This window comes from Mesoplodon mirus (assembly GCF_964341445.2).
Source record: "Mesoplodon mirus genome assembly, contig: SUPER_7_unloc_1, whole genome shotgun sequence".
Classification (NCBI taxonomy): domain Eukaryota; kingdom Metazoa; phylum Chordata; class Mammalia; order Artiodactyla; family Ziphiidae; genus Mesoplodon; species Mesoplodon mirus.
In genome coordinates, this window is record NW_028295815.1 from 2,701,729 (window position 1) to 2,773,817 (window position 72,089).

The window sequence follows — 72,089 nt, forward strand, 5'->3', positions numbered from 1 at the left end:
AGCCAACCCCAAATTGAGGGCTGCACTGCTTACAAGAACCTTTAACTTTGGTACACCTGAAATATCCCAGGAAATATAAAAATGTTTCAAAAAATTGTGGAACTTACGTACGATGGAATATCCCTCAGCCATGAAATCAATGTCATAAGACCAGTAGCAGCAAAATGAGTGGATTCAGGTATGATGATTCTAAGTGAAAGAAGTCACACTGAAAAAGAAACTTATCATAAGATATCACGTAAGATGATCCTGTAAACATGGCTACACATGAACTGAGTTAGGAAAGAGAACAGAGTCTCACATTTAGAAAACACTCTTATGCCTGCTTAAGGGGGAAGGAGAGGTGGGGTGATGCATCAAACCAGAGTTTGATATAAGCACAGGTACCGTTCCAAAAACCAACTATGGAATAGACAAGACCTACACCTTCCTCAGTGAAAGGGACTCAAAACCCCATATTTCCCGCAGAGGAATAGGTCTGACTAGTAAGAATCTTAAAACCTATGTACTGATATGTCACTGTAAGGGAATCAAGTGTGTCTAGACTGGCATAAACATTGACAGTGAGAATCAGCTCAAACACACAATAAGAGACGTTCCTTCCTAGAAGGCACAGTGATAGACAAAACGCACAGTCAAACCTGCTCAACATCACTAATAATTAAAGAAATGCAAATCAATACAATAATGAGGTATCACCTCACACCTGTTAGAATCGGCATCATCAGAAAATCTGCAAAAAACAAATTCTGGGGAAGGTGTGGAAAAAAAGAGCCCTCTTCCAGTATTGGTGGGAATGTAAATTGATACAGTCACTATGGAGAACAGTATGGAGTTTCCTTAAAAAAACTAGAAATAGAATTCCCATCTGATCCAGCAATTCCACTTCTGGGCATATACACAGAGAAAACCATAAATCAAAATGGCACATTCACCACAATGTTCATGGCAGCACTATTTGCAACAGCGAGGTAATGGAAGCAACCTAAATGCCCACAGACAGATGAATGGATAAAGATATGGTACATATATGAAATGGAATATTACTCGGCCATAAAAAGGAATGAAACTGGGTCATTTGTAGAGACATCGATGGATCTAGAGACTGTCATACAGAATGAAATATGTCAGAACGAGGAAAACAAATATTGTATATTAATGCATATATGTGGAACCTAAAAATGGTACAGATGAACTGGTTTGCAGGGAAGAAATAGAGACACAGAAGTAGAGAACAAACCTATGAACACCAAGTGTGGGAAGCCATGGGGTGGTGGTGGTGGGATGAGTTGGGAGATTGGGATTGACCTGTATACATGTATAAGCTTAAAATATATAACTAATAATAATCTGCTGTATAAAAAAATAAATCAAATTAAATTTCAAAATTTTAAAAAATAAAATTTAAAAATAAAACAGAAAAAATTTCTTCCCGTCACACAGATGTATTTCTAGGAATGAATTATTTCCATGCTTATATCTATAAATACATAAAAGAGGAATAAAATCTAACTTGAACCATAAAAGAAAAAAAAAAAAAAACCTGGACCCACCAGTTATACAGAGGAAAACCCTATCAGGGCACTTGCTCCAGCGGTAAACAATACTGAAATTGGTCAGAGGTGGGGAATCATCTCCCATACAGCCAGCAAACCACCCCCACACAAGGAGCGTCCTCATGGCAAAGCTGGGGGAACGTGCCGAGGCATTTGTGATTAAACATGAGCTGAGCGCCAGGGCAGATGCTGCTGAACTGTTCCCACCCTTTCCAGTTACAACACCTGAATATGTACAAGGGCTTGAAAGCCTAGAGGAAGGGCAGCGGAGCCACACCAGCGACAGCACGCAGGCCAACTTGGTGCCTGCAGGCCAGCCAGGGTGGTCGAGGACCCTGGCGCTCTTCCAGAAGCTTTCCATTGCCCTGCCTGAGATAACCCTCCTGCCCCGGCCCCCACTGCTTTTTTCCTTCCTCACCTCTCTCCGGAGAGAAATTCCAGCGGAAAGTATCGGTGACATATCCTCTTCTTTACAGGTGGCAGCCTGGTAACTCCTGCAGAAAGGCCAGCAGAGCCCCACTCACACCGGGCCACCAACAAAGCTGTGGCCCCTCACTCCTTTCCACCAGCACAGCCCCAAGACTGCTGACGGGGCAGAGAATATGGAGTCAGGCACAGCTTCAGGGGCTATTGCTTCATGGAGAGCTGTTTATATTGACCTCAACCAGGCACACCTGGGGAGGGCCGGCCTGCAGGGTAAGGCTGCCCAGGTCAGCTAACCCACAACCCTCAGGGAATCACATTGTTGAAAATGGACCTCGCTAAGCCAGAATAGAAGCCAAGGAAAAAAAGGACACAATGCGATTTGCAGCACCATAGATGATTCTAGAGGTAATCACGTGACTTGTAGAAAGTCAGAAAGTGAAAGACACATATCATATCCTATCACTTATAGGTATTATCTAAGAATGGATACCAGGCCAGATATTTCCACGGAGAAGGGCAACCACAGATTCATTAAACAAACTTATGGTTCACCAATGGAAAGGTGTGAGGATTTGTTTCATTACGATATTGGGGTTAACAGACATATACAAACACAGGTGACATATATAATCACCAAAGACCTACGGAATACCAAGAGAAGACTACTCAACCTTCTGTCATAACGTACATGGGAAAAGGATCCAAGGAAGAACAGACATGTGTATATGTGTAAAAGAACCACATCTTCCACACCTACAACAAGCCAAACATTGTAATCAAACTTGCTGTAATAAAAAATAAAAAATTAAATTAAAAACACGAACAAGAAGTAGTGAGACAAACTTGAGGGGCTTTCTCCTGGCACATTCCATTCTAAATTCCAATCTAGAACAGGACTTCCATTGAGGCTCTGTTGCCCTAGTCACCAGATTTGGTAAGGGAGAACTGCTGCCACCTTGTGGCCGTTTCACACAACAGCAGCTTTAATCCCAGCGCTAATGGACAGTTGATATTCAAAATCATTGCAGGCCTGTAAATGACACCTGCCCTGAAAACAAATCCTGGGGTCACATATCGACCAAAAAATTCAAAGGACGTCCATATTTCAAAACGACAATTTCAAAAGGCATATTTTACGCACATTAGTGTTCTGCTTCTTTTTCTTTCTCTCCTTTTTTGTTAAAAAAACGGGAATGGAAAAAGGCATCCCTCAGAATGGGCGAAAATCGTTGCAAACGAATCAATGGACAAAGGTTTAATCTCCAATATATATAAACAGCTCATGCAGCTTAATATTAAAAAAACAAACAAACCAATACAAAAATGGGCAGAAGGTCTAAAGAGACGTTTCTTCAAAGAAAACACAGAGATGGCCAAGACGCACATGAAAAGCTGCTCAACAGCACTAATTATTAGAGAAATGCAAATCAAAACTACAATGAGGTATCTCCTCGCACCTGTTAGAATCGGCATCATCAGAAAATCTACAAACAACAAATCCTGGGGAGTGTTTGGACAAAAGGAGCCCTCTTCCACTGTTGGTGGGAATGTAAATTGATACAGTCCCTATGGAGAACAGTATGGAGTTTCCTAAAAAAATACTAGAAATAGAATTACCATCTGATCCAGCAATCCCACTTCTGGGCATATACCCAGAGAAAACCATAAATCAAAATGGCACATTCACCACAATGTTCATGGCAGCACTATTTGCAATAGCTAGGTAATGGAAGCAACCTAAATGCCCACAGACAGATGAATGGATAAAGATATGGTACATATATAAAATGGAATATTACTCGGCCATAAAAATGAATGAAACTGGGTCATTTGTAGAGACATCGATGGATCTAGGGACTGTCATACAGAATGAAGTATGTCAGAAAGAGGAAAACAAATATTGTATATTAATGCATATATGTGGAACCTAAAAATGGTACAGATGAACTGGTTTGCAGGGAAGAAGTAGAGACACAGAGGTAGAGAACAAACGTATGGACACCAAGTGTGGGAAGCCATGGGGTGGTGGTGGTGGGATGTGTTGGGAGATTGGGATTGACCTGTATACACGTATATGCATAAAATACATTACTTATAATAACCTGCTGTATAAAAACATAAATAAAATTAAACTTCAAAATTTTAAAAAATAAAATTTAAAAATAAAACAGAAAAAATTCTTCCCGTCACACAGATGTATTTATAGGAATGAATTATTTCCATGCTTATATCTATAAATACTTAAAAGAGGAATAAAATCTAACTTGAACCATAAAAGAAAAAAAAAACATGAACATAACAGTTATACAGAGGAAAACCCTATCAGGGCACTTGCTCCAGGGGTAAACTATTCTGAAATTGATCAGAGGTGGTGAATCATCCCCCATACAGCCAGCAACCCACCACCCACGCAAGGAGCGTCCTCATTGCAAAGCTGGGGTGCCGTGCCGAGGCATCTGTGAGTAAACGTGAGCTGAGCCCCAGGCCAGCTGCTGCTGAACTTTTCCCACCCTTCCCAGGTAAAACACCTGAATATGTAAAACGGCTTGAAAGCCTAGAGGAAGGGCCATGAAGCCACACCAGCGAGAGCACGCAGACCAAATTGGTGCGGGCAGGCCAGCCAGGGTGGTCCTGGCCCCAGGCGCTCTTCTGGAAGCTTTCCATTGCCCTGCCTGAGATAACCCTCCTGTCCTGCCCCCCAATGCTTTTTTCCTTCCTCACCTCTGTCCGGAGAGAAATTCCAGCGGAAGGTGTGGGTGACACATCCTCTTCTTTACAGGTGGTAGCCTGGCAACTCCTGCAGAAAGGCCAGCAGAGCCCCACTCACACCGGGCCACCAACAAAGCTGTGGCCCCTCACTCCCTCCCACCAGCACAGCCCCGAGACTGCTGACGGGGCAGAGAATATGGCGTCAGGCACAGCTTCAGGGGCTATTGCCGCCTGGAGCGCTCTTTATATTGACCTCAACCAGGCACACCTGGGGAGGGCCGGCCGGCAGGGTAAGGCTGCCCAGGTCAGCTAACACACAACCCTCAGGGAATCACATTGTTGAAAATGGAACTCGCTAAGGCAGAAGAGAAGCCAAGGAAAAAAAGGACACAATGACATTTGCAGCACCGTAGATGAGTCTAGAGGTAATCACGTGACTTGTAGTAAGTCAGAAAGTGAAAGACACATATCATATCAAATCACTTATAGGTGTTACCTAAAAATGGATACCAGGGCAGATATTTCCACGGAGAAGGGGAATCACAGATTCATTAAACAAACTTATGGTTCACCAATGGAAAGGTGTCAGCATTGGTTTCATTACGATATCGGGGTTAACAGACATATACAAACACAGGTGACATATATAATCACCAAAGACCTACGGAATACCAAGAGAAGACTACTCAACATTCTGTCATAATGTACATGGGAAAAGGATCCCAGGAAGAACAGACATCTGTATATGTGTAAAAGAACCACATCTTCCACACCTACAACAAGCCAAACATTGTAATCAAACTTGCTGTAATAAAAAATAAACAAATAAATTAAAAACACGAACAAGATGTAGTGAGACAAACTGGAGGGGCTTTCCCCTGGCACATTCCATTCTAAATTCCAATCTAGAACACCACTTCCACTGAGGCTCTCTTGCCCTAGTCACCAGATTTGGTAAGGGAGAAATGCTGCCGCCTTGTGGCCGTTTCACACAACAGCAGCTTTAATCCCAGCACTAATGGTCCATTGATATTCAAAATCATTGCAGGCCTGTAAATCACAGCTTCCATGAAAACAAATCCTGGGGTCACATATCGACCAAAAAATTCAAAGGACGTCCATATTTCAAAACGACCATTTCAAAAGGCATATTTTACGCACATTAGTGTTCTGCTTCTTTTTCTTTCTTTCCTTTTTTCCTTAAAAAACAACGGGAATGGAAAAAGGCATCCCTCAGAATGGGCGAAAATTGTTGCAAACGAATCAATGGACAAAGGTTTAATCTCCAATATATATAAACAGCTCATGCAGCTTAATATTAAAAAAAGAAACAACCCAACACAAAAATGGGCAGAAGATCTAAGGAGACGTTTTTTCAAGAAGACACAGAGAGGGCCAAGACGCACATGAAAAGCTGCTCAACAGCACTAATTATTAGAGAAATGCAAATCAAAACTACAATGAGGTATCACCTCACACCTGTTAGAATCAGCATCATCAGGAAATCTACAAACAACAAATTCTGGGGAGGGTGTGGACAAAAGGAGCCCTCTTCCACTATTGGTGGGAATGTAACTTAATACAGACACTATGGAGAACAGTGTGGAGTTTCCTTTAAAAAAACTAGAAATAGAATTACCATCTGATCCAGCAATCCCACTTCTGGGCATATACACAGAGAAAACCATAAATCAAAAAGGCACATTCACCACAATGTTCATTGCAGCACTATTTACAATAGCCAGGTAATGGAAGCAACCTAAATGCCCACAGACAGATGAATGGATAAAGATGTGGTACATATATAAAATGGAATATTACTCGGCCTTAAAGAGGAATGAAACTGGGTCATTTGTAGAGACATCGATGGATCGAGAGACTGTCATATAGAATGAAGTAAGTCAGAAAGAGGAAAACAAATATTGTATATTAATGCATATAGGTGGAGCCTAAAAATGGTACAGATGAACTGGTTTGCAGGGAAGAAATAGAGACACAGAGGTAGAGAACAAACGTATGGACACCAAGTGTGGGAAGCCATGGGGTGGTGGTGGTGGGATGAGTTGGGAGTTTGGGATTGACCTGTGTACATGTATATGCATAAAATACATAACTAATAATAACGTGCTGTATAAAAAAAATAAATTAAATTAAATTTCAAAATTTTAAAAAATAAAATTTAAAAATAAAACAGAAAAAAGTTCTTCCCGTCACACAGATGAATTTATAGGAATGAATTATTTCCATGCTTATATCTATAAATACATAAAAGAGGAATAAAATCTAACTTGAACCATAAAAGAAAAAAAAACCTGAACCCACGAGTTATACAGAGGAAAACCCTATCAGGGCACTTGCTCCAGTGGTAAACAATTCTGAAATTGGTCAGAGGTGGGGAAGCATCTCCCATACAGCCATCAACCCACCCCCCACGCAAGGAGCGTCCTCATTGCAAAGCTGGGGGACCGTGCCGAGGCATCTGTGAGTAAACGTGAGCTGAGCCCCAGGCCAGCTGCTGCTGAACTGTTCCCACCCTTTCCAGGTAAAACACCTGAATATGTACAAGGGCTTGAAAGCCTAGAGGAAGGACCGTGGAGCCACACCAGCGACAGGACGCAGGCCAACTAGGTGCCTGCAGGCCAGCCAGGGTGGTCCTGGCCCCGGGCGCTCTTCCAGAAGCTTTCCATTGCCCTGCCTGAGATACCCCTCCTGTCCCGGCCCCCAATGCTTTTTTCCTTCCTCACCTCTGTCCGGAGAGAAATTCCAGGGGAAGGTATGGGTGACACAACCTCTTCTTTACAGGCGGCAGCCTGGCAACTCCTGCAGAAAGGCCAGCAGAACGCCACTCACACCGGGCCACCCACAAAGCTGTGGCCCCTCACTCCCTCCCACCAGCACAGCCCCGAGACTGCTGACGGGGCAGAGAATATGGAGTCAGGCACAGCTTCAGGGGCTATTGCTGCCTGGAGCGCTGTTTATATTGACCTCAACGAGGCACACCTGGGGAGGGCGCGCCGGCAGGGTAAGGCTGCCTAGGTCAGCTAATCCACAACCCTCAGGGAATCACATTGTTGAAAATGGACCCCGCTAAGGCAGAAGAGATGCCAAGGGATAAAAGGACACAATGCCATTTGCAGCACCGTAGATGAGTCTAGAAGTAATCACGTGACTTGTAGTAAGTCAGAAAGTGAAAGACAAATATCGTATCATATCACTTATAGGTGTTACCTAAAAATGGATACCAGGGCAGATATTTCCACGGAGAAGGGCAATCACAGATTCATTAAACAAACTTATGGTTCACCAATGGAAAGGTGTGAGGTTTGTTTTCATTACGATATCGGGGTTAACAGACATATACAAACACAGGTGACATATATAATCACCAAAGACCTTCAGAATACCAAGAGAGGACTACTCAACATTCTGTCATAACGTACATGGGAAAAGGATCCCAGGAAGAACAGACATGTGTATATGTGTAAAAGAACCACATCTTCCACACCTACAACAAGCCAAACATTGTAATCAAACTTGCTGTAATAAAAAATAAAAAATTAAATTAAAAACACGAACAAGAAGTAGTGAGACAAACGTGAGGGGCTTTCTCCTGGCACATTCCATTCTAAACTCCAATCTAGAACACCACTTCCACTGAGGCTCTCTTGCCCTAGTAACCAGATTTGGTAAGGGTGAACTGCTGCCACCTTGTGGCCGTTTCACACAACAGCAGCTTTAATCCCAACGCTAATGGTCAGTTGATATTCAAAATCATTGCAGGCCTGTAAATGACACCTGCCCTGAAAACAAATCCTGGGGTCACATATCGACCAAAATATTCAAAGGACGTCCATATTTCAAAACGACCGTTTCAAAAGGCATATTTTACGCACATTAGTGTTCTGCTTCTTTTCCATTCTTTCTTTTTTGTTAAAAAAACGGGAATGGAAAAAAGCATCCCTCAGAATGGGCGAAAATCGTTGCAGACGAATCAATGGACAGAGGTTTAATCTCCAATATATATAAACAGCTCATGCAGCTTAATATTAAAAAAACAAACAACCCAATACAAAAATGGGCAGAAGATCTAAAGAGACGTTTCTTCAAAGAAGACACAGAGATGGCCAAGACGCACATGAAAAGCTCCTCAACCGCACTAATTATTAGAGAAATGCAAATCAAAACTACAATGAGGTATCACCTCACACCTGTTAGAATCGGCATCATCAGGAAGTCTACAAACAACAAATTCTGGGGAGGGTGTGGACAAAAGGAGCCCTCTTCCACTATTGGTGGGAATGTAAATTGATACAGTCACTATGGAGAACAGTATGGAGTTTCCTTTAAAGAAACTAGAAATAGAATTACCATCTGATCGAGCAATCCCACTTCTGGGCATATACCCAGAGAAAACCGTATTTCAAAAAGGCACATTCACCACAATGTTCGTTTCAGCACTATTTACAATAGCCAGGTAGTGGAAGCAAACTAAATGCCCACAGACAGATGAATGGATAAAGATGTGGTACATATATAAAATGGAATATTACTCGGCCATAAAGAAGAATGAAACTGGGTCATTTTTAGAGACATCGATGGATCTAGTGACTGTCATACAGAATGAAGTAAGTCAGAAAGAGGAAAACAAATATTGTATATTAATGCATATATGTGGAACCTAAAAAATGGTACAGATTAACTGATTTGCAAGGAAGAAATAGAGACACAGAGGTAGAGAACAAACGTATGGACACCAAGTGTGGGAAGCCATGGGGTGGTGGTGGTGGGATGAGTTGAGCGATTGGGATTGACCTGTATACATGTATATGCATAAAATACATAACTAATAATAACCTTCTGTATAAAAAAATAAATATAATTAAATTTCAAAATTTAAAAAAAATAAAATTTATAAATAAAACAGAAAAAAGTTCTTCCCTTCACACAGATGTATTTATAGGAACGAATTATTTCCTTGCTTATATCTATAAATACATAAAAGAAGAATAAAATCTAACTTGAACCATAAAAGAAAAAAAAAAACCTGAACCCACCAGTTATACACAGGAAAACCCTATCAGGGCTCTTGCTTCAGCGGTCAACAATTCTGAAATTGGTCAGAGGTGGGGAATCATCTCCCATTCAGCCAGCAACCCACCGCCCATGCAAGGAGTGTCCTCATTGAAAAGCTGGGGGACCGTGCCGAGGCATCTGTGAGTAAACGTGAGCTGAGCCCCAGGCCAGCTGCTGCTGAACTGTTCCCACCCTTCCCAGGTAAAACAACTGAATATGTACAAGGGCTTGAGAGCCTAGAGGAAGGGCCGCGGAGCCACACCAGCGACAGCACGCAGGCCAACTTGGTGCCTGCAGGCCAGCCAGGGTGGTCCTGGCCCAGTGCACTCTTCCGGAAGTTTTGCATTGCTCTGCCTTAGATACCCCTCCTGTCCCGGCCCCCACTGCTTTTTTCCTTCCTCACCTCTGTCCGGAGAGAAATTCCAGCGGAAGGTATGGGTGACACATCCTCTTCTTTACAGGTGTCAGCCTGGCAACCCCTGCAGAAAAGCCAGCAGAGACCCCTCACACTGGGCCACCAACAAAGCTGTGACCCCTCACTCCCTCCCACCAGCACAGCCCCGAAACTGCTGATGGTGCCGAGAATATGGAGTCAGGCACAGCTTCAGGGGCTATTGCCGCCTGGAGCGCTGTTTATATTGACCACAACCAGGACCAACTGGGGAGGGCAGGCCGGCAGGGTAAGGCTGCCCAGGTCAGCTAATCCACAACCCTCAGGGAATCACATTGTTGAAAATGGACCTCGCTAAGGCAGAATAGAAGCCAAGGAAAAAAAGGACACAATGCCATTTGCAGCCCCGTAGATGAGTCTAGAGGTAATCACGTGACTTGTAGTAAGTCAGAAAGTGAAAGACACATATCGTATCATATCACTTATAGGTGTTACCTAAAAATGGATACCAGGGCAGATATTTCCACGGAGAAGGGCAATCACAGATTCATTAAACAAACTTATGGTTCACCAATGGAAAGTTGTGAGGATTGGTTTCATTATGTCATCGGGGTTAACAGACATATACAAACACAGGTGACATATATAATCACCAAATACCTACGGAATACCAAGAGAAGACTACTGAACATTCTGTCATAACGTACATGGGAAAAGGATCCCAGGAAGATCAGACATCTGTATATGTGTAAAAGAACCACATCTTCCACACCTACAACAATCCAAACATTGTAATCAATCTTGCTGTAATAAAAAATAAAAAAATAAATTAAAAACACGAACAAGATGTAGTGAGCCAAACATGAGGGGCTTTTTCCTGGCACATTCCATTCTAAATTCCAATCTACAACATGACTTCCATTGAGGCTCTGTTGTCCTCTTAACCAGATTTGGTAAGGGAGAACTGCTGGCACCTTGTGGCCGTTTCACACAACAGCAGCTTTAATCCCAGCACTAATGGTCCATTGATATTCAAAATCATTGCAGGCCTGTAAATCACACCTTCCCTGAAAACAAATCCTGGGGTCACATATCGACCAAAAAATTCAAAGGACGTCCATATTTCAAAACGACCGTTTCAAAAGGCATATTTTACGCACATTAGTGTTCTGCTTCTTTTTCTTTCTTTCCTTTCTTCGTTAAAAAACAACGGGAATGGAAAAAGGCATCCCTCAGAATGGGCGAAAATTGTTGCAAACGAATCAATGGACAAAGGTTTAATCTCCAATATATATAAACAGCTCATGCAGCTTAATATTAAAAAAAGAAACAACCCAACACAAAAATGGGCAGAAGATCTAAGGAGACGTTTTTTCAAGAAGACACAGAGATGGCCAAGACGCACATGAAAAGCTGCTCAACAGCACTAATTATTAGAGAAATGCAAATCAAAACTACAATGAGGTATCACCTCACACCTGTTAGAATCGGCATCATCAGGAAATCTAAAAACAACAAATTCTGGGGAGGGTGTGGACAAAAGGAGCCCTCTTCCACTATTGGTGGGAATGTAACTTAATACAGACACTATGGAGAACAGTGTGGAGTTTCCTTTAAAAAAACTAGAAATAGAATTACCATCTGATCCAGCAATCCCACTTCTGGGCATATACACAGAGAAAACCATAAATCAAAAAGGCACATTCACCACAATGTTCATTGCAGCACTATTTACAATAGCCAGGTAATGGAAACAACCTAAATGCCCACAGACAGATGAATGGATAAAGATGTGGTACATATATAAAATGGAATATTACTCGGCCTTAAAGAGGAATGAAACTGGGTCATTTGTAGAGACATCGATGGATCGAGAGACTGTCATATAGAATGAAGTAAGTCAGAAAGAGGAAAACAAATATTGTATATTAATGCATATAGGTGGAGCCTAAAAATGGTACAGATGAACTGGTTTGCAGGGAAGAAATAGAGACACAGAGGTAGAGAACAAACGTATGGACACCAAGTGTGGGAAGCCATGGGGTGGTGGTGGTGGGATGAGTTGGGAGTTTGGGATTGACCTGTGTACATGTATATGCATAAAATACATAACTAATAATAACGTGCTGTATAAAAAAAATAAATAAAATTAAATTTCAAAATTTTAAAAAATAAAATTTAAAAATAAAACAGAAAAAAGTTCTTCCCGTCACACAGATGAATTTATAGGAATGAATTATTTCCATGCTTATATCTATAAATACATAAAAGAGGAATAAAATCTAACTTGAACCATAAAAGAAAAAAAAAACCTGAACCCACGAGTTATACAGAGGAAAACCCTATCAGGGCACTTTCTTTTTTTTTTTTTTTTTTTTTGTTTGTTTGGTTTTTTTTTGCGGTACGTGGGCCTCTCACTGTTGTTGCCTCTCCCGTTGCGGAGCACAGGCTCCAGACGTGCAGGCTCAGCGGCCATGGCTCATGGGCCCAGCCGCTCCATGGCATGTGGGATCTTCCCGGACTGGGGCACGAACCCGTGTCCCCTGCATTGGCAGGCGGACTCTCAACCACTGCGCCACCAGGGAAGCACAGGGCACTTTCTCCAGTGGTAAACAATTCTGAAATTGGTCAGAGGTGGGGAACCATCTCCCATACAGCCATCAACCCACCCCCCACGCAAGGAGCGTCCTCATTGCAAAGCTGGGGGACCATGCCGAGGCATCTGTGAGTAAACGTGAGCTGAGCCCCAGGCCAGCTGCTGCTGAACTATTCCCACCCTTTCCAGGTAAAACACCTGAATATGTACAAGGGCTTGAAAGCCTAGAGGAAGGACCGTGGAGCCACACCAGCGACAGCACGCAGGCCAACTTGGTGCCTGCAGGCCAGCCAGGGTGGTCTTGGCCCCGGGCACTCTTCCAGAATCTTTCCATTGCCCTGCCTGAGATACCCCTCCTGTCCCGGCCCCCACTGCTTTTTTCCTTCCTCACCTCTGTCCGGAGAGATATTCCAGCGGAAGGTATGGGTGACAAAATCTCTTCTTTACAGGCGGCAGCCTGGCAACTCCTGCAGAAAGGCCAGCAGAACCCCACTCACACCGGGCCAACCAAAAAGCTGTGGCCCCTCACTCCCTCCCACCAGCACAGCCCCGAGACTGCTGACAAGGCAGAGAATATGGAGGCAGGCACAGCTTCAGGGGCTATTGCTGCCTGGAGCGCTGTTTATATTGACCTCAACGAGGCACACCTGGGGAGGGCGGGCCGGCAGGGTAAGGCTGCCCAGGTCAGCTAATCCACAACCCTCAGGGAATCACATTGTTGAAAATGGACCCCGCTAAGGCAGAAGAGAAGCCAAGGGAAAAAAGAACACAATGCCATTTGCAGCACCGTAGATGAGTCTAGAAGTAATCACGTGACTTGTAGTAAGTCAGAAAGTGAAAGACACATATATCATATCACTTATAGGTGTTACCGAAAAATGGATACCACGGCAGATATTTCCACGGAGAAGGGCAATCACAGATTCATTAAACAAACTTATGGTTCACCAATGGAAAGGTGTGAGGATTGGTTTCATTACGATATCAGGGTTAACAGACATATACAAACACAGGTGACATATATAATCACCAAAGACCTACAGAATACCAAGAGAGGACTACTCAACATTCTATCATAACGTACATGGGAAAAGGATCCCAGGAAGAACAGACATGTGTATATGTGTAAAAGAACCATATCTTCCACACCTACAACAAGCCAAACATTGTAATCAAACTTGCTTTAATAAAAAATAAAAAATTAAATTAAAAACACGAACAAGAAGTAGTGAGACAAACGTGAGGGGCTTTCTCCTGGCACATTCCATTCTAAACTCCAATCTAGAACACCACTTCCACTGAGGCTCTCTTGCCCTAGTAACCAGATTTGGTAAGGGTGAACTGCTGCCACCTTGTGGCCGTTTCACACAACAGCAGCTTTAATCCCAACGCTAATGGTCAGTTGATATTCAAAATCATTGCAGGCCTGTAAATGACACCTGCCCTGAAAACAAATCCTGGGGTCACTTATCGACCAAAAATTTCAAAAGACGTCCATATTTCAAAACGACCGTTTCAAAAGGCATATTTTACACACATTAGTGTTCTGCTTCTTTTCCTTTCTTTCCTTTTTTGTTAGAAAATACGGGAATGGAAAAAGGCATCCCTCAGAATGGGCGAAAATCATTGCAGACGAATCAATGGACAGAGGTTTAATCTCCAATATATATAAACAGCTCATGCTGCTTAATATTAAAAAAACAATCAACCCCCCAAAAAATGGGCAGAAGATCTAAGGAGACGTTTCTTCAAAGGAGACACAGAGATGGCCAAGACGCACATGAAAAGCTGCTCAACAGCACTAATTATTAGAGAAATGCAAATCAAAACTACAATGAGGTATCACCTCACACCTGTTAGAATCGGCATCATCAGAAAATCTACAAACAACCAATTCTCGGGAGGGTGTGGACAAAAGGAGCCCTCTTCCACTATTGGAGGGAATGTAAATTGATACAGTCACTATGGAGAACAGTATGGAGTTTCCTTAAAAAAACTACAAATAGAATTACCATCTGATCCAGCAATCCCACTTCTGGGCATATACCCAGAGAGAACCGTATTTCAAAAAGGCACATTCACCACAATGTTCGTTGCAGCACTATTTACAATAGCCAGGTAATGGAAGCAACCTAAATGCCCACTGACAGATGAAGGGATAAAGATGTGGTACATATATAAAATGGAATATTACTCGGCCATAAAAAGGAATGAAACTGGGTCATTTGTAGAGACATCGATGGATCGAGAGACTGTCATACAGAATGAAGTAAGTCAGAAAGAGGAAAACAAATATTGTATATTAACGCATATATGTGGAGCCTAATAATGGTACAGATGAACTGGTTTGCAGGGAAGAAATAGAGACACAGAGGTAGAGAACAAACGTATGGACACCAAGTGTGGGAAGCCATGGGGTGGTGGTGGTGGGATGAGTTGGGAGTTTGGGATTGACCTGTATACATGCATATGCATAAAATACATAACTAATAATAACGTGCTGTATAAAAAAAATAAATAAAATTAAATTTCAAAATTTTAAAAAATAAAATTAAACAATAAAACAGAAAAAAGTTCTTCCCGTCAGACAGATGTATTTATAGGAATGAATTATTTCCATGCTTATATCTATAAATACATAAAAGAGGAATAAAATCTAACTTGAACCATAAAATAAAAAAAAACGTGAACCCACGAATTATACAGAGGAAAACCCTATCAGGGCACTTTCTTTTTTTTTTTTTTTTTTTTTTTTTGTTTGTTTGGTTTTTTTTTTGCAGTACGTGGGCCTCTCACTGTTGTGGCCTCTCCCGTTGCGGAGCACAGGCTCCAGACGTGCAGGCTCAGCGGCCATGGCTCATGGGCCCAGCCACTCCATGGCATGTGGGATCTTCCCGGACTGGGGCACGAACCCTTGTCCCCTGCATTGGCAGGCGGACTCTCAACCACTGCGCCACCAGGGAATCCCAGGGCACTTTCTCCAGTGGTAAACAATTCTGAAATTGGTCAGAGGTGGGGAACCATCTCCCATACAGCCATCAACCCACCCCCCACGCAAGGAGCGTCCTCATTGCAAAGCTGGGGGACCGTGCCGAGGCATCTGTGAGTAAACGTGAGCTGAGCCCCAGGCCAGCTGCTGCTGAACTATTCCCACCCTTTCCAGGTAAAACACCTGAATATGTACAAGGGCTTGAAAGCCTAGAGGAAGGACCGTGGAGCCACACCAGCGACAGCACGCAGGCCAACTTGGTGCCTGCAGGCCAGCCAGGGTGGTCTTGGCCCCGGGCACTCTTCCAGAATCTTTCCATTGCCCTGCCTGAGATACCCCTCCTGTCCCGGCCCCCACTGCTTTTTTCCTTCCTCACCTCTGTCCGGAGAGATATTCCAGCGGAAGGTATGGGTGACACAATCTCTTCTTTACAGGCGGCAGCCTGGCAACTCCTGCAGAAAGGCCAGCAGAACCCCACTCACACCGGGCCAACCAAAAAGCTGTGGCCCCTCACTCCCTCCCACCAGCACAGCCCCGAGACTGCTGACAAGGCAGAGAATATGGAGGCAGGCACAGCTTCAGGGGCTATTGCTGCCTGGAGCGCTGTTTATATTGACCTCAACGAGGCACACCTGGGGAGGGCGCGCCGGCAGGGTAAGGCTGCCCAGGTCAGCTAATCCACAACCCTCAGGGAATCACATTGTTGAAAATGGACCCCGCTAAGGCAGAAGAGAAGCCAAGGGAAAAAAGAACACAATGCCATTTGCAGCACCGTAGATGAGTCTAGAAGTAATCACGTGACTTGTAGTAAGTCAGAAAGTGAAAGACACATATATCATATCACTTATAGGTGTTACCGAAAAATGGATACCACGGCAGATATTTCCACGGAGAAGGGCAATCACAGATTCATTAAACAAACTTATGGTTCACCAATGGAAAGGTGTGAGGATTGGTTTCATTATGATATTGGGGTTAACAGACATATACAAACACAGGTGACATATATAATCACCAAAGACCTACAGAATACCAAGAGAGGACTACTCAACATTCTGTTATAACGTACATGGGAAAAGGAACCCAGGAAGAACAGAAATCTGTATATGTGTAAAAGAACCACATCTTCCACACCTACAACAAGCCAAACATTGTAATCAAACTTGCTGTAATAAAAAATAAAAAAAAATTAAAGTAAAAACAAGAACAAGAAGTAGTGAGACAAACGTGAGGGGCTTTCTCCTGGCACATTCCATTCTAAACTCCAATCTAGAACACCACTTCCACTGAGGCTCTCTTGCCCTAGTAACCAGATTTGGTAAGGGTGAACTGCTGCCACCTTGTGGCCGTTTCACACAACAGCAGCTTTAATCCCAACGCTAATGGTCAGTTGATATTCAAAATTATTGCAGGCCTGTAAATGACACCTGCCCTGAAAACAAATCCTGGGGTCACATATCGACCAAAAAATTCAAAGGACGTCCATATTTCAAAACGACCATTTCAAAAGGCATATTTTACGCACATTAGTGTTCTGCTTCTTTTCCTTTCTTTCCTTTTTTGTTAAAAAACACGGGAATGGAAAAAGGCATCCCTCAGAATGGGCGAAAATTGTTGCAGACGAATCAATGGACAGAGGTTTAATCTCCAATATATATAAACAGCTCATGCAGCTTAATATTAAAAAAACAAACAACCCAAAAAAATGGGCAGAAGATCTAAAGAGACGTTTCTTCAAAGGAGACACAGAGATGGCCAAGACGCACATGAAAAGCTGCTCAACAGCACTAATTATTGGAGAAATGCAAATCAAAACTACAATGAGGTATCACCTCACACCTGTTAGAATCGGCATCATCAGAAAATCTACAAACAACCAATTCTGGGGAGGGTGTGGACAAAAGGAGCCCTCTTCCACTATTGGTGGGAATGTAAATTGATACAGTCACTATGGAGAACAGTATGGAGTTTCCTTAAAAAAACTAGAAATTGAATTACCATCTAATCCAGCAATTCCACTTCTGGGCATATACCAAGAGAAAACCGTATTTCAAAAAGGCACATTCACCACAATGTTCGTTGCAGCACTATTTACAATAGCCAGGTAATGGAAGCAACCTAAATGCCCACAGACAGATGAATGGATAAAGATGTGGTACATATATAAATTGGAATATTACTCGGCCATAAAAAGGAATGAAACTGGGTCATTTGTAGAGACATCGAAGGATCGAGAGACTGTCATACAGAATGAAGTAAGTTAGAAAGAGGAAAACAAATATTGTATATTAATGCATATATGTGGAGCCTAAAATGGTACAGATGAACTGGTTTGCAGGGAAGAAATAGAGACACAGGGGTAGAGAACAAACGTATGGACACCAAGTGTGGGAAGCCATGGGGTGGTGGTGGTGGGATGAGTTGGGAGATTGGGATTGACCTGTATACATGTATATGCATAAAATACATAACTAATAATAACGTGCTGTATAAAAAAATAAATAAAATTAAATTTAAAAATTTTAAAAAATAAAATTTAAAAATAAAACAGAAAAAAGTTCTTCCCGTCACACAGATGTATTTATAGGAATGAATTATTTCCATGCTTATATCTATAAATACAAAAAAGAGGAATAAAATCTAACTTGAACCATAAAATAAAAAAAAAACCTGAACCCACGAGTTATACAGAGGAAAACCCTATCAGGGCACTTCCTCCAGTGGTAAACAATTCTGAAATTGGTCAGAGGTGGGGAACCATCTCTCATACAGCCAGCAACCCAACCCCCACGCAAGGAGCGTCCTCATTTCAAAGCTGGTGGACCCTGCCGAGGCATCTGTGAGTAAACGTGAGCTGAGCCCCAGGCCAGCTGCTGCTGAACTGTTCCCACCCTTTCCAGGTAAAACACCTGAATATGTACAAGGGCTTGAAAGCCTAGAGGAAGGAACGTGGAGCCACAACAGCGACAGCACGCAGGCCAACTTGGTGCCTGCAGGCCAGCCAGCGTTGTCCTGGACGCTGGCGCTGTTCCAGAAGCTTTCCATTGCCCTGCCTGAGATACCCCTCCTGTCCCGGCCCCCACTGCTTTTTTCCTTCCTCACCTCTGTCCGGAGAGAAATTCCAGCGGAAGGTATAGGTGACACATCCTCTTCTTTACAGGCGGCAGCCTGGCAACTCCTGCAGAAAGGCCAGCAGAACCCCACTCACACCGGGCCACGCACAAAGCTGTGGCCCCTCACTCCCTCCCACCAGCACAGCCCCGAGACTGCTGACGAGGCAGAGAATATGGATTCAGGCACAGCTTCAGGGGCTATTGCTGCCTGGAGCGCTGTTTATACTGACCTCAAAGAGGCACACCTGGGGAGGGCGGGCCGGCAGGGTAAGGCTGCCCAGGTCAGCTAATCCACAACCCTCAGGGAATCACATTGTTGAAAATGGACCCCGCTAAGGCAGAAGAGAAGCCAAGGGAATAAATGACACAATGCCATTTGCAGCACCGTAGATGAGTCTAGAAGTAATCATGTGACTTGTAGTAAGTCAGAAAGTGAAAGACACATATCATATCATATCACTTATAGGTGTTACCTAAAAATGGATACCAGGGCAGATATTTCCACGGAGAAGGGCAATCACAGATTCATTAAACAAACTTATTGTTCACCAATGGAAAGGTGTGAGGACTGGTTTCATTACGATATCGGGGTTAACAGATATATACAAACATAGGTGACATATATAATCACCAAAGCCCTACAGAATACCAAGAGAGTACTACTCAACATTCTGTCATAACGTACATGGGAAAAGGATCCCAGGAAGAACAGACATCTGTATATGTGTAAAAGAACCACATCTTCCACACCTAGAACAACCAAACATTGTAATCAAACTTGCTGTAATATAAAATAAAAATTAAATTAAAAACACGAACAAGAAGTAGTGAGACAAACGTGAGGGGCTTTCTCCTGGCACATTCCATTCTAAACTCCAATCTAGAACACCACATCCACTGAGGCTCTCTTGCCTTAGTAACCAGATTTGGTAAGGGTGAACTGCTGCCACCTTGTGGCCGTTTCACACAACAGCAGCTTTAATCCCAACGCTAATGGTCAGTTGATATTCAAAATCATTTCAGGCCTCTAAATGACACCTGCCCTGAAAACAAATCCTGGGGTCACATATCGACCAAAAAATTCAAAGGACGTCCATATTTCAAAACGACCGTTTCAAAAGGCATATTTTACGCACATTAGTGTTCTGCTTCTTTTCCTTTCTTTCCTTTTTTGTTAAAAAACACGGGAATGGAAAAAGGCATCCCTCAGAATGGGCGAAAATCATTGCAGACGAATCAATGGACAGAGGTTTAATCTCCAATATATATAAACAGCTCATGCAGCTTAATATTAAAAAAAAACAAACAACCCAAAAAAAAATGGGCAGAAGATCTAAAGAGACGTTTCTTCAAAGGAGACACAGAGATGACCAAGACGCACATGAAAAGCTGCTCAACAGCACTAATTAAAGGAGAAATGCAAATCAAAACTACAATGAGGTATCACGTCACACCTGTTAGAATCAGCATCATCAGAAAATCTACAAACAACAAATCCTGGGGAGGGTGTGGACAAAAGGAGCCCTCTTCCACTATTGGTGGGAATGTAAATTGATACAGTCACTATGGAGAACAGTATGGAGTTTCCTTAGAAAAACTAGAAATAGAATTACCATCTGATACAGCAATCCCACTTCTGGGCATATACCCAGAGAAAACTGTATTTCAAAAAGGCACATTCACCACAATGTTCGTTGCAGCACTATTTACAATAGCCAGGTAATGGAAGCAACCTAAATGCCCACAGACAGATGAATGGATAAAGATGTGGTACATATATAAAATGGAATATTACTCGGCCATAAAAAGGAATGAAACTGGGTCATTTGTAGAGACATCGATGGATCGAGAGACTGTCATACAGAATGAAGTAAGTCAGAAAGAGGAAAACAAATATTGTATATTAATGCATATATGTGGAGCCTAAAAATGGTACAGATGAACTGGTTTACAGGGAAGAAATAGAGACACAGAGGTAGAGAACAAACGTATGGACACCAAGTGTGGGAAGACATGGGGTGGTGGTGGTGGGATGAGTTGGGAGTTTGGGATTGACCTGTATACATGTATATGCAAACAATACATAACTAATAATAATGTGGTGTATAAAAAAATAAATAAAATTAAATTTCAAAATTTTAAAAAATAAAATTTAAAAATAAAACAGAAAAAAGTTCTTCCCGTCACACAGATGTATTTATAGGAATGAATTATTTCCATGCTTATATCTATAAATACATAAAAGGGGAATAAAATCTAACTTGAACCATAAAAGAAAAAAAAACCTGAACCCACGAGTTATACAGAGGAAAACCCTATCAGGGCACTTGCTCCAGTGTTAAACAATTCTGAAATTGGTCAGAGATGGGGAACCATCTCCCATACAGCCAGCAACCCAACCCCCACACAAGGAGCGTCCTCATTTCAAAGCTGGTGGACCCTGCCGAGGCATCTGTGAGTAAACGTGAGCTGAGCCCCAGGCCAGCTGCTGCTGAACTGTTCCCACCCTTTCCAGGTAAAACACCTGAATATGTACAAGGGCTTGAAAGCCTAGAGGAAGGAACGTGGAGCCACAACAGCGACAGCACGCAGGCCAACTTGGTGCCTGCAGGCCAGCCAGCGTTGTCCTGGATGCTGGCGCTGTTCCAGAAGCTTTCCATTGCCCTGCCTGAGATACCCCTCCTATCCCGGCCCCCACTGCTTTTTTCCTTCCTCACCTCTGTCCGGAGAGAAATTCCAGCGGAAGGTATAGGTGACACATCCTCTTCTTTACAGGCGGCAGCCTGGCAACTCCTGCAGAAAGGCCAGCAGAACCCCACTCACACCGGGCCACGCACAAAGCTGTGGCCCCTCACTCCCTCCCACCAGCACAGCCCAGAGACTACTGACGAGGCAGAGAATATGGATTCAGGCACAGCTTCAGGGGCTATTGCTGCCTGGAGCGCTGTTTATACTGACCTCAAAGAGGCACACCTGGGGAGGGCGGGCCGGCAGGGTAAGGCTGCCCAGGTCAGCTAATCCACAACCCTCAGGGAATCACATTGTTGAAAATGGACCCCACTAAGGCAGAAGAGAAGCCAAGGGAATAAATGACACAATGCCATTTGCAGCACCGTAGATGAGTCTAGAAGTAATCATGTGACTTGTAGTAAGTCAGAAAGTGAAAGACACATATCATATCATATCACTTATAGGTGTTACCTAAAAATGGATACCAGGGCAGATATTTCCACGGAGAAGGGCAATCACAGATTCATTAAACAAACTTATTGTTCACCAATGGAAAGGTGTGAGGACTGGTTTCATTACGATATCGGGGTTAACAGATATATACAAACATAGGTGACATATATAATCACCAAAGACCTACAGAATACCAAGAGAGTACTACTCAACATTCTGTCATAACGTACATGGGAAAAGGATCCCAGGAAGAACAGACATCTGTATATGTGTAAAAGAACCACATCTTCCACACCTAGAACAACCAAACATTGTAATCAAACTTGCTGTAATATAAAATAAAAATTAAATTAAAAACACGAACAAGAAGTAGTGAGACAAACGTGAGGGGCTTTCTCCTGGCACATTCCATTCTAAACTCCAATCTAGAACACCACATCCACTGAGGCTCTCTTGCCTTAGTAACCAGATTTGGTAAGGGTGAACTGCTGCCACCTTGTGGCCGTTTCACACAACAGCAGCTTTAATCCCAACGCTAATGGTCAGTTGATATTCAAAATCATTTCAGGCCTCTAAATGACACCTGCCCTGAAAACAAATCCTGGGGTCACATATCGACCAAAAAATTCAAAGGACGTCCATATTTCAAAACGACCGTTTCAAAAGGCATATTTTACGCACATTAGTGTTCTGCTTCTTTTCCTTTCTTTCCTTTTTTGTTAAAAAACACGGGAATGGAAAAAGGCATCCCTCAGAATGGGCGAAAATCATTGCAGACGAATCAATGGACAGAGGTTTAATCTCCAATATATATAAACAGCTCATGCAGCTTAATATTAAAAAAAAACAAACAACCCAAAAAAAATGGGCAGAAGATCTAAAGAGACGTTTCTTCAAAGGAGACACAGAGATGACCAAGACGCACATGAAAAGCTGCTCAACAGCACTAATTAAAGGAGAAATGCAAATCAAAACTACAATGAGGTATCACGTCACACCTGTTAGAATCAGCATCATCAGAAAATCTACAAACAACAAATCCTGGGGAGGGTGTGGACAAAAGGAGCCCTCTTCCACTATTGGTGGGAATGTAAATTGATACAGTCACTATGGAGAACAGTATGGAGTTTCCTTAAAAAAACTAGAAATAGAATTACCATCTGATACAGCAATCCCACTTCTGGGCATATACCCAGAGAAAACCGTATTTCAAAAAGGCACATTCACCACAATGTTCGTTGCAGCACTATTTACAATAGCCAGGTAATGGAAGCAACCTAAATGCCCACAGACAGATGAATGGATAAAGATGTGGTACATATATAAAATGGAATATTACTCGGCCATAAAAAGGAATGAAACTGGGTCATTTGTAGAGACATCGATGGATCGAGAGACTGTCATACAGAATGAAGTAAGTCAGAAAGAGGAAAACAAATATTGTATATTAATGCATATATGTGGAGCCTAAAAATGGTACAGATGAACTGGTTTACAGGGAAGAAATAGAGACACAGAGGTAGAGAACAAACGTATGGACACCAAGTGTGGGAAGACATGGGGTGGTGGTGGTGGGATGAGTTGGGAGTTTGGGATTGACCTGTATACATGTATATGCAAACAATACATAACTAATAATAATGTGGTGTATAAAAAAATAAATAAAATTAAATTTCAAAATTTTAAAAAATAAAATTTAAAAATAAAACAGAAAAAAGTTCTTCCCGTCACACAGATGTATTTATAGGAATGAATTATTTCCATGCTTATATCTATAAATACATAAAAGGGGAATAAAATCTAACTTGAACCATAAAAGAAAAAAAAACCTGAACCCACGAGTTATACAGAGGAAAACCCTATCAGGGCACTTGCTCCAGTGTTAAACAATTCTGAAATTGGTCAGAGATGGGGAACCATCTCCCATACAGCCAGCAACCCAACCCCCACACAAGGAGCGTCCTCATTTCAAAGCTGGTGGACCCTGCCGAGGCATCTGTGAGTAAACGTGAGCTGAGCCCCAGGCCAGCTGCTGCTGAACTGTTCCCACCCTTTCCAGGTAAAACACCTGAATATGTACAAGGGCTTGAAAGCCTAGAGGAAGGAACGTGGAGCCACAACAGCGACAGCACGCAGGCCAACTTGGTGCCTGCAGGCCAGCCAGCGTTGTCCTGGACGCTGGCGCTGTTCCAGAAGCTTTCCATTGCCCTGCCTGAGATACCCCTCCTATCCCGGCCCCCACTGCTTTTTTCCTTCCTCACCTCTGTCCGGAGAGAAATTCCAGCGGAAGGTATAGGTGACACATCCTCTTCTTTACAGGCGGCAGCCTGGCAACTCCTGCAGAAAGGCCAGCAGAACCCCACTCACACCGGGCCACGCACAAAGCTGTGGCCCCTCACTCCCTCCCACCAGCACAGCCCAGAGACTGCTGACGAGGCAGAGAATATGGATTCAGGCACAGCTTCAGGGGCTATTGCTGCCTGGAGCGCTGTTTATACTGACCTCAAAGAGGCACACCTGGGGAGGGCGGGCCGGCAGGGTAAGGCTGCCCAGGTCAGCTAATCCACAACCCTCAGGGAATCACATTGTTGAAAATGGACCCCACTAAGGCAGAAGAGAAGCCAAGGGAATAAATGACACAATGCCATTTGCAGCACCGTAGATGAGTCTAGAAGTAATCATGTGACTTGTAGTAAGTCAGAAAGTGAAAGACACATATCATATCATATCACTTATAGGTGTTACCTAAAAATGGATACCAGGGCAGATATTTCCACGGAGAAGGGCAATCACAGATTCATTAAACAAACTTATTGTTCACCAATGGAAAGGTGTGAGGACTGGTTTCATTACGATATCGGGGTTAACAGATATATACAAACATAGGTGACATATATAATCACCAAAGACCTACAGAATACCAAGAGAGTACTACTCAACATTCTGTCATAACGTACATGGGAAAAGGATCCCAGGAAGAACAGACATCTGTATATGTGTAAAAGAACCACATCTTCCACACCTAGAACAACCAAACATTGTAATCAAACTTGCTGTAATATAAAATAAAAATTAAATTAAAAACACGAACAAGAAGTAGTGAGACAAACGTGAGGGGCTTTCTCCTGGCACATTCCATTCTAAACTCCAATCTAGAACACCACATCCACTGAGGCTCTCTTGCCTTAGTAACCAGATTTGGTAAGGGTGAACTGCTGCCACCTTGTGGCCGTTTCACACAACAGCAGCTTTAATCCCAACGCTAATGGTCAGTTGATATTCAAAATCATTTCAGGCCTCTAAATGACACCTGCCCTGAAAACAAATCCTGGGGTCACATATCGACCAAAAAATTCAAAGGACGTCCATATTTCAAAACGACCGTTTCAAAAGGCATATTTTACGCACATTAGTGTTCTGCTTCTTTTCCTTTCTTTCCTTTTTTGTTAAAAAACACGGGAATGGAAAAAGGCATCCCTCAGAATGGGCGAAAATCATTGCAGACGAATCAATGGACAGAGGTTTAATCTCCAATATATATAAACAGCTCATGCAGCTTAATATTAAAAAAAAACAAACAACCCAAAAAAAATGGGCAGAAGATCTAAAGAGACGTTTCTTCAAAGGAGACACAGAGATGACCAAGACGCACATGAAAAGCTGCTCAACAGCACTAATTAAAGGAGAAATGCAAATCAAAACTACAATGAGGTATCACGTCACACCTGTTAGAATCAGCATCATCAGAAAATCTACAAACAACAAATCCTGGGGAGGGTGTGGACAAAAGGAGCCCTCTTCCACTATTGGTGGGAATGTAAATTGATACAGTCACTATGGAGAACAGTATGGAGTTTCCTTAAAAAAACTAGAAATAGAATTACCATCTGATACAGCAATCCCACTTCTGGGCATATACCCAGAGAAAACCGTATTTCAAAAAGGCACATTCACCACAATGTTCGTTGCAGCACTATTTACAATAGCCAGGTAATGGAAGCAACCTAAATGCCCACAGACAGATGAATGGATAAAGATGTGGTACATATATAAAATGGAATATTACTCGGCCATAAAAAGGAATGAAACTGGGTCATTTGTAGAGACATCGATGGATCGAGAGACTGTCATACAGAATGAAGTAAGTCAGAAAGAGGAAAACAAATATTGTATATTAATGCATATATGTGGAGCCTAAAAATGGTACAGATGAACTGGTTTACAGGGAAGAAATAGAGACACAGAGGTAGAGAACAAACGTATGGACACCAAGTGTGGGAAGCCATGGGGTGGTGGTGGTGGGATGAGTTGGGAGTTTGGGATTGACCTGTATACATGTATATGCAAACAATACATAACTAATAATAATGTGGTGTATAAAAAAATAAATAAAATTAAATTTCAAAATTTTAAAAAATAAAATTTAAAAATAAAACAGAAAAAAGTTCTTCCCGTCACACAGATGTATTTATAGGAATGAATTATTTCCATGCTTATATCTATAAATACATAAAAGGGGAATAAAATCTAACTTGAACCATAAAAGAAAAAAAAACCTGAACCCACGAGTTATACAGAGGAAAACCCTATCAGGGCACTTGCTCCAGTGTTAAACAATTCTGAAATTGGTCAGAGATGGGGAACCATCTCCCATACAGCCAGCAACCCAACCCCCACGCAAGGAGCGTCCTCATTGCAAAGCTGGTGACCCTGCCGAGGCATCTGTGAATAAACGGGAGATGAGCCCCAGGCCAGCTGCTGCTGAACTGTTCCCACCCTTTCCAGGTAAAACACCTGAATATGTACAAGGGCTTGAAAGCCTAGAGGAAGGACCTTGGAGCCACACCAGCGACAGCACGCAGGACAACTTGGTGCCTGAAGGCCTGTCAGGGTTTTCCTGGCCCCGGGCGCTCTTCCAGAATCTTTCCATTGCCCTGCCTGAGATACCCCTCCTGTCCCGGCTCCCACTGCTTTTTTCCTTCCTCACCTCTGTACGGAGAGAAATTCCAGCTGAAGGTATGGGTGACACATCCTCTTCTTTACAGGCGGCAGCCTGGCAACTCCTCCAGAAAAGCCAGCAGAACCCCACTCACACCGGGCCACCCACAAAGCTGTGGCCGCTCACTCCCTCCCACCAGCACAGCCCCGAGACTGCTGACGGGGCAGAGAATATGGAGTCAGTCACAGCTTCAGGGGCTATTGCTGCCTGGAGCTCTGTTTATATTGACCTCAACGAGGCACACCTGGGGAGGGCGGGCCGGCAGGGTAAGGCTGCCCAGGTCAGCTAATCCACAACCCTCAGGGAATCACATTGTTGAAAATGGACCCCACTAAGGCAGAAGAGAAGCCAAGGGAATAAATGACACAATGCCATTTGCAGCACCGTAGATGAGTCTAGAAGTAATCATGTGACTTGTAGTAAGTCAGAAAGTGAAAGACACATATCATATCATATCACTTATAGGTGTTACCTAAAAATGGATACCAGGGCAGATATTTCCACGGAGAAGGGCAATCACAGATTCATTAAACAAACTTATTGTTCACCAATGGAAAGGTGTGAGGACTGGTTTCATTACGATATCGGGGTTAACAGATATATACAAACACAGGTGACATATATAATCACCAAAGACCTACAGAATACCAAGAGAGGACTACTCAACATTCTGTCATAACGTACATGGGAAAAGGATCCCAGGAAGAACAGACATCTGTATATGTGTAAAAGAACCACATCTTCCACACCTAGAACAACCAAACATTGTAATCAAACTTGCTGTAATATAAAATAAAAAATTAAATTAAAAACACGAACAAGAAGTAGTGAGACAAACGTGAGGGGCTTTCTCCTGGCACATTCCATTCTAAACTCCAATCTAGAACACCACATCCACTGAGGCTCTCTTGCCTTAGTAACCAGATTTGGTAAGGGTGAACTGCTGCCACCTTGTGGCCGTTTCACACAACAGCAGCTTTAATCCCAACGCTAATGGTCAGTTGATATTCAAAATCATTTCAGGCCTCTAAATGACACCTGCCCTGAAAACAAATCCTGGGGTCACATATCGACCAAAAAATTCAAAGGACGTCCATATTTCAAAACGACCGTTTCAAAAGGCATATTTTACGCACATTAGTGTTCTGCTTCTTTTCCTTTCTTTCCTTTTTTGTTAAAAAACACGGGAATGGAAAAAGGCATCCCTCAGAATGGGCGAAAATCATTGCAGACGAATCAATGGACAGAGGTTTAATCTCTAATATATATAAACAGCTCATGCAGCTTAATATTAAAAAAAAACAAACAACCCAAAAAAATGGGCAGAAGATCTAAAGAGACGTTTCTTCAAAGGAGACACAGAGATGGCCAAGACGCACATGAAAAGCTGCTCAACAGCACTAATTATAGGAGAAATGCAAATCAAAACTACAATGAGGTATCACGTCACACCTGTTAGAATCAGCATCATCAGAAAATCTACAAACAACAAATCCTGGGGAGGGTGTGGACAAAAGGAGCCCTCTTCCACTATTGGTGGGAATGTAAATTGATACAGTCACTATGGAGAACAGTATGGAGTTTCCTTAAAAAACCTAGAAATAGAATTACCATCTGATACAGCAATCCCACTTCTGGGCATATACCCAGAGAAAACCGTATTTCAAAAAGGCACATTCACCACAATGTTCGTTGCAGCACTATTTACAATAGCCAGGTAATGGAAGCAAACTAAATGCCCACAGACAGATGAATGGATAAAGATGTGGTACATATATAAAATGGAATATTACTCGGCCATAAAAAGGAATGAAACTGGGTCATTTGTAGAGACATCGATGGATCGAGAGACTGTCATACAGAATGAAGTAAGTCAGAAAGAGGAAAACAAATATTGTATATTAATGCATATATGTGGAGCCTAAAAATGGTACAGATGAACTGGTTTGCAGGGATGAAATAGAGACACAGAGGTAGAGAACAAACGTATGGACACCAAGTGTGGGAAGCCATGGGGTGGTGGTGGTGGGATGAGTTGGGAGTTTGGGATTGACCTGTATACATGTATATGCAAACAATACATAACTAATAATAACGTGGTGTATAAAAAAATAAATAAAATTAAATTTCAAAATTTTAAAAAATAAAATTTAAAAATAAAACAGAAAAAAGTTCTTCCCGTCACACAGATGTATTTATAGGAATGAATTATTTCCATGCTTATATCTATAAATACATAAAAGGGGAATAAAATCTAACTTGAACCATAAAAGAAAAAAAAAACCTGAACCCACGAGTTATACAGAGGAAAACCCTATCAGGGCACTTTCTCCAGTGTTAAACAATTCTGAAATTGGTCAGAGATGGGGAACCATCTCCCATACAGCCAGCAACCCAACCCCCACGCAAGGAGTGTCCTCATTGCAAAGCTGGTGACCCTGCCGAGGCATCTGTGAATAAACGGGAGATGAGCCCCAGGCCAGCTGCTGCTGAACTGTTCCCACCCTTTCCAGGTAAAACACCTGAATATGTACAAGGGCTTGAAAGCCTAGAGGAAGGACCTTGGAGCCACACCAGCGACAGCACGCAGGACAACTTGGTGCCTGAAGGCCTGTCAGGGTTTTCCTGGCCACGGGCGCTCTTCCAGAATCTTTCCATTGCCCTGCCTGAGATACCCCTCCTGTCCCGGCCCCCACTGCTTTTTTCCTTCCTCACCTCTGTCCGGAGAGAAATTCCAGCTGAGGGTATGGGTGACACATCCTCTTCTTTACAGGCGGCAGCCTGGCAACTCCTGCAGAAAGGCCAGCAGAACCCCACTCACACCGGGCCACCCACAAAGCTGTGGCCGCTCACTCCCTCCCACCAGCACAGCCCCGAGACTGCTGACGGGGCAGAGAATATGGAGTCAGGCACAGCTTCAGGGGCTATTGCTGCCTGGAGCTCTGTTTATACTGACCTCAACGAGGCACACCTGGGGAGGGCGGGCCGGCAGGGTAAGGCTGCCCAGGTCAGCTAATCCACAACCCTCAGGGAATCACATTGTTGAAAATGGACCCCACTAAGGCAGAAGAGAAGCCAAGGGAATAAATGACACAATGCCATTTGCAGCACCGTAGATGAGTCTAGAAGTAATCATGTGACTTGTAGTATGTCAGAAAGTGAAAGACACATATCATATCATATCACTTATAGGTGTTACCTAAAAATGGATACCAGGGCAGATATTTCCACGGAGAAGGGCAATCACAGATTCATTAAACAAACTTATTGTTCACCAATGGAAAGGTGTGAGGACTGGTTTCATTACGATATCGGGGTTAACAGATATATACAAACACAGGTGACATATATAATCACCAAAGACCTACAGAATACCAAGAGAGTACTACTCAACATTCTGTCATAACGTACATGGGAAAAGGATCCCAGGAAGAACAGACATCTGTATATGTGTAAAAGAACCACATCTTCCACACCTAGAACAACCAAACATTGTAATCAAACTTGCTGTAATATAAAATAAAAAATTAAATTAAAAACACGAACAAGAAGTAGTGAGACAAACGTGAGGGGCTTTCTCCTGGCACATTCCATTCTAAACTCCAATCTAGAACACCACATCCACTGAGGCTCTCTTGCCTTAGTAACCAGATTTGGTAAGGGTGAACTGCTGCCACCTTGTGGCCGTTTCACACAACAGCAGCTTTAATCCCAACGCTAATGGTCAGTTGATATTCAAAATCATTTCAGGCCTCTAAATGACACCTGCCCTGAAAACAAATCCTGGGGTCACATATCGACCAAAAAATTCAAAGGACGTCCATATTTCAAAACGACCATTTCAAAAGGCATATTTTATGCACATTAGTGTTCTGCTTCTTTTCCTTTCTTTCCTTTTTTGTTAAAAAACACGGCAATGGAAAAAGGCATCCCTCAGAAAGGGCGAAAATCATTGCAGACGAATCAATGGACAGAGGTTTAATCTCCAATATATATAAACAGCTCATGCAGCTTAATATTAAAAAAAAACAAACAACCCACAAAAAAATGGGCAGAAGATCTAAAGAGACGTTTCTTCAAAGGAGACACAGAGATGGCCAAGACGCACATGAAAAGCTGCTCAACAGCACTAATTATTGGAGAAATGTAAATCAAAACTACAATGAGGTATCACCTCACACCTGTTAGAATCGGCATCGTCAGAACATCTACAAACAACCAATTCTGGGGAGGGTGTGGACAAAAGGAGCCCTCTTCCACTATTGGTGGGAGTGTAAATTGATAGAGTCACTATGGAGAACAGTATGGAGTTTCCTTAAAAAACCTAGAAATAGAATTACCATCTGATCCAGCAATCGCACTTCTGGGCATATACCCAGAGAAAACCGTATTTCAAAATGGCACATTCACCACAATGTTCGTTGCAGCACTATTTACAATAGCCAGGTAATGGAAGCAACCTAAATGCCCACAGACAGATGAATGGATAAAGATGTGGTACATATATAAAATGGAATATTACTCGGCCATAAAAAGGAATGAAACTGGGTCATTTGTAGAGACATCGATGGATCGAGAGACTGTCATACAGAATGAAGTAAGTCAGAAAGAGGAAAACAAATATTGTATATTAATGCATATATGTGGAGCCTAAAAATGGTACAGATGAACTGGTTTGCAGGGAAGAAATAGAGACACAGAGGTAGAGAACAAACGTATGGACACCAAGTGTGGGAAGCCATGGGGTGGTGGTGGTGGGATGAGTTGGGAGTTTGGGATTGACCTGTATACATGTATATGCAAACAATACATAACTAATAATAACGTGCTGTATAAAAACATAAATAAAATTAAATTTCAAAATTTTAAAAAATAAAATTTAAAAATAAAACAGAAAAAAGTTCTTCCCGTCACACAAATGTATTTATAGGAATGAATTATTTCCATGCTTATATCTATAAATACATAAAAGGGGAATAAAATCTAACTTGAAACATAAAAGAAAAAAAAAACCTGAACCCACGAGTTATACAGAGGAAAACCCTATCATGGCAGTTGCTCCAGCGGTAAACAATTCTGAAATTGGTCAGAGGTGGGGAACCATCTCCCAAACAGCCAGCCACCCAACCCCCACGCAAGGAGCGTCCTCATTGCATAGCTGGGGGACCGTGCCGAGGCATCTGTGAGTAAACGTGAGCTGAGCCCCAGGCCAGCTGCTGCTGAACTGTTCCCACCCTTTCCAGGTAAAACACCTGAATATGTACAAGGGCTTGAAAGCCTAGAGGAAGGACCGTGGAGCCACACCAGCGACAGCACGCAGGCCAACTTGGTGCCTGCAGGCCAGCCAGCGTGGTCCTGGACCCTGGCGCTCTTCCAGAAGCTTTCCATTGCCCTGCCTGAGATACCCCTCCTGTCCCGGCCCCCACTGCTTTTTTCCTTCCTCACCTCTGTCCGGAGAGAAATTCCAGCGGAAGGTATGGGTGACACATCCTCTTCTTTACAGGCGGCAGCCTGGCAACTCCTGCAGAAAGGCCAGCAGAACCCCACTCACACCGGGCCACCTAAAAAGCTGTGGCCCCTCACTCCCTCCCACCAGCACAGCCCCGAGACTGCTGACGGGGCAGAGAATATGGAGTCAGGCACAGCTTCAGGGGCTATTGCTGCCTGGAGCTCTGTTTATACTGACCTCAACGAGGCACACCTGGGGAGGGCGGGCCGGCAGGGTAAGGCTGCCCAGGTCAGCTAATCCACAACCCTCAGGGAATCACATTGTTGAAAATGGACCCCGCTAATGCAGAAGAGAAGCCAAGGGAAAAAAGGACACAATGCCATTTGCAGCACCGTAGATGAGTCTAGAAGTAATCACGTGACTTGTAGTAAGTCAGAAAGTGAAAGACACATATCATATCATATCACTTAGAGGTGTTACCTAAAAATTGATACCAGGGCAGATATTTCCACGGAGAAGGGCAATCACAGATTCATTCAACAAACTTATGGTTCACCAATGGAAAGGTGTGAGGATTGGTTTCATTACGATATCAGGGTTAACTGACATATACAAACACAGGTGACATATATAATCACCAAAGACCTACAGAATACCAAGAGAGGACTACTCAACATTCTGTCATAACGTACATGGGAAAAGGATCCCAGGAAGAACAGTCATCTGTATATGTGTAAAAGAACCACATCTTCCACACCTACAACAAGCCAAACATTGTAATCAAACTTGCTGTAATAAAAAATAAAAACTTAAATTAAAAACACGAACAAGAAGTAGTGAGACAAACGTGAGGGGCTTTCTCCTGACACATTCCATTCTAAACTCCAATCTAGAACACCACTTCCACTGAGTCTCTCTTGCCCTAGTAACCAGATTTGGTAAAGGATGAACTGCTGCCACCTTGTGGCCGTTTCACACAACAGCAGCTTTAATCCCAACGCTAATGGTCAGTTGATATTCAAAATCATTGCAGGCCTGTAAATGACACCTGCCCTGAAAACAAATCCTGGGGTCACATATCGACCAAAAATTTCAAAGGACGTCCATATTTCAAAACGACCATTTCAAAAGGCATATTTTACGCACATTAGTGTTCTGCTTCTTTTCCTTTCTTTCCTTTTTTGTTAAAAAACACGGGAATGGAAAAAGGCATCCCTCAGAATGGGCGAAAATCGTTGCAGACGAATCAATGGACAGAGGTTTAATCTCCAATATATATAAACAGCTCATGCAGCTTAATATTAAAAAAACAAACAACCCCCCCAAAAATGGGCAGAAGATCTAAAGAGACTTTTCTTCAAAGGAGACACAGAGATGGCCAAGACACACATGAAAAGCTGCTCAACAGCACTAATTATTAGAGAAATGCAAATCAAAACTACAATGAGGTATCACCTCACACCTGTTAGAATCGGCATCGTCAGAAAATCTACAAACAACCAATTCTGGGGAGGGTGTGGACAAAAGGAGCCCTCTTCCACTATTGGTGGGAATGTAAATTGATACAGTCACTATGGAGAACAGTATGGAGTTTCCTTAAAAAAACTAGAAATAGAATTACCATCTGATCCAGCAATCGCACTTCTGGGCATATACCCAGAGAAAACCGTATTTCAAAAAGGCACATTCACCACAATGTTCGTTGCAGCACTATTTACAATAGCCAGGTAATGGAAGCAACCTAAATGCCCACAGACAGATGAATGGATAAAGATGTGGTACATATATAAAATGGAATATTACTCGGCCATAAAAAGGAATGAAACTGGGTCATTTGTAGAGACATCGATGGATCGAGAGACTGTCATACAGAATGAAGTAAGTCAGAAAGAGGAAAACAAATATTGTATATTAATGCATATATGTGGAGCCTAAAAATGGTACAGATGAACTGGTTTGCAGGGAAGAAATAGAGACACAGAGGTAGAGAACAAACGTATGGATACCAAGTGTGGGAAGCCATGGGGTGGTGGTGGTGGGATGAGTTGGGAGATTGGGATTGACCTGTATACATGTATATGCATAAAATACATAACTAATAATAACCTGCTGTATAAAAACATAAATAAAATTAAATTTCAAAATTTTAAAAAATAAAATTTAAAAATAAAACAGAAAAAATTCTTCCCGTCACACAGATGTATTTATAGGAATGAATTATTTCCATGCTTATATTTATAAATACATAAAAGAGGAATAAAATCTAACTTGAACCATAAAAGAAAAAAAAAATTGAACCCACGAGTTATACAGAGGAAAACACTATCATGGCACTTGCTCCAGCGGTAAACAATTCTGAAATTGGTCAGAGGTGGGGAACCATCTCCCAAACAACCAGCCACCCACCCCCCACGCAAGGAGCGTCCTCATTGCAAAGCTGGGGGACCGTGCCGAGGCATCTGTGACTAAACGTGAGCTGAGCCCCAGGCCAGCTGCTGCTGAACTGTTCCCACCCTTTCCAGGTAAAACACCTGAATATGTACAAGGGCTTGAAAGCCTAGAGGAAGGAACGTGGAGCCACAACAGCGACAGCACGCAGGCCAACTTGGTGCCTGCAGGCCAGCCAGCGTTGTCCTGGACCCTGGCGCTCTTCCAGAAGCTTTCCATTGCCCTGCCTGAGATACCCCTCCTGTCCCGGACCCCACTGCATTTTTCCTTCCTCACCTCTGTCCGGAGAGAAATTCCAGCGGAAGGTATGGGTGACACATCCTCTTCTTTACAGGCGGCAGCCTGGCAACTCCTGCAGAAAGGCCAGCAGAACCCCACTCACACCGGGCCACCCACAAAGCTGTGGCCCCTCACTCCCTCCCACCAGCACAGCCCCGAAACTGCTGACAGGGCAGAGAATATGGAGTCAGGCACAGCTTCAGGGGCTATTGCTGCCTGGAGCTCTGTTTATACTGACCTCAACGAGGCACACCTGGGGAGGGCGGGCCGGCAGGGTAAGGCTGCCCAGGTCAGCTAATCCACAACCCTCAGGGAATCACATTGTTGAAAATGGACCCCGCTAATGCAGAAGAGAAGCCAAGGGAAAAAAGGACACAATGCCATTTGCAGCACCGTAGATGAGTCTAGAAGTAATCACGTGACTTGTAGTAAGTCAGAAAGTGAAAGACACATATCATATCATATCACTTATAGGTGTTACCTAAAAATGGATACCAGGGCAGATATTTCCACGGAGAAGGGCAATCACAGATTCATTAAACAAACTTATGGTTCACCAATGGAAAGGTGTGAGGATTGGTTTCATTACGATATCGGGTTTAACAGACATATACAAACACAGGTGACATATATAATCACCAAAGTCCTACAGAATACCAAGAGAGGACTACTCAACATTCTGTCATAACGTACATGGGAAAAGGATCCCAGGAAGAACAGTCATCTGTATATGTGTAAAAGAACCACATCTTCCACACCTACAACAAGCCAAACATTGTAATCAAACTTGCTGTAATAAAAAATAAAAACTTAAATTAAAAACACGAACAAGAAGTAGTGAGACAAACGTGAGGGGCTTTCTCCTGACACATTCCATTCTAAACTCCAATCTAGAACACCACTTCCACTGAGTCTCTCTTGCCCTAGTAACCAGATTTGGTAAAGGATGAACTGCTGCCACCTTGTGGCCGTTTCACACAACAGCAGCTTTAATCCCAACGCTAATGGTCAGTTGATATTCAAAATCATTGCAGGCCTGTAAATGACACCTGCCCTGAAAACAAATCCTGGGGTCACATATCGACCAAAAATTTCAAAGGACGTCCATATTTCAAAACGACCATTTCAAAAGGCATATTTTACGCACATTAGTGTTCTGCTTCTTTTCCTTTCTTTCCTTTTTTGTTAAAAAACACGGGAATGGAAAAAGGCATCCCTCAGAATGGGCGAAAATCGTTGCAGACGAATCAATGGACAGAGGTTTAATCTCCAATATATATAAACAGCTCATGCAGCTTAATATTAAAAAAACAAACAACCCCCAAAAATATGGGCAGAAGATCTAAAGAGACGTTTCTTCAAAGGAGACACAGAGATGGCAAAGACGCACATGAAAAGCTGCTCAACAGCACTAATTATTAGAGAAATGCAAATCAAAACTACAATGAGGTATCACCTCACACCTGTTAGAATCGGCATCGTCAGAAAATCTACAAACAACCAATTCTGGGGAGGGTGTGGACAAAAGGAGCCCTCTTCCACTATTGGTGGGAATGTAAATTGATACAGTCACTATGGAGAACAGTATGGAGTTTCCTTAAAAACACTAGAAATAGAATTACCATGTGATCCAGCAATCCCACTTCTGGGCATATACCCAGAGAAAACCGTATTTCAAAAAGGCACATTCACCACAATGTTCGTTGCAGCACTATTTACAATAGCCAGGTAATGGAAGCAACCTAAATGCCCACAGACAGATGAATGGATAAAGATGTGGTACATATATAAAATGGAATATTACTCGGCCATAAAAAGGAATGAAACTGGGTCATTTGTAGAGACATCGATGGATCGAGAGACTGTCATACAGAATGAAGTAAGTCAGAAAGAGGAAAACAAATATTGTATATTAATGCATATATGTGGAGCCTAAAAATGGTACAGATGAACTGGTTTGCAGGGAAGAAATAGAGACACAGAGGTAGAGAACAAACGTATGGATACCAAGTGTGGGAAGCCATGGGGTGGTGGTGGTGGGATGAGTTGGGAGATTGGGATTGACCTGTATACATGTATATGCATAAAATACATAACTAATAATAACCTGCTGTATAAAAACATAAATAAAATTAAATTTCAAAATTTTAAAAAATAAAATTTAAAAATAAAACAGAAAAAATTCTTCCCGTCACACAGATGTATTTATAGGAATGAATTATTTCCATGCTTATATTTATAAATACATAAAAGAGGAATAAAATCTAACTTGAACCATAAAAGAAAAAAAAAATTGAACCCACGAGTTATACAGAGGAAAACACTATCATGGCACTTGCTCCAGCGGTAAACAATTCTGAAATTGGTCAGAGGTGGGGAACCATCTCCCAAACAGCCAGCCACCCCCCCCCCCCACGCAAGGAGCGTCCTCATTGCAAAGCTGGGGGACCGTGCCGAGGCATCTGTGAGTAAACGTGAGCTGAGCCCCAGGCCAGCTGCTGCTGAACTGTTCCCACCCTTTCCAGGTAAAACACCTGAATATGTACAAGGGCTTGAAAGCCTAGAGGAAGGAACGTGGAGCCACAACAGCGACAGCACGCAGGCCAACTTGGTGCCTGCAGGCCAGCCAGGGTGGTCCTGGACCCTGGCGCTCTTCCAGAAGCTTTCCATTGCCCTGCCTGAGATACCCCTCCTGTCCCGGACCCCACTGCATTTTTCCTTCCTCACCTCTGTCCGGAGAGAAATTCCAGCGGAAGGTATGGGTGACACATCCTCTTCTTTACAGGCGGCAGCCTGGCAACTCCTGCAGAAAGGCCAGCAGAACCCCACTCACACCGGGCCACCTAAAAAGCTGTGGCCCCTCACTCCCTCCCACCAGCACAGCCCCGAGACTGCTGACGGGGCAGAGAATATGGAGTCAGGCACAGCTTCAGGGGCTATTGCTGCCTGGAGCTCTGTTTATACTGACCTCAACGAGGCACACCTGGGGAGGGCGGGCCGGCAGGGTAAGGCTGCCCAGGTCAGCTAATCCACAACCCTCAGGGAATCACATTGTTGAAAATGGACCCCGCTAAGGCAGAAGAGAAGCCAAGGGAAAAAAGGACACAATGCCATTTGCAGCACCGTAGATGAGTCTAGAAGTAATCACGTGACTTGTAGTAAGTCAGAAAGTGAAAGACACATATCATATCATATCACTTATAGGTGTTACCTAAAAATGGATACCAGGGCAGATATTTCCACGGAGAAGGGCAATCACAGATTCATTAAACAAACTTATGGTTCACCAATGGAAAGGTGTGAGGATTGGTTTCATTACGATATCGGGTTTAACAGACATATACAAACACAGGTGACATATATAATCACCAAAGACCTACAGAATACCAAGAGAGGACTACTCAACATTCTGTCATAACGTACATGGGAAAAGGATCCCAGGAAGAACAGTCATCTGTATATGTGTAAAAGAACCACATCTTCCACAACTACAACAAGCCAAACATTGTAATCAAACTTGCTGTAATAAAAAATAAAAACTTAAATTAAAAACACGAACAAGAAGTAGTGAGACAAACGTGAGGGGCTTTCTCCTGACACATTCCATTCTAAACTCCAATCTAGAACACCACATCCACTGAGGCTCTCTTGCCTTAGTAACCAGATTTGGTAAGGGTGAACTGCTGCCACCTTGTGGCCGTTTCACACAACAGCAGCTTTAATCCCAACGCTAATGATCTGTTGATATTCAAAATCATTTCAGGCCTCTAAATGACACCTGCCCTGAAAACAAATCCTGGGGTCACATATCGACCAAAAAATTCAAAGGACGTCCATATTTCAAAACGACCGTTTCAAAAGGCATATTTTACGCACATTAGTGTTCTGCTTCTTTTCCTTTCTTTCCTTTTTTGTTAAAAAACACGGGAATGGAAAAAGGCATCCCTCAGAATGGGCGAAAATCATTGCAGACGAATCAATGGACAGAGGTTTAATCTCCAATATATATAAACAGCTCATGTAGCTTAATATTAAAAAAAACCAAACAACCCAAAAAAATGGGCAGAAGATCTAAAGAGACGTTACTTCAAAGGAGACACAGAGATGGCCAAGACGCACATGAAAAGCTGCTCAACAGCACTAATTATAGGAGAAATGCAAATCAAAACTACAATGAGGTATCACGTCACACCTGTTAGAATCAGCATCATCAGAAAATCTACAAACAACCAATCCTGGGGAGGGTGTGGACAAAAGGAGCCCTCTTCCACTATTGGTGGGAATGTAAATTGATACAGTCACTATGGAGAACAGTATGGAGTTTCCTTAAAAAAACTAGAAATAGAATTACCATCTGATACAGCAATCCCACTTCTGGGCATATACCCAGAGAAAACCGTATTTCAAAAAGGCACATTCACCACAATGTTCGTTGCAGCACTATTTACAATAGCCAGGTAATGGAAGCAACCTAAATGCCCACAGACAGATGAATGGATAAAGATGTGGTACATATATAAAATGGAATATTACTCGGCCATAAAAAGGAATGAAACTGGGTCATTTGTAGAGACATCGATGGATCGGGAGACTGTCATACAGAATGAAGTAAGTCAGAAAGAGGAAAACAAATATTGTATATTAATGCATATATGTGGAGCCTAAAAATGGTACAGATGAACTGGTTTACAGGGAAGAAATAGAGACACAGAGGTAGAGAACAAACGTATGGACACCAAGTGTGGGAAGCCATGGGGTGGTGGTGGTGGGATGAGTTGGGAGTTTGGGATTGACCTGTATACATGTATATGCAAACAATACATAACTAATAATAACGTGGTGTATAAAAAAATAAATAAAATTAAATTTCAAAATTTAAAAAAATAAAATTTAAAAATAAAACAGAAAAAAGTTCTTCCCGTCACACAGATGTATTTATAGGAATGAATTATTTCCATGCTTATATCTATAAATACATAAAAGGGGAATAAAATCTAACTTGAACCATAAAAGAAAAAAAAAAACCTAAACCCACGAGTTATACAGAGGAAAACCCTATCAGGGCACTTGCTCCAGTGTTAAACAATTCTGAAATTGGTCAGAGATGGGGAACCATCTCCCATACAGCCAGCAACCCAACCCCCACGCAAGGAGCGTCCTCATTGCAAAGCTGGTGACCCTGCCGAGGCATCTGTGAATAAACGGGAGATGAGCCCCAGGCCAGCTGCTGCTGAACTGTTCCCACCCTTTCCAGGTAAAACACCTGAATATGTACAAGGGCTTGAAAGCCTAGAGGAAGGAACGTGGAGCCACAACAGCGACAGCACGCAGGCCAACTTGGTGCCTGCAGGCCAGCCAGCGTTGTCCTGAACCCTGGCGCTCTTCCAGAAGCTTTCCATTGCCCTGCCTGAGATACCCCTCCTGTCCCGGCCCCCACTGCTTTTTTCCTTCCTCACCTCTGTCCGGAGAGAAATTCCAGCGGAAGGTATGGGTGACACATCCTCTTCTTTACAGGCGGCAGCCTGGCAACTCCTGCAGAAAGGCCAGGAGAACCCCACTCACACCGGGCCACCCACAAAGCTGTGGCCCCACACTCCCTCCCACCAGCACAGCCCCGAGACTGCTGACGGGGCAGAGAATATGGAGTCAGGCACAGCTTCAGGGGCTATTGCTGCCTGGAGCTCTGTTTATATTGACCTCAACGAGGCACACCTGGGGAGGATGGGCCGGCATGGTAAGGCTGCCCAGGTCAGCTAATCCACAACCCTCAGGGAATCACATTGTTGAAAATGGACCCCGCTAAGGCAGAAGAGAAGCCAAGGGAAAAAAAGGACACAATGCCATTTGCAGCACCGTAGATGACTCTAGAAGTAATCACGTGACTTGCAGTAAGTCAGAAAGTGAAAGACACATATCCTATCATATCACTTATAGGTGTTACCTAAAAATGGATACCAGGGCAGATATTTCCACGGAGAAGGGCAATCACAGATTCATTAAACAAACTTATGGTTCACCAATGGAAAGGTGTGAGGATTGGTTTCATTATGATATCGGGGTTAACAGACATATACAAACACAGGTGACGTATATAATCACCAAAGACCTACAGAATACCAAGAGAGGACTACTCAACATTCTGTCATAACGTACGTGGGAAAAGGATCCCAGGAAGAACAGTCATCTGTATATGTGTAAAAGAACCACATCTTCCACACCTACAACAAGCGAAACATTGTAATCAAACTTGCTGTAATAAAAAATAAAAACTTAAATTAAAAACACGAACAAGAAGTAGTGAGACAAACGTGAGGGTCTTTCTCCTGGCACATTCCATTCTAAATTCCAATCTAGAACACCACTTCCACTGAGGCTCTCTTGCCCTAGTAAGGAGATTTGGTAAGGGTGAACTGCTGCCACCTTGTGGCCGTTTCACACAACATCAGCTTTAATCCCAACGCTAATGGTCAGTTGATATTCAAAATCATTGCAGGCCTGTAAATGACACCTGCCCTGAAAACAAATCCTGGGGTCACATATCGACCAAAAAATTCAAAGGACGTCCATATTTCAAAACGACCGTTTCAAAAGGCATATTTTACGCACATTAGTGTTCTGCTTCTTTTCCTTTCTTTCCTTTTTTGTTAAAAAACACGGGAATGGAAAAAGGCATCCCTCAGAATGGGCGAAAATCGTTGCAGAAGAATCAATGGACAGAGGTTTAATCTCCAATATATATAAACAGCTCATGCAGCTTAATATTAAAAAAACAAACAACCCCCCAAAAAATGGGCAGAAGATCTAAAGAGACGTTTCTTCAAAGGAGACACAGAGATGGCCAAGACACACATGAAAAGCTGCTCAACAGCACTAATTATTAGAGAAATGCAAATCAAAACTACAATGAGGTTTCACCTCACACCTGTTAGAATCGGCATCATCAGAAAATCTACAAACAACCAATTCTGGGGAGGGTGTGGATAAAAGGAGCTCTCTTCCACTATTGGTGGGAATGTAAATTGATACAGTCACTATGGAGAACAGTATGGAGTTTCCTTAAAAAAACTAGAAATAGAATTACCATCTGATTCAGCAATCCCACTTCTGGGCATATACCCAGAGAAAACCGTATTTCAAAAAGGCACATTCACCACAATGTTCGTTGCAGCACTGTTTACAATAGCCAGGTAATGGAAGCAACCTAAATGCCCACAGACAGATGAATGGATAAAGATGTGGTACATATATAAAATGGAATATTACTCGGCCATAAAAAGGAATGAAACTGGGTCATTTGTAGAGACATCGATGGATCGAGAGACTGTCATACAGAATGAAGTAAGTCAGAAAGAGGAAAACAAATATTGTATATTAATGCATATATGTGGAGCCTAAAAATGGTACAGATGAACTGGTTTGCAGGGATGAAATAGAGACACAGAGGTAGAGAACAAACGTATGGATACCAAGTGTGGGAAGCCATGGGGTGGTGGTGGTGGGATGAGTTGGGAGATTGGGATTGACCTGTATACATGTATATGCATAAAATACATAACTAATAATAACCTGCTGTATAAAAACATAAATAAAATTAAATTTCAAAATTTTAAAAAATAAAATTTAAAAATAAAACAGAAAAAATTCTTCCCGTCACACAGATGTATTTATAGGAATGAATTATTTCCATGCTTATATTTATAAATACATAAAAGAGGAATAAAATCTAACTTGAACCATAAAAGAAAAAAAAATTGAACCCACGAGTTATACAGAGGAAAACACTATCATGGCACTTGCTCCAGCGGTAAACAATTCTGAAATTGGTCAGAGGTGGGGAACCATCTCCCAAACAGCCAGCCACCCGCCCCCCACGCAAGGAGCGTCCTCATTGCAAAGCTGGGGGACCGTGCCGAGGCATCTGTGACTAAACGTGAGCTGAGCCCCAGGCCAGCTGCTGCTGAACTGTTCCCACCCTTTCCAGGTAAAACACCTGAATATGTACAAGGGCTTGAAAGCCTAGAGGAAGGAACGTGGAGCCACAACAGCGACAGCACGCAGGCCAACTTGGTGCCTGCAGGCCACCCAGCGTTGTCCTGGACCCTGGCGCTCTTCCAGAAGCTTTCCATTGCCCTGCCTGAGATACCCCTCCTGTCCCGGACCCCACTGCATTTTTCCTTCCTCACCTCTGTCCGGAGAGAAATTCCAGCGGAAGGTATGGGTGACACATCCTCTTCTTTACAGGCGGCAGCCTGGCAACTCCTGCAGAAAGGCCAGCAGAACCCCACTCACACCGGGCCACCCACAAAGCTGTGGCCCCTCACTCCCTCCCACCAGCACAGCCCCGAGACTGCTGACGGGGCAGAGAATATGGAGTCAGGCACAGCTTCAGGGGCTATTGCTGCCTGGAGCTCTGTTTATACTGACCTCAACGAGGCACACCTGGGGAGGGCGGGCCGGCAGGGTAAGGCTGCCCAGGTCAGCTAATCCACAACCCTCAGGGAATCACATTGTTGAAAATGGACCCCGCTAATGCAGAAGAGAAGCCAAGGGAAAAAAATGACACAATGCCATTTGCAGCACCGTAGATGAGTCTAGAAGTAATCACGTGACATGTAGTAAGTCAGAAAGTGAAAGACACATATCATATCATATCACTTATAGGTGTTGCCTAAAAATGGGTACCAGGGCAGATATTTCCACGGAGAAGGGCAATCACAGATTCATTCAACAAACTTATGGTTCACCAATGAAAAGGTGTGAGGATTGGTTTCATTACGATATCGGGGTTAACAGACATATACAAACACAGGTGACATATATAATCACCAAAGTCCTACAGAATACCAAGAGAGGACTACTCAACATTCTGTCATAATGTACATGGGAAAAGGATCCCAGGAAGAACAGTCATCTGTATATGTGTAAAAGAACCACATCTTCCACACCTACAACAAGCCAAACATTGTAATCAAACTTGCTGTAATAAAAAATAAAAACTTAAATTAAAAACACGAACAAGAAGTAGTGAGACAAACGTGAGGGGCTTTCTCCTGACACATTCCATTCTAAACTCCAATCTAGAACACCACTTCCACTGAGTCTCTCTTGCCCTAGTAACCAGATTTGGTAAAGGATGAACTGCTGCCACCTTGTGGCCGTTTCACACAACAGCAGCTTTAATCCCAACGCTAATGGTCAGTTGATATTCAAAATCATTGCAGGCCTGTAAATGACACCTGCCCTGAAAACAAATCCTGGGGTCACATATCGACCAAAAATTTCAAAGGACGTCCATATTTCAAAACGACCATTTCAAAAGGCATATTTTACGCACATTAGTGTTCTGCTTCTTTTCCTTTCTTTCCTTTTTTGTTAAAAAACACGGGAATGGAAAAAGGCATCCCTCAGAATGGGCGAAAATCGTTGCAGACGAATCAATGGACAGAGGTTTAATCTCCAATATATATAAACAGCTCATGCAGCTTAATATTAAAAAAACAAACAACCCCCCAAAAAATGGGCAGAAGATCTAAAGAGACGTTTCTTCAAAGGAGACACAGAGATGGCCAAGACGCACATGAAAAGCTGCTCAACAGCACTAATTATTAGAGAAATGCAAATCAAAACTACAATGAGGTATCACCTCACACCTGTTAGAATCGGCATCGTCAGAAAATCTACAAACAACCAATTCTGGGGAGGGTGTGGACAAAAGGAGCTCTCTTGCACTATTGGTGGGAATGTAAATTGATACAGTCACTATGGAGAACAGTATGGAGTTTCCTTAAAAAAACTAGAAATAGAATTACCATCTGATCCAGCAATCGCACTTCTGGGCATATACCCAGAGAAAACCGTATTTCAAAAAGGCACATTCACCACAATGTTCGTTGCAGCACTATTTACAATAGCCAGGTAATGGAAGCAACCTAAATGCCCACAGACAGATGAATGGATAAAGATGTGGTACATATATAAAATGGAATATTACTCGGCCATAAAAAGGAATGAAACTGGGTCATTTGTAGAGACATCGATGGATCGAGAGACTGTCATACAGAATGAAGTAAGTCAGAAAGAGGAAAACAAATATTGTATATTAATACATATATGTGGAGCCTAAAAATGGTACAGATGAACTGGTCTGCAGGGAAGAAATAGAGACACAGAGGTAGAGAACAAACGTATGGATACCAAGTGTGGGAAGCCATGGGGTGGTGGTGGTGGGATGAGTTGGGAGATTGGGATTGACCTGTATACATGTATATGCATAAAATACATAACTAATAATAACCTGCTGTATAAAAACATAAATAAAATTAAATTTCAAAATTTTAAAAAATAAAATTTAAAAATAAAACAGAAAAAATTCTTCCCGTCACACAGATGTATTTATAGGAATGAATTATTTCCATGCTTATATTTATAAATACATAAAAGAGGAATAAAATCTAACTTGAACCATAAAAGAAAAAAAAATTGAACCCACGAGTTATACAGAGGAAAACACTATCATGGCACTTGCTCCAGCGGTAAACAATTCTGAAATTGGTCAGAGGTGGGGAACCATCTCCCAAACAGCCAGCCACCCACCCCCCACGCAAGGAGCGTCCTCATTGCAAAGCTGGGGGACCGTGCCGAGGCATCTGTGACTAAACGTGAGCTGAGCCCCAGGACAGCTGCTGCTGAACTGTTCCCACCCTTTCCAGGTAAAACACCTGAATATGTACAAGGGCTTGAAAGCCTAGAGGAAGGAACGTGGAGCCACAACAGCGACAGCACGCAGGCCAACTTGGTGCCTGCAGGCCAGCCAGCGTTGTCCTGGACCCTGGCGCTCTTCCAGAAGCTTTCCATTGCCCTGCCTGAGATACCCCTCCTGTCCCGGACCCCACTGCATTTTTCCTTCCTCACCTCTGTCCGGAGAGAAATTCCAGCGGAAGGTATGGGTGACACATCCTCTTCTTTACAGGCGGCAGCCTGGCAACTCCTGCAGAAAGGCCAGCAGAACACCACTCACACCGGGCCACCCACAAAGCTGTGGCCCCTCACTCCCTCCCACCAGCACAGCCCCGAGACTGCTGACGGGGCAGAGAATATGGAGTCAGGCACAGCTTCAGGGGCTATTGCTGCCTGGAGCTCTGTTTATACTGACCTCAACGAGGCACACCTGGGGAGGGCGGGCCGGCAGGATAAGGCTGCCCAGGTCAGCTAATCCACAACCCTCAGGGAATCACATTGTTGAAAATGGACCCCGCTAATGCAGAAGAGAAGCCAAGGGAAAAAAGGACACAATGCCATTTGCAGCACCGTAGATGAGTCTAGAAGTAATCACGTGACTTGTAGTAAGTCAGAAAGTGAAAGACACATATCATATCATATCACTTATAGGTGTTACCTAAAAATGGATACCAGGGCAGACATTTCCACGGAGAAGGGCAATCACAGATTCATTCAACAAACTTATGGTTCACCAATGGAAAGGTGTGAGGATTGGTTTCATTACGATATCGGGTTTAACAGACATATACAAACACAGGTGACATATATAATCACCAAAGACCTACAGAATACCAAGAGAGGACTACTCAACATTCTGTCATAACGTACATGGGAAAAGGATCCCAGGAAGAACAGACATCTGTATATGTGTAAAAGAACCACATCTTCCACACCTACAACAAGCCAAACATTGTAATCAAACTTGCTGTAATAAAAAATAAAAACTTAAATTAAAAACACGAACAAGAAGTAGTGAGACAAACGTGAGGGGCTTTCTCCTGACACATTCCATTCTAAACTCCAATCTAGAACACCACATCCACTGAGGCTCTCTTGCCTTAGTAACCAGATTTGGTAAGGGTGAACTGCTGCCACCTTGTGGCCGTTTCACACAACAGCAGCTTTAATCCCAACGCTAATGGTCAGTTGATATTCAAAATCATTTCAGGCCTCTAAATGACACCTGCCCTGAAAACAAATCCTGGGGTCACATATCGACCAAAAAATTCAAAGGACGTCCATATTTCAAAACGACCGTTTCAAAAGGCATATTTTACGCACATTAGTGTTCTGCTTCTTTTCCTTTCTTTCCTTTTTTGTTAAAAAACACGGGAATGGAAAAAGGCATCCCTCAGAATGGGCGAAAATCATTGCAGACGAATCACTGGACAGAGGTTTAATCTCCAATATATATAAACAGCTCATGCAGCTTAATATTAAAAAAAACAAACAACCCAAAAAAAATGGGCAGAAGATCTAAAGAGACGTTTCTTCAAAGGAGACACAGAGATGGCCAAGACGCACATGAAAAGCTGCTCAACAGCACTAATTATTGGAGAAATGTAAATCAAAACTACAATGAGGTATCACCTCACACCTGTTAGAATCGGCATCGTCAGAATATCTACAAACAACCAATTCTGGGGAGGGTGTGGACAAAAGGAGCCCTCTTCCACTATTGGTGGGAGTGTAAATTGATACAGTCATTATGGAGAACAGTATGGAGTTTCCTTAAGAAAACTAGAAATAGAATTACCATCTGATCCAGCAATCGCACTTCTGGGCATATACCCAGAGAAAACCGTATTTCAAAATGGCACATTCACCACAATGTTCGTTGCAGCACTATTTACAATAGCCAGGTAATGGAAGCAACCTAAATGCCCACAGACAGATGAATGGATAAAGATGTGGTACATATATAAAATGGAATATTACTCGGCCATAAAAAGGAATGAAACTGGGTCATTTGTAGAGACATCGATGGATCGAGAGACTGTCATACAGAATGAAGTAAGTCAGAAAGAGGAAAACAAATATTGTATATTAATGCATATATGTGGAGCCTAAAAATGGTACAGATGAACTGGTTTGCAGGGAAGAAATAGAGACACAGAGGTAGAGAACAAACGTATGGACACCAAGTGTGGGAAGCCATGGGGTGGTGGTGGTGGGATGAGTTGGGAGTTTGGGATTGACCTGTATACATGTATATGCAAACAATACATAACTAATAATAACGTGCTGTATAAAAACATAAATAAAATTAAATTTCAAAATTTTAAAAAATAAAATTTAAAAATAAAACAGAAAAAAGTTCTTCCCGTCACACAAATGTATTTATAGGAATGAATTATTTCCATGCTTATATCTATAAATACATAAAAGGGGAATAAAATCTAACTTGAAACATAAAAGAAAAAAAAAACCTGAACCCACGAGTTATACAGAGGAAAACCCTATCATGGCACTTGCTCCAGCAGTAAACAATTCTGAAATTGGTCAGAGGTGGGGAACCATCTCCCAAACAGCCAGCCACCCACCCCCCACGCAAGGAGCGTCCTCATTGCAAAGCTGGGGGACCGTGCCGAGGCATCTGTGACTAAACGTGAGCTGAGCCCCAGGCCAGCTGCTGCTGAACTGTTCCCACCCTTTCCAGGTAAAACACCTGAATATGTACAAGGGCTTGAAAGCCTAGAGGAAGGAACGTGGAGCCACAACAGCGACAGCACGCAGGCCAACTTGGTGCCTGCAGGCCAGCCAGCGTTGTCCTGGACCCTGGCGCTCTTCCAGAAGCTTTCCATTGCCCTGCCTGAGATACCCCTCCTGTCCCGGCCCCCACTGCTTTTTTCCTTCCTCACCTCTGTCCGGAGAGAAATTCCAGCGGAAGGTATAGGTGACACATCCTCTTCTTTACAGGCGGCAGCCTGGCAACTCCTGCAGAAAGGCCAGCAGAACCCCACTCACACCGGGCCACCCACAAAGCTGTGGCCCCTCACTCCCTCCCACCAGCACAGCCCCGAGACTGCTGACGGGGCAGAGAATATGGAGTCAGGCACAGCTTCAGGGGCTATTGCTGCCTGGAGCTCTGTTTATACTGACCTCAACGAGGCACACCTGGGGAGGGCGGGCCGCCAGGGTAAGGCTGCCCAGGTCAGCTAATCCACAACCCTCAGGGAATCACATTGTTGAAAATGGACCCCGCTAATGCAGAAGAGAAGCCAAGGGAAAAAAGGACACAATGCCATTTGCAGCACCGTAGATGAGTCTAGAAGTAATCACGTGACTTGTAGTAAGTCAGAAAGTGAAAGACACATATCATATCATATCACTTATAGGTGTTACCTAAAAATGGATACCAGGGCAGATATTTCCACGGAGAAGGGCAATCACAGATTCATTAAACAAACTTATGGTTCACCAATGGAAAGGTGTGAGGATTGGTTTCATTACGATATCGGGGTGAACAGACATATACAAACACAGGTGACATATATAATCACCAAAGACCTACAGAATACCGAGAGGACTACTCAACATTCTGTCATAACGTACATGGGAAAAGGATCCCAGGAAGAACAGTCATCTGTATATGTGTAAAAGAACCACATCTTCCACACCTACAACAAGCCAAACATTGTAATCAAACTTGCTGTAATAAAAAATAAAAAAATTAAATTAAAAACACGAACAAGAAGTAGTGAGACAAACGTGAGGGGCTTTCTCCTGGCACATTCCATTCTAAATTCCAATCTAGAACACCACTTCCACTGAGGCTCTCTTGCCCTAGTAACCAGATTTGGTAAGGGTGAACTGCTGCCACCTTGTGGCCGTTTCACACAACAGCAGCTTTGATCTCAACGCTAATGGTCAGTTGATATTCAAAATCATTGCAGGCCTGTAAATGACACCTGCCCTGAAAACAAATCCTGGGGTCACATATCGACCAAAAATTTCAAAGGACGTCCATATTTCAAAACGACCGTTTCAAAAGGCATATTTTACGCACATTAGTGTTCTGCTTCTTTTCCTTTCTTTCCTTTTTTGTTAAAAAACACGGGAATGGAAAAAGGCATCCCTCAGAATGGGCGAAAATCGTTGCAGACGAATCAATGGACAGAGGTTTAATCTCCAATATATATAAACAGCTCATGCAGCTTAATATTAAAAAAACAAACAACCCCAAAAAAATGGGCAGAAGATCTAAAGAGACATTTCTTCAAAGGAGACACAGAGATGGCCAGGACGCACATGAAAAGCTGCTCAACAGCACTAATTATTAGAGAAATGCAAATCAAAACTACAATGAGGTTTCACCTCACACCTGTTAGAATCGGCATCATCAGAAAATCTACAAACAACCAATTCTGGGGAGGGTGTGGACAAAAGGAGCCCTCTTCCAATATTGGTGGGAATGTAAATTGATACAGTCACTATGGAGAACAGTATGGAGTTTCCTTAAAAAAATTAGAAATAGAATTACCATCTGATCCAGCAATCGCACTTCAGGGCATATACCCAGAGAAAACCGTATTTCAAAAAGGCACATTCACCACAATGTTTGTTGCAGCACTATTTAAAATAGCCAGGTAATGGAAGCAACCTAAATGCCCACAGACAGATGAATGGATAAAGATGTGGTACATATATGAAATGGAATATTACTCTGCCATAAAAAGGAATGAATCTGGGTCATTTGTAGAGACATCGATGGATCGAGAGACTGTCATACAGAATGAAGTAAGTCAGAAAGAGGAAAACAAATATTGTATATTAATGCATATATGTGGAGCCTAGAAATGGTACAGATGAACTGGTTTGCAGGGAAGAAATAGAGACACAGAGGTAGAGAACAAACGTATGGACACCAAGTGTGGGAAGCCATGGGGTGGTGGTGGTGGGATGAGTTGGGAGTTTGGGATTGACCGGTATACATGTATATGCATAAAATACATAACTAATAATAACGTGCTGTATAAAAAAATAAATAATATTAAATTTCAAAATTTTAAAAAATAAAATTTAAAAATAAAACAGAAAAAAGTTCTTCCCGTCACACAGATGTATTTATAGGAATGAATTATTTCCATGCTTATATCTATAAATACATAAAAGAGGAATAAAATCTAACTTGAACCATAAAAGAAAAAAAAATCCTGAACCCACGAGTTATACAGAGGAAAACCCTATCACGGCACTTGCTCCAGTGGTAAACAATTCTGAAATAGGTCAGAGGTGGGGAATCATCTCCCATACAGCCAGCAACCCACCCCCCACGCAAGGAGCGTCCTCATTGCAAAGCTGGGGGAGCGTGCCGAGGCATCTGTGAGTAAACGTGAGCTGAGCCCCAGGCCAGCTGCTGCTGAACTGTTCCCACCCATTCCAGGTAAAACACCTGAATATGTACAAGGGCTTGAATGCCTAGAGGAAGGACCGTGGATCCACACCAGCAACAGCACGCAGGGCAACTTGGTGCCTGCAGGCCAGCCAGGGTGGTCCTGGCACCGGGCGCTCTTCCAGAAGCTTTCCATTGCCCTGCCTGAGATACCCCTCCTGTCCCGGCCCCCACTGCTTTTTTCCTTCCTCACCTCTGTCCGGAGAGAAATTCCAGCGGAAGGTATGGGTGACACATCCTCTTCTTTACAGGCGGCAGCCTGGCAACTCCTGCAGAAAGGCCAGGAAAACACCACTCACACCGGGCCACCCACACAGCTGTGGCCCCTCACTCCCTCCCACCAGCACAGCCCCGAGACTGCTGACGGGGCAGAGAATATGGAGTCAGGCACAGCTTCAGGGGCTATTGCTGCCTGGAGCTCTGTTTATATTGACCTCAACGAGGCACACCTGGGGAGGATGGGCCGGCATGGTAAGGCTGCCCAGGTCAGCTAATCCACAACCCTCAGGGAATCACATTGTTGAAAATGGACCCCGCTAAGGCAGAAGAGAAGCCAAGGGAAAAAAGGACACAATGCCATTTGCAGCACCATAGATGAGTCTAGAAGTAATCACCTGACGTGTAGTAAGTCAGAAAGTGAAAGACACATATCATATCATATCACTTATAGGTGTTACCTAAAAATGAATACCAGGGCAGATATTTCCACGGAGAAGGGCAATCACAGATTCATTAAAAAAACTTATGGTTCACCAATGGAAAGGTGTGAGGATTGGTTTCATTACGATATCGGGGTTAACAGACATACACAAACACAGGTGACATATATAATCACCAAAGACCTACAGAATACCAAGAGAGGACTACTCAACATTCTGTCATAACGTACGTGGGAAAAGGATCCCAGGAAGAACAGTCATCTGTATATGTGTAAAAGAACCATATCTTCCACACCTACAACAAGCCAAACATTGTAATCAAAATTGCTGTAATAAAAAATATAAAATTAAATTAAAAACACGAACAAGAAGTAGTGAGACAAACGTGAGGGGCTTTCTCCTGGCACATTCCATTCTAAACTCCAATATAGAACACGACTTCCACTGAGGCTCTCTTGCCCTAGTAACCAGATTTGGTAAGGGTGAACTGCTGCCACCTTGTGGCCATTTCGTACAACAGCGGCTTTAATCCCAACGCTAATGGTCAGTTGATATTCAAAATCATTGCAGGCCTGTAAATGACACCTGCCCTGAAAACAAATCCTGGGGTCACATATCGACCAAAAAATTCAAAGGACGTCCATATTTCAAAACGACCGTTTCAAAAGGCATATTTTACGCACATTAGTGTTCTGCTTCTTTTCCTTTCTTTCCTTTTTTGTTAAAAAACACGGGAATGGAAAAAGGCATCCCTCAGAATGGGCGAAAATCGTTGCAGACGAATCAATGGACAGAGGTTTAATCTCCAATATATATAAACAGCTCATGCAGCTTAATATTAATAAAACAAACAACCCAAAAAAAATGGGCAGAAGATCTAAAGAGACGTTTCTTCAAAGGAGACACAGAGATGGCCAAGACGCACATGAAAAGCTGCTCAACAGCACTAATTATTGGAGAAATGTAAATCAAAACTACAATGAGGTATCACCTCACACCTGTTAGAATCGGCATCGTCAGAATATCTACAAACAACCAATTCTGGGGAGGGTGTGGACAAAAGGAGCCCTCTTCCACTATTGGTGGGAGTGTAAATTGATACAGTCACTATGGAGAACAGTATGGAGTTTCCTTAAGAAAACTAGAAATAGAATTACCATCTGATCCAGCAATCGCACTTCTGGGCATATACCCAGAGAAAACCGTATTTCAAAATGGCACATTCACCACAATGTTCGTTGCAGCACTATTTACAATAGCCAGGTAATGGAAGCAACCTAAATGCCCACAGACAGATGAATGGATAAAGATGTGGTACATATATAAAATGGAATATTACTCGGCCATAAAAAGGAATGAAACTGGGTCATTTGTAGAGACATCGATGGATCGAGAGACTGTCATACAGAATGAAGTAAGTCAGAAAGAGGAAAACAAATATTGTATATTAATGCATATATGTGGAGCCTAAAAATGGTACAGATGAACTGGTTTGCAGGGAAGAAATAGAGACACAGAGGTAGAGAACAAACGTATGGACACCAAGTGTGGGAAGCCATGGGGTGGTGGTGGTGGGATGAGTTGGGAGTTTGGGATTGACCTGTATACATGTATATGCAAACAATACATAACTAATAATAACGTGCTGTATAAAAACATAAATAAAATTAAATTTCAAAATTTTAAAAAATAAAATTTAAAAATAAAACAGAAAAAAGTTCTTCCCGTCACACAGATGTATTTATAGGAATGAATTATTTCCATGCTTATATCTATAAATACATAAAAGGGGAATAAAATCTAACTTGAAACATAAAAGAAAAAAAAAAAACCTGAACCCACGAGTTATACAGAGGAAAACCCTATCATGGCACTTGCTCCAGCAGTAAACAATTCTGAAATTGGTCAGAGGTGGGGAACCATCTCCCAAACAGCCAGCCACCCACCCCCCACGCAAGGAGCGTCCTCATTGCAAAGCTGGGGGACCGTGCCGAGGCATCTGTGACTAAACGTGAGCTGAGCCCCAGGCCAGCTGCTGCTGAACTGTTCCCACCCTTTCCAGGTAAAATACCTGAATATGTACAAGGGCTTGAAAGCCTAGAGGAAGGAACGTGGAGCCACAACAGCGACAGCACGCAGGCCAACTTGGTGCCTGCAGGCCAGCCAGCGTTGTCCTGGACCCTGGCGCTCTTCCAGAAGCTTTCCATTGCCCTGCCTGAGATACCCCTCCTGTCCCGGCCCCCACTGCTTTTTTCCTTCCTCACCTCTGTCCGGAGAGAAATTCCAGCGGAAGGTATAGGTGACACATCCTCTTCTTTACAGGCGGCAGCCTGGCAACTCCTGCAGAAAGGCCAGCAGAACCCCACTCACACCGGGCCACCCACAAAGCTGTGGCCCCTCACTCCCTCCCACCAGCACAGCCCCGAGACTGCTGACGGGGCAGAGAATATGGAGTCAGGCACAGCTTCAGGGGCTATTGCTGCCTGGAGCTCTGTTTATACTGACCTCAACGAGGCACACCTGGGGAGGGCGGGCCGGCAGGGTAAGGCTGCCCAGGTCAGCTAATCCACAACCCTCAGGGAATCACATTGTTGAAAATGGACCCCGCTAATGCAGAAGAGAAGCCAAGGGAAAAAAGGACACAATGCCATTTGCAGCACCGTAGATGAGTCTAGAAGTAATCACGTGACTTGTAGTAAGTCAGAAAGTGAAAGACACATATCATATCATATCACTTATAGGTGTTACCTAAAAATGGATACCAGGGCAGATATTTCCACGGAGAAGGGCAATCACAGATTCATTAAACAAACTTATGGTTCACCAATGGAAAGGTGTGAGGATTGGTTTCATTACGATATCGGGGTGAACAGACATATACAAACACAGGTGACATATATAATCACCAAAGACCTACAGAATACCGAGAGGACTACTCAACATTCTGTCATAACGTACATGGGAAAAGGATCCCAGGAAGAACAGTCATCTGTATATGTGTAAAAGAACCACATCTTCCACACCTACAACAAGCCAAACATTGTAATCAAACTTGCTGTAATAAAAAATAAAAAAATTAAATTAAAAACACGAACAAGAAGTAGTGAGACAAACGTGAGGGGCTTTCTCCTGGCACATTCCATTCTAAATTCCAATCTAGAACACCACTTCCACTGAGGCTCTCTTGCCCTAGTAACCAGATTTGGTAAGGGTGAACTGCTGCCACCTTGTGGCCGTTTCACACAACAGCAGCTTTGATCTCAACGCTAATGGTCAGTTGATATTCAAAATCATTGCAGGCCTGTAAATGACACCTGCCCTGAAAACAAATCCTGGGGTCACATATCGACCAAAAATTTCAAAGGACGTCCATATTTCAAAACGACCGTTTCAAAAGGCATATTTTACGCACATTAGTGTTCTGCTTCTTTTCCTTTCTTTCCTTTTTTGTTAAAAAACACGGGAATGGAAAAAGGCATCCCTCAGAATGGGCGAAAATCGTTGCAGACGAATCAATGGACAGAGGTTTAATCTCCAATATATATAAACAGCTCATGCAGCTTAATATTAAAAAAACAAACAACCCCAAAAAAATGGGCAGAAGATCTAAAGAGACATTTCTTCAAAGGAGACACAGAGATGGCCAGGACGCACATGAAAAGCTGCTCAACAGCACTAATTATTAGAGAAATGCAAATCAAAACTACAATGAGGTTTCACCTCACACCTGTTAGAATCGGCATCATCAGAAAATCTACAAACAACCAATTCTGGGGAGGGTGTGGACAAAAGGAGCCCTCTTCCAATATTGGTGGGAATGTAAATTGATACAGTCACTATGGAGAACAGTATGGAGTTTCCTTAAAAAAATTAGAAATAGAATTACCATCTGATCCAGCAATCGCACTTCTGGGCATATACCCAGAGAAAACCGTATTTCAAAAAGGCACATTCACCACAATGTTTGTTGCAGCACTATTTAAAATAGCCAGGTAATGGAAGCAACCTAAATGCCCACAGACAGATGAATGGATAAAGATGTGGTACATATATGAAATGGAATACTACTCTGCCATAAAAAGGAATGAATCTGGGTCATTTGTAGAGACATCGATGGATCGAGAGACTGTCATACAGAATGAAGTAAGTCAGAAAGAGGAAAACAAATATTGTATATTAATGCATATATGTGGAGCCTAGAAATGGTACAGATGAACTGGTTTGCAGGGAAGAAATAGAGACACAGAGGTAGAGAACAAACGTATGGACACCAAGTGTGGGAAGCCATGGGGTGGTGGTGGTGGGATGAGTTGGGAGTTTGGGATTGACCGGTATACATGTATATGCATAAAATACATAACTAATAATAACGTGCTGTATAAAAAAATAAATAATATTAAATTTCAAAATTTTAAAAAATAAAATTTAAAAATAAAACAGAAAAAAGTTCTTCCCGTCACACAGATGTATTTATAGGAATGAATTATTTCCATGCTTATATCTATAAATACATAAAAGAGGAATAAAATCTAACTTGAACCACAAAAGAAAAAAAAATCCTGAACCCACGAGTTATACAGAGGAAAACCCTATCACGGCACTTGCTCCAGTGGTAAACAATTCTGAAATAGGTCAGAGGTGGGGAATCATCTCCCATACAGCCAGCAACCCACCCCCCACGCAAGGAGCGTCCTCATTGCAAAGCTGGGGGAGCGTGCCGAGGCATCTGTGAGTAAACGTGAGCTGAGCCCCAGGCCAGCTGCTGCTGAACTGTTCCCACCCATTCCAGGTAAAACACCTGAATATGTACAAGGGCTTGAATGCCTAGAGGAAGGACCGTGGATCCACACCAGCAACAGCACGCAGGGCAACTTGGTGCCTGCAGGCCAGCCAGGGTGGTCCTGGCACCGGGCGCTCTTCCAGAAGCTTTCCATTGCCCTGCCTGAGATACCCCTCCTGTCCCGGCCCCCACTGCTTTTTTCCTTCCTCACCTCTGTCCGGAGAGAAATTCCAGCGGAAGGTATGGGTGACACATCCTCTTCTTTACAGGCGGCAGCCTGGCAACTCCTGCAGAAAGGCCAGCAGAACCCCACTCACACCGGGCCACCCACAAAGCTGTGGCCCCTCACTCCCTCCCACCAGCACAGCCCCGAGACTGCTGACGGGGCAGAGAATATGGAGTCAGGCACAGCTTCAGGGGCTATTGCTGCCTGGAGCTCTGTTTATATTGACCTCAACGAGGCACACCTGGGGAGGATGGGCCGGCATGGTAAGGCTGCCCAGGTCAGCTAATCCACAACCCTCAGGGAATCACATTGTTGAAAATGGACCCCGCTAAGGCAGAAGAGAAGCCAAGGGAAAAAAGGACACAATGCCATTTGCAGCACCATAGATGAGTCTAGAAGTAATCACCTGACGTGTAGTAAGTCAGAAAGTGAAAGACACATATCATATCATATCACTTATAGGTGTTACCTAAAAATGAATACCAGGGCAGATATTTCCACGGAGAAGGGCAATCACAGATTCATTAAACAAACTTATGGTTCACCAATGGAAAGGTGTGAGGATTGGTTTCATTACGATATCGGGGTTAACAGACATATACAAACACAGGTGACATATATAATCACCAAAGACCTACAGAATACCAAGAGAGGACTACTCAACATTCTGTCATAACGTACGTGGGAAAAGGATCCCAGGAAGAACAGTCATCTGTATATGTGTAAAAGAACCACATCTTCCACACCTACAACAAGCCAAACATTGTAATCAAACTTGCTGTAATAAAAAATAAAAAATTAAATTAAAAACACGAACAAGAAGTAGTGAGACAAACGTGAGGGGCTTTCTCCTAGCACATTCCATTCTAAATTCCAATCTAGAACACCACTTCCACTGAGGCTCTCTTGCCCTAGTAAGGAGATTTGGTAAGGGTGAACTGCTGCCACCTTGTGGCCGTTTCACACAACATCAGCTTTAATCCCAACGCTAATGGTCAGTTGATATTCAAAATCATTGCAGGCCTGTAAATGACACCTGCCCTGAAAACAAATCCTGGGGTCACATATCGACCAAAAAATTCAAAGGACGTCCATATTTCAAAACGACCGTTTCAAAAGGCATATTTTACGCACATTAGTGTTCTGCTTCTTTTCCTTTCTTTCCTTTTTTGTTAAAAAACACGGGAATGGAAAAAGGCATCCCTCAGAATGGGCGAAAATCGTTGCAGACGAATCAATGGACAGAGGTTTAATCTCCAATATATATAAACAGCTCATGCAGCTTAATATTAAAAAAACAAACAACCCAAAAAAAATGGGCAGAAGATCTAAAGAGACGTTTCTTCAAAGGAGACACAGAGATGGCCAAGACGCACATGAAAAGCTGCTCAACAGCACTAATTATTAGAGAAATGCAAATCAAAACTACAATGAGGTTTCACCTCACACCTGTTAGAATCGGCATCATCAGAAAATCTACAAACAACCAATTCTGGGGAGGGTGTGGACAAAAGGAGCTCTCTTCCACTATTGGTGGGAATGTAAATTGATACAGTCACTATGGAGAACAGTATGGAGTTTCCTTAAAAAACTAGAAATAGAATTACAATCTGATTCAGCAATCCCACTTCTGGGCATATACCCAGAGAAAACCGTATTTCAAAAAGGCACATTCACCACAATCTTCGTTGCAGCACTGTTTACAATAGCCAGGTAATGGAAGCAACCTAAATGCCCACAGACAGATGAATGGATAAAGATGTGGTACATATATAAAATGAAATATTACTCGGCCATAAAAAGGAATGAAACTGGGTCATTTGTAGAGACATCGATGGATCGAGAGACTGTCATACAGAATGAAGTAAGTCAGAAAGAGGAAAACAAATATTGTATATTAACGCATATATGTGGATCCTAAAAATGGTACAGATGAACTGGTTTGCAGGGAAGAAATAGAGACACAGAGGTGGAGAACAAACGTATGGTCACCAAGTGTGGGAAGCCATGGGGTGGTGGTGGTGGGATGAGTTGGGAGTTTGGGATTGACCTGTATACATGCATATGCATAAAATACATAACTAATTATAACGTGCTGTATAAAAAAAATAAATAAAATTAAATTTCAAAATTTTAAAAAATAAAATTTAAAAATAAAACAGAAAAAAGTTCTTCCCGTCACACAGATGTATTTATAGGAATGAATTATTTCCATGCTTATATCTATAAATACATAAAAGAGGAATAAAATCTAACTTGAACCATAAAAGAAAAAAAAATCCTGAACCCACGAGTTATACAGAGGAAAACCCTATCAGGGCACTTGCTCCAGTGGTAAACAATTCTGAAATTGGTCAGAGGTGGGGAATCATCTCCCATACAGCCAGCAACCCACCCCCCACGCAAGGAGCGTCCTCATTGCAAAGCTGGGGGACCGTGCCGAGGCATCTGTGAGTAAAGGTGAGCTGAGCCCCAGGCCAGCTGCTGCTGAACTGTTCCCACCCTTTCCGGGTAAAACACCTGAATATGTACAAGGGCTTGAAAGCCTAGAGGAAGGACCATGGAGCCACACCAGCGACAGCACGCAGGCCAACTTGGTGCCTGCAGGCCAGCCAGGGTGGTCCTGGCCCCGGGCGCTCTTCCAGAAGCTTTCCATTGCCCTGCCTGAGATACCCCTCCTGTCCCGGCCCCCACTGCTTTTTTTCCTTCCTCACCTCTGTCCGGAGAGAAATTCCAGCGGAAGGTATGGGTGACACAACCTCTTCTTTACAGGCGGCAGCCTGGCAACTCCTGCAGAAAGGCCAGCAGAACCCCACTCACACCGGGCCACCCACAAAGCTGTGGCCCCTCACTCCCTTCCACCAGCACAGCCCCGAGACTGTTGACGGGGCAGAGAATATGGAGTCAGGCACAGCTTCAGGGTCTAATGCTGCCTGGAGCGCTGTTTATATTGACCTCAACGAGGCACACCTGGGGAGGGCGGGCCAGCAGGGTAAGGCTGCCCAGGTCAGCTAATCCACAACCCTCAGGGAATCACATTGTTGAAAATGGACCCCGCTAAGGCAGAAGAGAAGCCAAGGGAAAAAAGGACACAATGCCATTTGCAGCACGGTAGATGAGCCTAGAAGTAATCACGTGACGTGTAGTAAGTCAGAAAGTGAAAGACACGTATCATATCATATCACTTATAGGTGTTACCTAAAAATGGATACCAGGGCAGATATTTCCACGGAGAAGGGCAATCACAGATTCATTAAACAAACTTATGGTTCACCAATGGAAAGGTGTGAGGATTGGTTTCATTACGATATCGGGGTTAACAGACATATACAAACACAGGTGACATATATAATCACCAAAGACCTACAGAATACCAAGAGAGGACTACTCAACATTCTGTCATAACGTACATGGGAAAAGGATCCCAGGAAGAACAGACATCTGTATATGTGTAAAAGAACCACATCTTCCACACCTACAACAAGCCAAACATTGTAATCAAACTTGCTGTAATAAAAAATAAAAAATTAAATTAAAAACACGAACAAGAAGTAGTGAGACAAACGTGAGGGGCTTTCTCCTGGCACATTCCATTCTAAATTCCAATCTAGAACACCCCTTCACTGAGGCTCTCTTGCCCTAGTAACCAGATTTGGTAAGGGTGAACTGCTGCCACCTTGTGGCCGTTTCACACAACAGCAGCTTTAATCCCAACGCTAATGGTCAGTTGATATTCAAAATCATTGCAGGCCTGTAAATGACACCTGCCCTGAAAACAAATCCTGGGGTCACATATCAACCAAAAAATTCAAAGGACGTCCATATTTCAAAACGACCGTTTCAAAAGGCATATTTTACGCACATTAGTGTTCTGCTTCTTTTCCTTTCTTTCCTTTTTTGTTAAAAAACACGGGAATGGAAAAAGGCATCCCTCAGAATGGGCGAAAATCGTTGCAGACGAATCAATGGACAGAGGTTTAATCTCCAGTATATATAAACAGCTCATGCAGCTTAATATTAAAAAAACAAACAACCCCAAAAAAATGGACAGAAGATCTAAAGAGACGTTTCTTCAAAGGAGACACAGAGATGGCCAAGACGCACATGAAAAGCTGCTCAACAGCACTAATTATTAGAGAAATGCAAATCAAAACTACAATGAGGTTTCACCTCACACCTGTTAGAATCGGCATCATCAGAAAATCTACAAACAACCAATTCTGGGGAGGGTGTGGACAAAAGGAGCTCTCTTCCACTATTGGTGGGAATGTAAATTGATACAGTCACTATGGAGAACAGTATGGAGTTTCCTTAAAAAAACTAGAAATAGAATTACCATCTGATTCAGCAATCCCACTTCTGGGCATATACCCAGAGAAAACCGTATTTCAAAAAGGCACATTCACCACAATGTTCGATGCAGCACTGTTTACAATAGCCAGGTAATGGAAGCAACCTAAATGCCCACAGACAGATGAATGGATAAAGATGTGGTACATATATAAAATGGAATATTACTCGGCCATAAAAAGGAATGAAACTGGTTCATTTGTAGAGACATCGATGGATCGAGAGACTGTCATACAGAATGAAGTAAGTCAGAAAGAGGAAAACAAATATTGTATATTAATGCATATAGGTGGAGCCTAGAAATGGTACAGATGAACTGGTTTGCAGGGAAGAAATAGAGACACAGAGGTAGAGAAAAAACGAATGGACACCAGGTGTGGGAAGCCATGGGGTGGTGGTGGTGGGATGAGTTGGGAGTTTGGGATTGACCTGTATACATGCATATGCATAAAATACATAACTAATAATAACGTGCTGTATAAAAAAAATAAATAAAATTAAATTTCAAAATTTTAAAAAATAAAATTTAAAAATAAAACAGAAAAAAGTTCTTCCCGTCACACAGATGTATTTATAGGAATGAATTATTTCCATGCTTATATCTATAAATACATAAAAGAGGAATAAAATCTAACTTGAACCATAAAAGAAAAAAAAATCCTGAACCCACGAGTTATACAGAGGAAAACCCTATCAGGGCACTTGCTCCAGTGGTAAACAATTCTGAAATTGGTCAGAGGTGGGGAATCATCTCCCATACAGCCAGCAACCCACCCCCCACGCAAGGAGCGTCCTCATTGCAAAGCTGGGGGACCGTGCCGAGGCATCTGTGAGTAAAGGTGAGCTGAGCCCCAGGCCAGCTGCTGCTGAACTGTTCCCACCCTTTCCAGGTAAAACACCTGAATATGTACAAGGGATTGAAAGCCTAGAGGAAGGACCATGGAGCCACACCAGCGACAGCACGCAGGCCAACTTGGTGCCTGCAGGCCAGCCAGAGTGGTCCTGGCCCTGGGCGCTCTTCCAGAAGCTTTCCATTGCCCTGCCTGAGATACCCCTCCTGTCCCGGCCCCCACTGCTTTTTTTGCTTCCTCACCTCTGTCCGGAGAGAAATTCCAGCGGAAGGTATGGGTGACACAACCTCTTCTTTACAGGCGGCAGCCTGGCAACTCCTGCAGAAAGGCCAGCAGAACCCCACTCACACCCGGCCACCCACAAAGCTGTGGCCCCTCACTCCCTCCCACCAGCACAGCCCCGAGACTGTTGACGGGGCAGAGAATATGGAGTCAGGCACAGCTTCAGGGTCTAATGCTGCCTGGAGCGCTGTTTATATTGACCTCAACGAGGCAGACCTGGGGAGGGTGGGCCGGCAGTGTAAGGCTGCCCAGGTCAGCTAATCCACAACCCTCAGGGAATCACATTGTTGAAAATGGAACCCGCTAAGGCAGAAGAGAAACCAAGGGATAAAAGGACACAATGCCATTTGCAGCACCGTAGATGAGTCTAGAAGTAATCATGTGACGTGTAGTAAGTCAGAAAGTGAAAGACACATATCATATCATATCACTTATAGGTGTTACCTAAAAATGGATACCAGGGCAGATATTTCCACGGAGAAGGGCAATCACAGATTCATTAAACAAACTTATTGTTCACCAATGGAAAGGTGTGAGGATTGGTTTCATTACGATATCGGGGTTAACAGACATATACAAACACAGGTGACATATATAATCACCAAAGACCTACAGAATACCAAGAGAGGACTACTCAACATTCTGTCATAACGTACATGGGAAAAGGATCCCAGGAAGAACAGACATCTGTATATGTGTAAAAGAACCACATCTTCCACACCTACAACAAGCCAAACATTGTAATCAAACTTGCTGTAATAAAAAATAAAAAATTAAATTAAAAACACGAACAAGAAGTAGTGAGACAAACGTGAGGGGCTTTCTCCTGGCACATTCCATTCTAAATTCCAATCTAGAACACCCCTTCACTGAGGCTCTCTTGCCCTAGTAACCAGATTTGGTAAGGGTGAACGGCTGCCACCTTGTGGCCGTTTCACACAACAGCAGCTTTAATCCCAACGCTAATGGTCAGTTGATATTCAAAATCATTGCAGGTCTGTAAATGACACCTGCCCTGAAAACAAATCCTGGGGTCACATATCAACCAAAAAATTCAAAGGACGTCCATATTTCAAAACGACCGTTTCAAAAGGCATATTTTACGCACATTAGTGTTCTGCTTCTTTTCCTTTCTTTCCTTTTTTGTTAAAAAACACGGGAATGGAAAAAGGCATCCCTCAGAATGGGCGAAAATCGTTGCAGACGAATCAATGGACAGAGGTTTAATCTCCAATATATATAAACAGCTCATGCAGCTTAATATTAAAAAAACAAACAACCCCAAAAAAATGGGCAGAAAATCTAAAGAGACGTTTCTTCAAAGGAGACACAGAGATGGCCAAGACGCACATGAAAAGCTGCTCAACAGCACTAATTATTAGAGAAATGCAAATCAAAACTACAATGAGGTTTCACCTCACACCTGTTAGAATCGGCATCATCAGAAAATCTACAAACAACCAATTCTGGGGAGGGTGTGGACAAAAGGAGCTCTCTTCCACTATTGGTGGGAATGTAAATTGATACAGTCACTATGGAGAACAGTATGGAGTTTCCTTAAAAAAACTAGAAATAGAATTACCATCTGATTCAGCAATCCCACTTCTGGGCATATACCCAGAGAAAACCGTATTTCAAAAAGGCACATTCACCACAATGTTCGTTGCAGCACTGTTTACAATAGCCAGGTAATGGAAGCAACCTAAATGCCCACAGACAGATGAATGGATAAAGATGTGGTACATATATAAAATGGAATATTACTCGGCCATAAAAAGGAATGAAACTGGTTCATTTGTAGAGACATCGATGGATCGAGAGACTGTCATACAGAATGAAGTAAGTCAGAAAGAGGAAAACAAATATTGTATATTAACGCATATATGTGGAGCCTAAAAATGGTACAGATGAACTGGTTTGCAGGGAAGAAATAGAGACACAGAGGTAGAGAACAAACGTATGGACACCAAGTGTGGGAAGCCATGGGGTGGTGGTGGTGGGATGAGTTGGGAGTTTGGGATTGACCTGTATACATGCATATGCATAAAATACATAACTAATAATAACGTGCTGTATAAAAAAAATAAATAAAATTAAATTTCAAAATTTTAAAAAATAAAATTTAAAAATAAAACAGAAAAAAGTTCTTCCCGTCACACAGATGTATTTATAGGAATGAATTATTTCCATGCTTATATCTATAAATACATAAAAGAGGAATAAAATCTAACTTGAACCATAAAAGAAAAAAAAATCCTGAACCCACGAGTTATACAGAGGAAAACCCTATCAGGGCACTTGCTCCAGTGGTAAACAATTCTGAAATTGGTCAGAGGTGGGGAATCATCTCCCATACAGCCAGCAACCCACCCCCCACGCAAGGAGCGTCCTCATTGCAAAGCTGGGGGACCGTGCCGAGGCATCTGTGAGTAAAGCTGAGCCCCAGGCCAGCTGCTGCTGAACTGTTCCCACCCTTTCCGGGTAAAACACCTGAATATGTACAAGGGATTGAAAGCCTAGAGGAAGGACCATGGAGCCACACCAGCGACAGCACGCAGGCCAACTTGGTGCCTGCAGGCCAGCCAGGGTGGTCCTGGCCCCGGGCGCTCTTCCAGAAGCTTTCCATTGCCCTGCCTGAGATACCCCTCCTGTCCCGGCCCCCACTGCTTTTTTTCCTTCCTCACCTCTGTCCGGAGAGAAATTCCAGCGGAAGGTATGGGTGACACAACCTCTTCTTTACAGGCGGCAGCCTGGCAACTCCTGCAGAAAGGCCAGCAGAACCCCACTCACACCGGGCCACCCACAAAGCTGTGGCCCCTCACTCCCTCCCACCAGCACAGCCCCGAGACTGTTGACGGGGCAGAGAATATGGAGTCAGGCACAGCTTTAGGGTCTAATGCTGCCTGGAGCGCTGTTTATATTGACCTCAACAAGGCACACCTGGGGAGGGCGGGCCGGCAGCGTAAGGCTGCCCAGGTCAGCTAATCCACAACCCTCAGGGAATCACATTGTTGAAAATGGACCCCGCTAAGGCAGAAGAGAAGCCAAGGGATAAAAGGACACAATGCCATTTGCAGCACCGTAGATGAGTCTAGAAGTAATCACTGGACGTGTAGTAAGTCAGAAAGTGAAAGACACATATCATATCATATCACTTATAGGTGTTACCTAAAAATGGATACCAGGGCAGATATTTCCACGGAGAAGGGCAATCACAGATTCATTAAACAAACTTATCGTTCACCAATGGAAAGGTGTGAGGATTGGTTTCATTACGATATCGGGGTTAACAGACATATACAAACACAGGTGACATATATAATCACCAAAGACCTACAGAATACCAAGAGAGGACTTCTCAACATTCTGTCATAACGTACATGGGAAAAGGATCCCAGGAAGAACAGACATCTGTATATGTGTAAAAGAACCACATCTTCCACACCTACAACAAGCCAAACATTGTAATCAAACTTGCTGTAATAAAAAATAAAAAATTAAATTAAAAACACGAACAAGAAGTAGTGAGACAAACGTGAGGGGCTTTCTCCTGGCACATTCCATTCTAAATTCCAATCTAGAACACCACTTCCACTGAGGCTCTCTTGCCCTAGTAACCAGATTTGGTAAGGGTGAACTGCTGCCACCTTGTGGCCGTTTCACACAACAGCAGCTTTAATCCCAACGCTAATGGTCAGTTGATATTCAAAATCATTGCAGGCCTGTAAATGACACCTGCCCTGAAAACAAATCCTGGGGTCACATATCGACCAAAAAATTCAAAGGACGTCCATATTTCAAAACGACCGTTTCAAAAGGCATATTTTACGCACATTAGTGTTCTGCTTCTTTTCCTTTCTTTCCTTTTTTGTTAAAAAACACGGGAATGGAAAAAGGCATCCCTCAGAATGGGCGAAAATCGTTGCAGACGAATCAATGGACAGAGGTTTAATCTCCAATATATATAAACAGCTCATGCAGCTTAATATTAAAAAAAACAAACAACCCCCCAAAAAATGGGCAGAAGATCTAAAGAGACGTTTCTTCAAAGGAGACACAGAGATGGCCAAGACGCACATGAAAAGCTGCTCAACAGCACTAATTATTAGAGAAATGCAAATCAAAACTACAATGAGGTTTCACCTCACACCTGTTAGAATCGGCATCATCAGAAAATCTACAAACAACCAATTCTGGGGAGGGTGTGGACAAAAGGAGCTCTCTTCCACTATTGGTGGGAATGTAAATTGATACAGTCACTATGGAGAACAGTATGGAGTTTCCTTAAAAAAACTAGAAATAGAATTACCATCTGATTCAGCAATCCCACTTCTGGGCATATACCCAGAGAAAACCGTATTTCAAAAAGGCACATTCACCACAATGTTCGTTGCAGCACTGTTTACAATAGCCAGGTAATGGAAGCAACCTAAATGCCCACAGACAGATGAATGGATAAAGATGTGGTACATATATAAAATGGAATATTACTCGGCCATAAAAAGGAATGAAACTGGGTCATTTGTAGAGACATCGATGGATCGAGAGACTGTCATACAGAATGAAGTAAGTCAGAAAGAGGAAAACAAATATTGTATATTAACGCATATATGTGGAGCCTAAAAATGGTACAGATGAACTGGTTTGCAGGGAAGAAATAGAGACACAGAGGTAGAGAACACACGTATGGATACCAAGTGTGGGAAGCCATGGGGTGGTGGTGGTGGGATGAGTTGGGAGTTTGGGATTGACCTGTATACATGCATATGCATAAAATACATAACTAATAATAACGTGCTGTATAAAAAAAAATAAATAAAATTAAATTTCAAAATTTAAAAAAATAAAATTTAAAAATAAAACAGAAAAAAGTTCTTCCCGTCACACAGATGTATTTATAGGAATGAATTATTTCCATGCTTATATCTATAAATACATAAAAGAGGAATAAAATCTAACTTGAACCATAAAAGAAAAAAAAATCCTGAACCCACGAGTTATACAGAGTAAAACCCTATCAGGGCACTTGCTCCAGTGGTAAACAATTCTGAAATTGGTCAGAGGTGGGGAATCATCTCCCATACAGCCAGCAACCCACCCCCCATGCAAGGAGCGTCCTCATTGCAAAGCTGGGGGACCTTGCCGAGGCATCTGTGAGTAAAGGTGAGCTGAGCCCCAGGCCAGCTGCTGCTGAACTGTTCCCACCCTTTCCAGGTAAAACACCTGAATATGTACAAGGGATTGAAAGCCTAGAGGAAGGACCATGGAGCCACACCAGCGACAGCACGCAGGCCAACTTGGTGCCTGCAGGCCAGCCAGGGTGGTCCTGGCCCTGGGCGCTCTTCCAGAAGCTTTCCATTGCCCTGCCTGAGAATCCCCTCCTGTCCTGGCCCCCACTGCTTTTTTTGCTTCCTCACCTCTGTCCGGAGAGAAATTCCAGCGGAAGGTATGGGTGACACAACCTCTTCTTTACAGGCGGCAGCCTGGCAACTCCTGCAGAAAGGCCAGCAGAACCCCACTCACACCCGGCCACCCACAAAGATGTGGCCCCTCACTCCCTCCCACCAGCACAGCCCCGAGACTGTTGACGGGGCAGAGAATATGGTGTCAGGCACAGCTTCAGGGTCTAATGCTGCCTGGAGCGCTGTTTATATTGACCTCAACGAGGCAGACCTGGGGAGGGTGGGCCGGCAGTGTAAGGCTGCCCAGGTCAGCTAATCCACAACCCTCAGGGAATCACATTGTTGAAAATGGACCCCGCTAAGGCAGAAGAGAAGCCAAGGGATAAAAGGACACAATGCCATTTGCAGCACCGTAGATGAGTCTAGAAGTAATCATGTGACGTGTAGTAAGTCAGAAAGTGAAAGACACATATCATATCATATCACTTATAGGTGTTACCTAAAAATGGATACCAGGGCAGATATTTCCACGGAGAAGGGCAATCACAGATTCATTAAACAAACTTATGGTTCACCAATGGAAAGGTGTGAGGATTGGTTTCATTACGATATCGGGGTTAACAGACATATACAAACACAGGTGACATATATAATCACCAAAGACCTACAGAATACCAAGAGAGGACTACTCAACATTCTGTCATAACGTACATGGGAAAAGGATCCCAGGAAGAACAGACATCTGTATATGTGTAAAAGAACCACATCTTCCACACCTACAACAAGCCAAACATTGTAATCAAACTTGCTGTAATAAAAAATAAAAAATTAAATTAAAAACACGAACAAGAAGTAGTGAGACAAACGTGAGGGGCTTTCTCCTGGCACATTCCATTCTAAATTCCAATCTAGAACACCCCTTCACTGAGGCTCTCTTGCCCTAGTAACCAGATTTGGTAAGGGTGAACGGCTGCCACCTTGTGGCCGTTTCAAACAACAGCAGCTTTAATCCCAACGCTAATGGTCAGTTGATATTCAAAATCATTGCAGGTCTGTAAATGACACCTGCCCTGAAAACAAATCCTGGGGTCACATATCAACCAAAAAATTCAAAGGACGTCCATATTTCAAAACGACCGTTTCAAAAGGCATATTTTACGCACATTAGTGTTCTGCTTCTTTTCCTTTCTTTCCTTTTTTGTTAAAAAACACGGGAATGGAAAAAGGCATCCCTCAGAATGGGCGAAAATCGTTGCAGACGAATCAATGGACAGAGGTTTAATCTCCAATATATATAAACAGCTCATGCAGCTTAATATTAAAAAAACAAACAACCCCAAAAAAATGGGCAGAAAATCTAAAGAGACGTTTCTTCAAAGGAGACACAGAGATGGCCAAGACGCACATGAAAAGCTGCTCAACAGCACTAATTATTAGAGAAATGCAAATCAAAACTACAATGAGGTTTCACCTCACACCTGTTAGAATCGGCATCATCAGAAAATCTACAAACAACCAATTCTGGGGAGGGTGTGGACAAAAGGAGCTCTCTTCCACTATTGGTGGGAATGTAAATTGATACAGTCACTATGGAGAACAGTATGGAGTTTCCTTAAAATAACTAGAAATAGAATTACCATCTGATTCAGCAATCCCACTTCTGGGCATATACCCAGAGAAAACCGTATTTCAAAAAGGCACATTCACCACAATGTTCGTTGCAGCACTGTTTACAATAGCCAGGTAATGGAAGCAACCTAAATGCCCACAGACAGATGAATGGATAAAGATGTGGTACATATATAAAATGGAATATTACTCGGCCATAAAAAGGAATGAAACTGGTTCATTTGTAGAGACATCGATGGATCGAGAGACTGTCATACAGAATGAAGTAAGTCAGAAAGAGAAAAACAAATATTGTATATTAACGCATATATATGGAGCCTAAAAATGGTACAGATGAACTGGTTTGCAGGGAAGAAATAGAGACACAGAGGTAGAGAACACACGTATGGACACCAGGTGTGGGAAGCCATGGGGTGGTGGTGGTGGGATGAGTTGGGAGTTTGGGATTGACCTGTATACATGCATATGCATAAAATACATAACTAATAATAACGTGCTGTATAAAAAAAATAAATAAAATTAAATTTCAAAATTTTAAAAAATAAAATTTAAAAATAAAACAGAAAAAAGTTCTTCCCGTCACACAGATGTATTTATAGGAATGAATTATTTCCATGCTTATATCTATAAATACATAAAAGAGGAATAAAATCTAACTTGAACCATAAAAGAAAAAAAATCCTGAACCCACGAGTTATACAGAGGAAAACCCTATCAGGGAACTTGCTCCAGTGGTAAACAATTCTGAAATTGGTCAGAGGTGGGGAATCATCTCCCATACAGCCAATTAACCACCCCCCACGCAAGGAGCGTCCTCATTGCAAAGCTGGGGGCTGTGCCGAGGCATCTGTGAGTAAAGGTGAGCTGAGCCCCAGGCCAGCTGCTGCTGAACTGTTCCCACCCTTTCCAGGTAAAACACCTGAATATGTACAAGGGCTTGAAAGCCTAGAGGAAGGACCGTGGAGCCACACCAGCGACAGCACGCAGGCCAACTTGGTGCCTGCAGGCCAGCCAGGGTGGTCCTGGCCCCGGGCGCTCTTCCAGAAGCTTTCCATTGCCCTGCCTGAGATACCCCTCCTGTCCCGGCCCCCACTGCTTTTTTCCTTCCTCACCTCTGTCCGGAGAGAATTTCCAGCGGAAGGTATGGGTGACAAATCCTCTTCTTTACAGGCGGCAGCCTGGCAACTCCTGCAGAAAGGCCAGCAGAACCCCACTCACCCCGGGCCACCCACAAAGCTGTGGCCCCTCACACCCTCCCACCAGCAGAGCCCCGAGACTGCTGACGGGGCAGAGAATATGGAGTCAGGCACAGCTTCAGGGGCTATTGCTGCCTGGAGCGCTGTTTATATTGACCTCAACGAGGCACACCTGGGGAGGGCGGGCCGGCAGGGTAAGGCTGCCCAGGTCAGCTAATCCACAACCCTCAGGGAATCACATTGTTGAAAATGGACCCCGCTAAGGCAGAAGAGAAGCCAAGGGAAAAAAGGACACAATGCCATTTGCAGCACCGTAGATGAGTCTAGAAGTAATCACGTGACGTGTAGTAAGTCAGAAAGTGAAAGACACATATCCTATCATATCACTTATAGGTGTTACCTAGAAATGGATAACAGGGCAGATATTTCCATGGAGAAGGGCAATCACAGATTCATTAAACAAACTTATGGTTCACCAATGGAAAGGTGTGAGGATTGGTTTCATTACGATATCGGGGTTAACAGACATATACAAACACAGGTGACATATATAATCTCCAAAGACCTACAGAATACCAAGAGAGGACTACTCAACATTCTGTCATAACGTACATGGGAAAAGGATCCCAGGAAGAACAGTCATCTGTATATGTGTAAAAGAACCACATCTTCCACACCTACAACAAGCCAAACATTGTAATCAAACTTGCTGTAATAAAAAATAAAAACTTAAATTAAAAACACGAACAAGAAGTAGTGAGACAAACGTGAGGGGCTTTCTCCTGGCACATTCCATTCTAAACTCCAATCTAGAGCACCACTTCCACTGAGGCTCTCTTGCCCTAGTAACCAGATTTGGTAAGGGTGAACTGCTGCCACCTTGTGGCCGTTTCACACAACATCAGCTTTAATCCCAACGCTAATGGTCAGTTGATATTCAAAATCATTGCAGGCCTGTAAATGACACCTGCCCTGAAAACAAATCCTGGGGTCACATATCGACCAAAAAATTCAAAGGACGTCCATATTTCAAAACGACCATTTCAAAAGGCATATTTTAGGCACATTAGTGTTCTGCTTCTTTTCCTTTCTTTCCTTTTTTGTTAAAAAACACGGGAATGGAAAAAGGCATCCCTCAGAATGGGCGAAAATCGTTGCAGATGAATCAATGGACAGAGGTTTAATCTCCAATATATATAAACAGCTCATGCAGCTTAATGTTAAAAAAACAAGCAACCCAAAATAAATGGGCAGAAGATCTAAAGAGACGTTTCTTCAAAGGAGACACAGAGATGGCCAAGACACACATGAAAAGCTGCTCAACAGCAC